This window comes from Cupressus sempervirens, chromosome 3, assembly GCF_028749045.1.
Source record: "Cupressus sempervirens isolate cs-2001-9-10 chromosome 3, ASM2874904v1, whole genome shotgun sequence".
NCBI classification, from domain to species: domain Eukaryota; kingdom Viridiplantae; phylum Streptophyta; class Pinopsida; order Cupressales; family Cupressaceae; genus Cupressus; species Cupressus sempervirens.
In genome coordinates this window covers 81,373,806-81,445,894 of record NC_143120.1, presented here as the reverse complement: position 1 = coordinate 81,445,894, position 72,089 = coordinate 81,373,806, and positions in this window count along the sequence as shown.

The window sequence follows — 72,089 nt, the reverse complement described above, 5'->3', positions numbered from 1 at the left end:
TCAAAAGTTGCACGACCAATTGTCATAGTGTTAAAGTGACACATGCCACATATCCCAAGTGGGCTCTTTTTCCTTGGAACTAATGGAGTTGTAAAATGAGGTAATAACTGGAAAATTTTTATTTGTACTTTACAAAAGTGGGTCAATTTCTTGACATACTATTGTCCACCATTGATTTGGAGATGATCAACAATTGTCTCCTTGTCACTATGGAAAATTTTACATTCATTTTTCATAGTGAGATAATGATAATGTGACACATGGACATGTGGGACCTTTTTTTAGCTATGGGTTGCAATTAAAAGGGTGTCAAAGTGAGTTGGCATAGGGAAAGGTTTTGATTGGTCAAAGTATTGACAAAGGTAAATGTATCATTAAGACCATCAGATTAAAAGTTGATGTGCAACTATCATTATGTCACTAACCAAATATGTAAGGTCATTTTCCATAGTGACATAACGATGGGTTGACACATGTCTCAATGGGCCTAGGTGCTGAGTAAGCAGTGGAAATTAAGTTAATCTTGTGGGGTCGCAAGCATTTTATGTAGAAAGGTTAGTTAAAATTTAAAGTTGGTGAAGCTGCAACTAGGGTAAAGACATGAGCCAACATAAGTTTGAATGCTGGTAGGGTGGCATAATGATAAAATATGGTTGGTCCATGTGTTGAAGCCTGAGAATTAACTCTAGTTGACCAATGACATGGCTTACTTGGTGTTTGCAGATAGAAAGAAAGAAGAAGCTCTTAAATGGAAAATATCCTCTTGATCATCCACAACTACTCTTCAATGTTCCCAATGCCTAATAAATGTGAAGGACATCCCCTTTTCCACTTGGTTATTGATTTAATTAGTCAAAATGATAATGGCCATTGTTTCTATCTTCTCAAAGTTCTATTTGATGAATAATATGACTTTACCACATCTAGATATGTACCATGATCAAATCTCTTCTAGATTTGTAGTGATTGTTCTCTACAACCTTAAATGCAATTGTTGTGCTTTACCATAGGGTTGAAGCCATCTAAGTTATACATGCACTATAAAAGTAGATTTTGTAGCCCTTCCTAGGATTAGTCATTTTTTCTCTAGTTCTATAAAAACAATATTCTATACTCTATTATTGGAATTTCCTTTTGTCTATGAGTGAATGTAATATTCTACTTTGCCTAATTCTCTCATCAATATTAGCACAAGATCTTCTTTCCTCTGTTCATTTTTAGTTTTCATTGTTCAATCTGCATAACAATATCTACTCTTGCCTTAAATGTTATTGAGTGAACTTCCATCCTTGTGATATTTCATTTGGTTTCTAACCTTTATGTAACTGTTAGATTAAGACTAAGGTTGAATCAATTTATTTTGAGGTTATATTGATAAATAATGCATTATTTGGCAGAGATATGACTGAACAAACTATTTTGGTGTATCACCTACTTTAGATTAGATTAGGTAGTTTTTCTTTCATGCATTCCTTCTCCCTTTCCCTCTAAAATAGTAGTTAGGTGCACCTTCATAGTAAGGAAGATGACCTTCTCTAGAGACTCAATCTCATAGTTAAAGTCCCACAACTTCGAGATTATTTTCATGTTTCACAAGGTTGACTTTAGGTAAAAGTTTAGGCAAGGGTGTAATTTTTGGTGACACCAATGAATTTTCCTCCTCTATTTTATCTCAAACACTTTATCTTAACAACTTATTCATACTAAACTCTATTCTTAAATATCTTAAACTTCTCAAAAGCTTCATATTTCTATTTAATAAGTGCTACCCATACCATTCTAGTGAAATCATCAACAAAAATCATAAAATACCTTTCACTATAGAATCCTTTTGTTCTGGAAGGACCACTTAGATTTATGTGAATGATCTTTGGCTTTTCTATGGTAGTGAACTTCTTGCTAGGAAATGATATTTTTTGGAATTCTATAGAATAACTAAGAGGGGGGATGAATTAGTTATCCAAGGTCCAAATGTACAAATAATACTTTTCATAGATTAGTGAACCCATATCCATAGAAACTTATTATGCATGTATCTATTAGATCATACAATGCTTAAACTTTGTAGGTTACTATCCTAGGTCAAAATAACTTTGTGTAAATGGAAACATGAAACATAACAGATTCAATAACACATTTGACATATGGATTTTATGTGGAAACCCAATTTGGGAAAAATCATCAGTAGCATGCCACCAATTCTCACTCTTTTGAAGTGATGCCTTGTGAAAGACTAACCTTGTTAAAGGTTACAATACACACTTTAAATGTTACTTGGTTAGAGGATTTCAATCACCCTGTTAGGAGTGACCCTTTTAGATCATTCACTTGGAATGTCACATGGTTAAAGGATTTACAAATGACTATTAGTTCAACCTTAATCCAAAGTATTTAACCTAGACTAATATAATGATTAGAAAGTAGTAGTAAGGCTTGATCTGATAACAAATTATAACTCACTTGTAGATTATATATCTTTATTTCAGTCCTCCATTCTTCTTGGATTTCACACACTTAAGCTCTGATAGCTTGTTCAATCTTAAAGCATTCATACTCTTAAGCCTTTGTTTCTTTTCTTGCAAATAACTATCTCTTATATTCGGTCATTGAATGAAACAATACTATAGACTCCATGTATTCCTTTCATTCTCACACATGAAAACCTTTTCTTCTAACTAGATCTCTCTATAAATAGAGATTCAAGATCTTTTGTCATTTGACATCAATCACACATTTTATTGTTAGGTAGGATTAGGTAGGATTCAATGAATCTGTCCACTTTTCTATTTGGTTCCTCTAGAAAAAATTTCATCAATCCTCTTTGAATTCACCTTAAAATGGTTTACCTTGAATTTTGTGCCACCAGGTCATCATAGTTGTCTTCCACATGCTTAATACAATTCAAAAAAAAAAATAGTTGGCTCAAATTTATGAAATCTATGTTTTAACACAAATATTAGCACTTGACATCAATCTATTGTCACTCCATTTCCATACTATTCTTCCACTTGCCTTCAACTAGTTAACTCATAAAATACTAAAGTCTACTAGTTCTCAACATCGACTAAACTTTTCTTGGCTTACATGAAGTTCACTCGACATAAACTAAAACTTTACTTTTCTTGGCTCCAACTAATTTTTTTCTTGGCTTGCACTATCTTTTCTTGGCACCTACTAGCCACTTGATCAAGCTTAGCAAACTCTATTCTTCTTACTTGTTCTTCTAGACTTAATCAATGTATCCATCCTTTACAACCTTAAGTAGATAATCAATACATTATGTCAACACTATCTTAACTGATTTTTGTACTCCTTTTTCATACCATAACTCAACTTTTTCTCTAGGTGTTCTTTCTACCACATTTGATCAAAACCTCCTCATCAATCAAGTAAATGATAGTACTCAGATTAACTAGGCAGTTGTCTTCCTAGTAAGTAGCAAGTTTGAAATGAGTGAAAAAAAAATGATTGAAACATTACAATATCATATCAAGAATACTTTCTTATATTTAGCCAAAATACATTCTTTACACATAACATTAGTAGGCTGTGTAATCTTAGAAAAATATCTAACTCAAAATGTGTTGCTAACCTTCACAATGTTATTAAAGTTTATGTGATATTACCTTCTATGCCACAACCAACTATTATCCACTTTAGCATACCAAACATGTCATTCAATAGGACACCACTGAAATACATTGCCTCTAGATGTTGTGCTAGTTCCAATCATCTCACTCTCTCTATCTTTCATAATGTAGGTCTTCTCAATGAATTGCAACTAATAACCCTTGTCCACCAACTATCCAACACTCAATATGTTATGCTTGAATCCATCAACAAAATAAACATCATCAGTGTTAGTTTTACCATCAAGAGTAATGGATCCAGTTCCTATTATATGATAGGCTCCATTGTTACCAATTATAAAAATACCTCTGTCATGATTCTTGAACTTAAAAAACTTATTCATATAACTAGTCATGTGATGTGAAAACCACTATTAACTATCCAATCAGATTTCTTTTCCACTTGGAAATCTTGAGCTCTTTCTTCTCTAATTTCTCTATCAAGATCATCTTCCTTGATAGCCACAAATCCTAATTAATCACCACTTTCACTTTGACCTTTCTCATTAGATTGCTCATCTTCAGTTACATACAAACAGTTTCTATCTTTTCTAGGTTTAAAATTTCTCTTATACATTTTATCTCTTTTAAGACATTTAGATGTATAATGACCAAATTTGTCACAAGTCCAACATATATAGATTTTATTACAATAATTTTTTCTTCTCATAAGAAGGTCTATGCCTTCCTTAATCTTATTTCTTTCATTAGATCTTATGCTACTAGGAAAATCTCCATTTGCACTTGTACTCGTTGTCAAACTAGGTTGAATGTTTAGGGCACTGAAAGCTATTTTGACTCTAGCTAGATCTCTAGACTAGCTCAGATCTACTTTTGTAGTTTCTAATCTTCCAAGCAATGTTTCCTTTATGAAATCCTTAGTGTAGGCCATTACTAGCCAAATCATCTAAGTTACTTGTTTGAATGGTGGTGTCAAGATTTCCAAGACCTTCCATATTACATCATCTTCTTCTTTGGATCCACCATAAGATCGAATTGCTATAACAATCTCTAATATTCTACCAACATAACTTCATATAGATTCATCTTTCATTATTTTAGCATCTTGAAATACACATATCCAATTCTACAATCATATTCTCTTTGCATGCATATCACCTTCAAAAGTAGATTCTAATTCTTTCCAAATTCCATAATATATTTCAAGTGACTTTACCTAATTGTATTTATTCTCTAGATGAGATGACAGTAGAGATTCTCTATCTCTCATGTTACACATAAATATATTTCTCTTCTTCATGACATCCTTCAAGCTTTGTTTCCTCAATGATTTTCCTCTTTCTCTTTGTCAAGATCCAATATCCAAGACCCATGCACAATAGATGAGCCTTCATCTTCTCCTTCCAACTATCATAGTTAGCCCCATCAAATTTAGGATTATCCTTTTTGAAAATATTTTTCATTGATCTCCTAAAGTTCTTAAGCTCATCCTTCAAGGACATGAAGCTCTGATACAAATTGTTAGAATATGTAGTCCAATGCTATAACTCAAGGGGGGGTTAAATTAGTTATCCAACTATTACCACAGTTATCAACCTTAAAAAAACTTAACCATATGATTAATATAAACTGAAACCACAACAAGATACTCATATACAATAACATGAGATATGTTAACTAGGGAAACTCTTGATCAGAGGGAAAACCTTGGTGGGTATGGTACCCACAAGATGATGTGCTAATATGAAAATCCCTTGTTAGAGGATGGGCCCTATTAGGAGTCTATGAATACATTCAATACATATGAATCCCTATAAGGAGACTTTGAATCCCTATTAGGAGATTCCAACCTTGTTAAGAGTTGTGCCAACCTTGTTAGTTGTAGAAGATGGATGGACCCACTGCCCAAATAGATTTAAGGGTAATACCAATGAACCCACTGCCCAAATGATCTCTATATTATGTCTTGTACAATAATAAAGATGAAATGTACTTTCTTCCTATTCTTTTGTTCTGTCAACTAGACTTTTGCTCCTTTTGATCTTGTAACCAAATCACAAAACTCACATCTAATAATCCCTTTTATCTCTTACTTGCATTCTCCAAATACTCTACTCATTTTTTCACTTCCTTGATCACTTTGCATTCTCCAAATGCATTCCATACCTTTACAAACAAGGAAATCATTTTTCCTTTATACCATATCTTGAAAATAATTCCTTGAGTTGGCCTTGAGGCTCTCCCAATTAATTAAAATAAGGTAATTAATTAATTACAATTACAATTGCACTGTTAGCTCATAGTCAAACTTCACATGTGTAATATTAGGTTTGCACACTCACTGACATCATTAGATGACTATACTTTGTCACTACCTGATTGCAAATCTTCTTACTACATCTCAAGTGTAAGATAGCAAAAAAACACCGGGAACTATTTTCCCAATATTTTGTCTCTAAAATGCTCTCTGTAAATTAGGTGCAAATTTTGTACATCTTCAACTTAGACTCTATAGACTCAAAGACATCATTAGGACACAACATAGAACATGTCCATAACTTTACATCACCATAAAATCAAACTATTGTCTATATCATCAAGATCTTTATATGCTACTTAGCCAATCTTTACAGAAACAATACTATGTTGACATCAATGACAAAAATAGTCATTTATGAAACATGTTAGTACTTTCCAATGGTCAAGATTCTTCCCCAAAGTAGTATCATTAATATTGGAATTAAAATAGGAAAGGTAAAATTTTTTGGGGTGGAGGGGGGGTGTGGGGGTGGGTGAATCAATAGTTTAAACTTTGACCCATAAAAACATTCACCACACATCAATCTCATACATTCACTAAGTAAATTGAAATACCATGCAAAGCATGTACATCTAAATCATGTAAACATATATATATTCACAAACATATGACACTAAATATGATTACCCAAAATCCCTCTAATGAGAAGGTAGAACTAGGGTGGGGATGACAGCCACAAATCTTCACTACTATTGTAATAAAGTGTATCCAATGAAAGTTACAATATTTTGATCATGAGACATGATATACCTTGTGAAAGGTCTACCCTATTAAAGACTTACAAAAATTGTTAGGTCTCACCTTGTTAAAGGATTTCAACACCCTGTTAGAAGTGTGCCTTGCTAAAGGGATTTAACTCACAATTAAGTAAGCACCTTGTTAGAGGATTTCAATAAACCCTAAACATTAGGACTACTTTGTTAAGAGATTTGACTTATTCACTTGCGAGAATGATTCAACAATGATCCTATGGTTAGCACTTGATTGCTTGATAACATATCACCTCTAAATTGATGTATTCTCAATCCTTCTTGATTAAATTTCTCTTTGTTGTATGCTCTTCTCTTCCTTTGTTCTCCTTTAATTGATTTTGCAATGCAATCTCAGATCATAAATCCTTAGCCACCATTAATACTTTTTTTTCACATTCAAACTTCTCTATTCGCTCCTTCATACTCCTTAGAAAATTTAGGGTTTTTTGTCCTTAAGAAGACATAGGTGACTTAGGGTTAGGTATGAATCAATGGCTACGATTCATCCATTTTGTTGCTTAAACCTTCCCTTTACTTGATTGGTTGCATGCAATTCATAGGGATGCCAACTTAAGATTCATCTTTATCTCTAAAATATCATAATTCAATATTTAAGTAAGCTCAAAAATGGTTTACATAGTTGTTTGTGCTATTACAAACAACTATGAAAAACTATCTTAGTCAGCATCTAAACTCTTTGATGCTTAGCATATACTAATTTCTATTCTATGGCTTGACATCTATATCACTCAGCATGTTCTACTTACTTGGCTCCTGAATCACTTGGCATACACTATCTGCTTGGCACTTGAGTGACTCGATACATGAGTGGCTTGACACTCACTATGGACTTGATATACTCTATTATATACATGTTGTACTTGACATGTATTACTTGTTTGGAAAAAACTAAGTAAATGACTTAAGTATGTGGACACTCATTAGTCAAAACTAATCTGAGATCAAAAATCTTCCCCTTTGACATGAGTGTCAAAAACACTTGGTCATGCATTAATATCCTTAATCTTATGAGCATAAGATATCTCTTATTCGACTTATGTACAAAACTTCAAAATTTTAAAATTTTGTGACAAAGTAGATACCTCAAAATTTGATAACTCTCTTTGAGTAAATGTGTCTCAATTGATACTCTTTGACTTTATGATAGTTGTGCTTGCTCCCCCTTAGCTTAGTCTATTTTTTTCTTTGTCCCTTTTCTTACTCTATCTCCTCTTTATCTCCCCAAAATTATATATCTCCCCCAAAATTTATATCTCCCCCTTTTTGACACCGATGTCAATGGGCTATACACTAATAGTGTGTTTGTCTAGAAAAAATTTATGGGCATCTAGTATAATCTTGAGAGTTGCATCCTAATGGTCACATGCTACATCCAAGGACTTGATTTGGATGGCCAACTCGACAGCAAGGTGGACTAGGTCATCTAATGTTGAAAGATTGGGATCTTTCATCATAACTATTTTAGTATAGCCTAACTCCTTGTGAAAAATCTCCATGTGTGGGGTCAATGTTGTTTGGATGCTAATTAGTTTAACCCTTATATTGGCTTCATCTATAGTTAATTCTGCTAATTGACTTTGGGTTTGTAGCAAAGTTTTGAAGTACTTCTCACTTTGGGTTGGTGTTGAATAGGCAGTTTTGCACCTAATACATTAATTTGACTTTCCAAACTCAAAATGTGACTTCTTGTCTCTTGTGTGAAGAGTGTTGGATTGCACAGTTTTGTGTCTAGTGAGAAAATATTCTCAAGTACCTTCTTCACACTTTCTAATCTAGTCTCCAATGCAACTTGTGTGAGTGATATATCACCTAATATCTTCTCATTTACTTTATTCTAAAATTTTGTTTTAGACCATTCTAATAATTTAGCATTTGTGTCAAAGTCTACATCACTAACCTTCTCCACTATAGTTGTTAGTTGTTCAATGAGTGGCTTTGTCTTATCTAGAGTTGGTAGGCTAAATTCATCTAAGAAGATACCTTTGACATCCATCAATGCTTGCTTCTACCTATGCTCCCTTTTGAGCATCTCCTAATGCTTCTTTCTTTCTAGGTCTTCTTGTAATATGCCCATCTACTCAATTGTCATTATGTCAAAGTCATACTTTGGTAAGACAATATCTTCATCAAGGCTCACATCTCCATATTGTATTACCTCTTCAACCTTTGATGAGCTTGGACTTAGCATTGAGATCTACAATGGTGTTGCATCTTTGCTTAGCTTTTGAAGAGTATGACTAGAAGGAGTGCCAGATACTAGTAAGGTTACCAGGGCTTGAATAGTTGCTTGCTCCTTTAGCTTTGGTGTCAAATCTATCTCTTTAGTCTTGTCTTGTTCTACTACAATGCCTTGACTTGCAGCTTAATCTTGTTTTGTAGGTGCAAGTAATATTATCTAACCTATTTGACTCTATTCTTTAGTAGTGGCATGAGTTTCCACTTTATCTGCTTCAACTGTACCAACCTTTTCAAATATAGCATTAGGTACTTTATCCAAAGGTTTTATAATAGTGACTTGAGGGGTGATAGTAGGTGGTTCTTGTGTATTCACCTCTTCCCTTGGAATTTCAATCACTAATTTCTTTAGTTCATCTACACTCACCAAAATAGGATTTCACATAATTTGGCCTACAATGTAGACTAATGAAGTATCTTTTTAGATCTTCCTCTATAAGGAGATTGGTGTTCTAAACTATGAGATTAGAAACATCATTTACTATAATTATTTCATTATTTATACTTTTTACATGTTGAGGGGTGACATTAGGCAATTGTGTATCTTGTACACTCTATTCTTCTGGTTGCTCTACCTCAACTATTGCTTTCTTATCTACATTCATTTCTGTTCCCCTATCAATAGTGTCTTTATTTTTATCATCTTCTTCATCATCTTTTACCTCAATGGGTTCTTGTTCACATTCCTTCACTATAGCAAGCCCATATGTTACTTACCACATTTGTGTGGACTTCTTCACAACATCTTCAATATTATTTTGCAGTATACTAAAGGCTCTATATGTAGGTACAAACCTAACTGCATATTTCTTCATAGCCTTAGTAATTTGTGCCTTACTGAGTTTAGGCATAACTTGTGCAAGTGATGATCCCATTATTTATCTTTCCAGGTTTAAACAATAATGTCATTTCTACTCCACTCTCTCATATAAACTTTTAGGGATAGAGTTAGCAATTTCTAGTGGGGCTTTCTTAAAATTTTCCATCATGGCATATATAGTCTCCTCCACTTGATCCTTCTCAACTTTACCAAGATTATCAAAATCAATATGAGAAAATCTTTATAAGTTTACATTATTCTTGAAATTTTCACAAAGATTTTCTAAATCTAATAATGGATTGTGACTCACCACTTTGAATTGGGTATTTTCATCTGATTTTATTCTCTCTTCATTAGATATAGCTTGTGCAATTTATTTTATCCTTGGTCTTTTCTACACTTCACTTCCATGCTCTATTGGTTTGGTCTTCTCTTTTTCCTTTAGTGTAGTGACACGTGCACTAGCCCTTGTAGTATTTGTAGTTGGTTTTGTAGTCTTCTTAGCCCTTGTCACTAGTTGTGCATTGGATTTTCTCTTCTTTAAATTAGTGGGATTAGGTGCTTCCTAAACTTATTCTTCCTCAACACCTTTATCAACTTCTATCTCATCCTCTAGTTGATCTTCTCCCATTCCTTGTGTAAGTGCAAGTGGTTCTTGTGTTTGGATGTCTTCTTCCTCTTCATCCTTTTATTCTTCATCTTCTTCCTGCTTGACACCTTTACCAAATTTAGTTTTCAACTTCTTCACCAATTTATCCTTCTTCTTGATAATAGATGCAATCTTCTATTTCATGGTAATCTTAGATTTTTCCATTTCATAGTCTCTAAATGCATTGGCATTTTTGTCTATCTCTTCTACAAGTAAAGTAGTAATAGCTACAAAGGCCTCATCTACATTGATTTCATATCCTAAGGGTCTCACCTATCTTACCCTTGGTATAGTTTCTTGAAAAAATGTGTAATCAACATCCACCAGTAAAAAAAAATCATCATAATGTTGTTCCACTAGAGATACTAGAATTCTAAATATTTTCTTCATAGACTTCTTAAAGTTCTCAAAGTAGCTAGTCATAACTGACTCAAGATTGTCACCTAATTGTTCAATGAATTCACCTATCTATATTGCCACTAACCTATTTTTTGTCCATGCAAATATGCCAAATCTAGGAAAAGTGTTTAGAACATAAAAGAATATATATATCAAGATAGAACCAAATTTGCATTGAGCAGTCTTAATTTTCCTTATTACTCCAATTGTTGTAGTTGTAGCTCTACAAGATCATATGTGTGATCTTTCTTGACAATCTTATATCCCACATACACTGCAATGTAGGGCACACTATTCAATCTACTAGATTGTTAAAACTTGTGTGAAATAACCATTACTACAAAGTCTATCAATGGATTTGTAATGGTGTCAATTGTCAATCCTCTCTTGTTCCACACAACCCCTGTATTCTTTTCAGTAACCTCTTTTGAATCACTCCTTAATATCTTAGGCCGATCTAGGGTTGGATACTCTACTACACTATGGATTATTCTCTTAGTAATTTTCATAGCTCCATTATCTAACTATAGTTAACTATCATTAATTCTTCTCAACACAATCCTAATCCATTATGTTTTGAACACATTTGGGAAATCTAGGCCTTGTGTTAACCCTTTCTTCTCTAAAATTTTATATTCTTCACTTAACATACCATTCTCAAAAAGTCTATCATATTCTTGCCTAATATCCATATCACCAATACTTCCAATCTGACATTTATAACATTTACTAACATCTTGAACTATTAAAACATTCAATGGTATCATGGATAACACACTGAAGGGGTCTTGTTTGTAGGAAATATTAGGTATGGCCTTGAATATCAATTTCTTAAACTCATTACTAACCAATTGAACATTCAAATCCTCCTTACCCTCTACATTGTTTGAACTAGATGCCATTATGTGAAACTAGGGTTTATGAAAGTATAAATAGCGTAACTTGACACTTGATAAATACCTTGTAGGATATGACAAAATGGTGTTGAATTGATTCTGAAATCTTCTGCAATCACTTTGGATGAATTTCCAAATCACCTCTTGCTCTCATTGCTCTTTCTTGATTTTGAAATGATGAGAAATGATTTGAAATTAATCAAATACCCTTATGAAAAATTGCAATTAATGTTTAGTTTTTACATAGTTGTAAGCTCAACATCAACCAATTTTAGGCTCACTTGGCATCCATTGACATTTTCAATCATTCAAAAATCATTATGAGCTTAGCGTCAACTAGCTAGTCTGTTAGCTCGACATCCTCTTGCATTTCACTTGGCACATACAAGAAACTTTTCAAGCTCAGCAACAACATGAAAAACTTAGAGATTTTTCTTTGATTCCCAATAACATCTTGCATTTCTGTTCATGGTTATGTAATTTTTTCAATACCAAATCCTTTTGGAACTAATGTATGATATAAATTTTGAATATCAGTCCCACATATCTCTTAATTACTTAGTTTGATGAGGTGTGATCACTTGACCCATTGGGTGAAGTGATCCCTTCTCCATTTGATGTGTTGCAATCATCTTTCTTCTTCCATGTCTTGTTCATTTCATTTACGACATTTTCAACATTTGTCTTACCTTTTCTTTGTCACACTAACAACTTGGTGCCTTAGACATTGTTGGACAATATCGAATGATGCAACTAGTCTTCAAACAACTAAACATGGGGTTTGACTCAACCACCTTTTGTAGTCACTTCTGAAGTGTGTTCTAATACAATTCTTAGAAACATGTCCATATTCTTGATAATAATAATAGCTATACCTTATATTATAATCCCATTTATAAGAGTTTCCATTATTTCTTACCTTTGTTTTCCTATTTGATGCCCACATGGGTTTGGATCTATACTTAAAAGTTCTATGTCCATACTTTAAATAGTTATAGCAATATCCTTCAAATATTTGTATGTGCATGGTCTTGGTTCTACATTCATGTGCTTGATGACCTTGTTTGTTGCACTTATGGCAGTGAACCATGCTCTTATGCTCGAAATTTTGATTTACAATCTTGCTTCTGCACACATTAGCTATATGTCCTTTCTTACCACAATTATGACAAGTAGGTTTGGAATTCTTACCTTTTTTTCTCCTTTCTTTAGCACTTTTGGATGGTTCTCCTTCTTCAATACTTGTGTATCCCAGCCTAGATGTATCATTATTGAATCTAGGGGATCTCAATAATTGCTCCAAGTATTTGTTGGCTTCACTTGGTTTATTGAAACTTTTAGCAAATTCCTTTTCCCTTTTTAGGTCATTTCTTAAGTTCTCATTCTACAACTTTAATGTTTTTATCTCAATGTCCTTGACATTCAACTCATAGTTTCCATTCATCATTTGTCTTAAGGTATCCAAATGCATGTTATAAATCTTGGTTAGTTTTGACAATTTCTCCTCTAATCTATTTCTAAAAACTCTTTTTTCTTCTTTAAACATGCCTTTGTCTCCCATAGCTTTCTTCTTCTATTCAGTTATCTCACATAGTAGTATGGCTTGTGATTCTTGCTCTAACTTGAATTTCTACTTTCCTCAGCTTAGGCTCTGTTCTTTTCCATTAGATCTACAACTATTGCATCAAATTCATTTGAGTCTCTATTTGCAAATAGCTTAGTAGTTTCCATCTCTCTATACCGTGTGTCATTCTCCTCAATAACAATTTCCTTCCTTCTCTTCAAAGTTTTCTTTAATTCTTCCTTCATTCAGTTGATGTAGAATGAGTTGTATTTAAATTCCTTGATTCTCAATAATCTTTCCCAACTTGTAAAATTCCATTTCCAAGATCTTTCCTCAAAGCTACAAAGCTTGTCTTTTAGAGAACAAAGCTTTGATACCAATTGTTGGAATTACAATAGGAAAGGTAAACTCTTGAGGTTGGGCGGTGGGGGGGAGGATTGGGGTGAATTAGTAGTTTAAACTTTGTCACATAAAAAAATTCACCACACATCCATCTCATACATTCACTAAGTAAACTAAAATACCATGTAAAATATGTATATCTAAATCATGTAAACATATAAGCATTCACACACATATGACACTAGATATGATTACCCAGAAACCCTCCAACAAGAAGGGGGTAGGGACGACACCCAAAAATCTTCACTACTACAGTAATAAAGTGTATCCAATGAAGGTTAAAATGTTTTGATCATGAGACATGATCTACCTTATGAAAGGTTTACCCTATTAAAGGCTTACAAAGACTATTAGGTCTCACCCTGTTAAAGGATTCCAACATCCTATTAGAAGTGTGCCTTGCTAAAGAACTATAACTCACAATTAAGTAAGAATCTTGTTAGAGGATTTCAAAATAGCCTATTAGGACTACTTTATTAGGAGATTTGACTAATTTACCTAGCTAGAATGATTCAATAATGATCCTATGGTTAGCATTGATTGCTTGATAATAGAGCACCTCTAAACTGATGTATTCTTCATCCTTCTTGATTAGATGTCTCTTTGTTGTATGCTCTTCTCTTCCTCTATTCTCCTTTAACTATTTCTACAATATAGTCTTAGATCATAACTCCTTAGCTACTATGAATGATCTATTTGTGCATACAAACTTCTCTCTTTGCTCCTTCATACTCCTTAGAAAACTTAAGATTTGTCCTCCTTAAAAACAAAAAGGTGACTTAGGGACTATGATTCATCCATTTTTCACTTAAACCTTCCCTTTACCTAATTAGCTACATGTAATTCATAGGGATTCCAACTTACTATTTGTTCTTATCTCCAGAATATCATGATTCAATCTTTAAGTCAGCTCAAAAATGGTTTACATAGTTGCTTGTTCCATTATAAACAACTATGACAAAACTATCTTACTCGACATCTAAATTCTCTAATGCTCAGCATATACTGATTTCTATTTTGTGACTTGGCATCTATATCACTTGGCATGTTCTTCTTACTAAACTCCTAAATCTCTCAACATACACTATCTACTTGACACTTAAGTGACTTGGCACATGAGTGACTCAGCACTCACTGTGGACTCAACATGCTCTATTATATACATGTTGTGCTCAGCATGTATTACTTATTTGGCATGAACTAAGTAAATGACCTAAGTGTGTGGATACTCATTAGTCAAAATTGATCTAAGATCAACAATTAATATTCATCGTCTAATGCTAATTTATAGAAGTCCTAAGACAACTAGGACCATATCTTATCATTGAATGGATTAAAAGGGGTCATAGGACCCCTAGCAATATATGCTATCATGGAATGGATCAAAAGGTATCATAGATTACCCTATGACCCTTTTTGATCCATTAGATGTTAACATACAAATTCATATCTAAGTCCAAGGACCCCTAAGAACATATGTTATCATTGAATGGGTCAAATAGGGTCATAGGGTACCCCATAATCCTTTTTGACCCATTAGAAAGAATATATCATTTTGGTAGGATTCTTATGACCCCTAAGGACCTATGTTGTCATGAAATAGGTTGAAAGGGGTCATACAATACCCAATGACCTATTTCAACCCATTAGGACAAAAGTAATATGTCCCGGGGGATACTAGGACCTTTAGGAACTTATTTTATCATTAAATGATTTAAAAGGGGTTATAGGATACATTATGACCACTTTTGACCCATTAGAACATATATAATATGTCCCTACGGGTTCTGAGAGCATATGATGTCATGGAATTGGTCAAAATGGGTCATAGGGTACCCTATGATGCATTTTGAACCTATAAATTAATTAGTATATCCTATATACTATATCATATAATATAATTAAATATATCAAAATACAATACAATATAAAATGATATAATAGAATATGATATAATATAGTATAATATAATAATAAAAATATAATACAATACAATACAATACAATACAATACAATACAATATATTATATTATATTATATTATATTATATGATTATAATATATCCTATAAACTTGTTGGTATCTCTAACTATTGTTGTCTAATAGTATTAAGCACTTGGTCATTTACTAGGTAGAGTTAGATGGTCATCACTACAACTGAGCTACTATATACAGGCCAAGTAATGTACATATGGATGTGTGTATTGAGCTTTATAGGAGTTGAGTAAGTGTGTGGTCATTGAGTATTTCCTATACAAGATAAGCTCAACACCCACAAAGTATTTCAAGAATATAATTATTGAGTTACATAGTACATGCCAAGCACAATATAAAATGAGCAACAATAATGCCAAGTATCAAATAATGGTAAGTTCCAAGAAATGCATAGTATACATAAAAATTAGAAATAATACATATTTTTATGTAAATCATTTACAAGCTGACATGGAAGGAATTTTTAATATTTGTAGAGGTTGTCATGAAGATTTTTATGCATTCATGATGTAGATCATAGATGTCTATGTTTTGTGATCAATGAGTCACATAAAGAGGCAAAATATGGAAGCATTTAGAAAACTCTTTACGAAACTCTTTTAATAGAGAATATTTCAACATAGATCACGTGAGTGAGAAACAAGTCTATTTTCTATTGACGTGAATAGTATGATAAACAAGGAGTGATATGTGAATGGTGAAATGAAGGATTAAGTTCGAATTAGAAGTCAATGCAAGTGTTCTATTATCTCTTAATAGATAAAGTGACCTAATCAAAGAAGTGAAGGGGAAGAAATATTTTATTAGATCAAAGGAGACGATCAAATTGCAAGGAGAAGACTAAAAATCAACTTACAAAGCACACCAACAGTCAGATACTGAATCAGTCTTAACAAACTTCAATTAGGGTAAATCTCTTAACAAAGTGGTCTTAATATATATTTGTAAATCTGCTCACGAATTCCTTACTTTATTGTAAGTGTTAGATCCTTTAACAAGGTGAGACCTAGAAGTCTTAAATGCTTTTAACAGAGTAAAACCCTCATAGGGTAGATCATATATTATGATCAAACATTCTAAACCTAATAGGTTAACTTTATTATTGTAGTAGTGAAGATTTATGGGTGTCTTCCCCACCCCTATTTTACCTTCACCTTGGAGGGTTTTTGGGTAAAAAATATTGTGTTATATGTTTACTTTCATGCATGTGATAGATTAGATTTACATATTACAACAAGTTTACTCTTACAAGTTTCACATGTACAAGATAACTGGTAAATGTGTGAATGAATTGTTGAAAAGAAAAAGTTCTTAAGATTTTGATTCACTTGTCCCATCTCAGTATCTTGTTATCCTATTTATACTTCCATCAATAAAAAATTGGTATCAGAGCATTTTTTTTGTGAGAGAAGCTTTATCACTTGGAGATTAGATCTTGGAGTTGAAGGCTTTTAGATTTGACAAGGTTATTGACAATCATGTGATCGACATCCAACTCATACTATAAAAACTTGAGGAAGCAAGATAAGATCAGATGAAATCCTTAAAAAGAAGAAAAGAATTGATAATCCATATAAACGATTTTCCTATGAAGAAGTTGAGCCTGAAGGACTATTTGAAGAAATCAATTCGAATGAAAAAGCATATGAAGATCTACTTGAAAAGAAAAAACTCCTGAATGAAGAAATAAGAGGATTGAAAAGAGAACATGAAATTCAATTAGTAAGATTATGTGGCTAAAAGCACAAAGTTGTGTCACTTTTTAGGCTAACTTATCAGAATGACTGAATTTGAGTATTTCTATATAGGATTCAATTTTTTTGAAACATGTAGTCTAGATAAATTCATTCTAGCTAAGTTATATATGGTCTCACACTTTTCCAATTAGAAATGTCTATTAAATACATGTTTTACATTTTTTTATATCAAGTTACTAAAAATATAAATTTATTTCAAAAAAGTGGTGTTTCAATAACTCTTACTATTTCTTATGGTATTTTTTCAATAACATATAAACACTATTTTATAGAGCTCAGAGTCAAGAATGTTCTCATATGGAGTTTATATTGTTTTAATTAGATATAGTATATTGCAATAAAAAAGTCTACAAGCACATATTTTAACACTTGAAAAGATGTCAATATTTAGAAAGAAAAAAATATTAAATCATATTAATCTTTAAAAAAAATTTAAATGACATTCTAGAGGAGAGAGCGCTCTTTTAGAATGCATAAGTTTTCTCTTGTATAGAATATATATATATTTTTAAAATATGGTGGGAGATCAAAACTATCGATTCCAGGTGAGTTGAAATTTGAATCATTATAAAAGAGAAAATAGAAAATATACATCTAAATACAATTTTAATTTTTGATTGTTCTAGCTATATATGCTATCTATATCTTAGTTTGAGATCAAAGCGAAATAAGTTGATTTCCATATAGTTTTGTGGTGGGAACTAGACCCCTATTTTTCAGTAGCTAAAACATTATCAATAAAAATTAGGAAAATATATCAATTCTTATTCCAAATAATTATTAAAAATTATAATCCCAAAAGTCATTCATTTTTAAACATTTGATTAGTTAACTTCATTTTCAAATTCAAAATAATAATATTGAAATTTAATGTCATTAGAGGTTAACAATTATCCTTTTATTAGTCTTTTCTTTTACAAAAGGGTAAGATAGGTTTGTACTTTTACCCATGTGAAGTAACCAAGCAAAAGAAGAAAGATGAAGAAGATAGGGTTATGGATGAGGATGAAAAAAGAGTAATGGCTACTAGACTTGAAGAAAGGATATTATATGTGCAAAAGCTCACAAGAAATTGACTGGACATGATGAATCAACTAATTCTTGTAAATGAGGATGTGGAGATAGAAAATATCAAATGACAAAAGGACAAACTAAATAATGAACTAAAAAGTGAGAAAGAATCTATGGAGAGGTTCAACCAACTAAAGGAAACAATGAAATACTTTGAATAAATTATGAATTCATCTAGTAGTATTGATGGCTTGGGACATTCATGCACTAAGAAAGGAGAATCATCCAGGAATGGAGAGCCAAGGAATGAAAATTCAAAGGAAAAACAGGCTTGCTTTCATTGTGGGAAACTTGGTCATATTGCAAAAAATTGTTGAAGCAAACATGGTATGAAAAATACTAAACCTAAATTTACTAGTCATTATTTTTACTACAAGAAACAAGGGAATCAAATACATGAGTGTATGTCAAGAATGATCATCTACTACACCTAGATTTCAATAATATGGCTACAACTATAAAAAGTATGTGCATAGAGAATATAAGTGCAGATATCAGAAAAAACCTAATTGGACAAATTAGAGGTATAATTATGTACCTAAAAACACATGTTCCAAATTTCACAAGTATGGACATATAGGCGAGAAGTACATTCATGAAATCAAATAAAAGGAAAATGTAACTTAGGTGAAGTAGACATTGAAAAATAAAGAAGGAGATGAATCAAAAATAGAAAAAGAAAGTAGAGGATGGAAATATTGGAGGTAATGGAGTTAAGATCACCTAGTTTAATGGAAAAGGTGATCATGCCATCTCAAACTAATAAAGAAAAGTATGTACAAAACTGTATATTTAATTAATATATCATACATCGGTTCCTTACATAAAGTGTTCCAAAGTATATATTTCCATATGTAAAGATGCATAAGAACAAATTTACAAAGGGATGTTGAACATTAGTAAAAAAAATTTTATGTCAACTGAGCATTGCAACATGTACTAAGCACTTTAGAAGAAAACTAGAATAGAGACTAAGTGATATGAAAGAAACCAAGCTATAAATTAAAGACCCAGTTCAAAGACACAAATGTCAACCTAGAGAGCTAGTTGTCATCTACCTGATTACACAACATTAATGGAGACCCTAAATTGGCCAAAAGAAGGTATATATCAAATTTTGAAGACATTATCTCACACCTTGTATACAAATTTCAATAGCATAGAGTGATTTGGAGATTTGAGTGACTACCAAAATATTTCAAGAGAAATTTAGAGATTTGAGTGAGTACTAAAATATTTCAAGAGTGATTTGGATGAGAAGCTTGAACATGTGAAGCTTTGAATTGCATTGAGAGTAGAAAGAAAAGACTTCAAACCCTAAAAAAGATATGGTAGCTTCATCTACCATTGGAATGAACCAAGAGGTTAGTAAGATCTAATTCATGAAGAGTGACACTTGTCCTCCACCAAAGTTTTGTGTTATTCTATAAATTGCAATGAAAGGAGATTCAGTGGGTGTGCTATCCTTAGTACCACCCAAAGTGATTATGATTCATGATGTAAGGATTTGTTATATGTGTAAGATCATAGACGTGGGAGATTATGTGATGCAAGGAGGGATGAGATAACTAGGGCCAAATAAACACCCAGCTATCCAAGCCATGTGTGAGAGTAAACACAATATAAAACAACACAAATAATAGCAATTAGAGAAGATAGAAGAGCCAAACTACCTTATACATTCATCAAAATATCAAATACATGCCCAGCTATAAGGCCTTTTAGGTTACAACCAACACTTAAATTCTAATTTCATCCACAATGATAAATTTATCATTCAAACTTTTCTTCTTCTCCTTCCTACTCTCCTTCAATACCCAAAAGCTCTACTCAAGACCTCTTTAAATACATGCATGACCACAAGTCGGTCTAATGAAAATAGAAAATAATTAAACCCTTACATTAAATTCCAAAACAAGCCACAACTAGGCTCTCAAAAAATAAATAAAAAATAAATTAAATGGCAAGGTGGCTCCAACTAGAATTTGCAAACAAAAAACTGGGTCAATAGAGGACAAAAAAAAATGTTGTAACTCAATGAACTCAGCAACAAAAGTAACTTGGTGACACCCAAAAACACTCAAAAACCAAAGGAACTTGGAAACAATTAGAAATAAAAGGAACTCAATAGCACTCGACAACAATTGTGAGCTCATCAAACAAGAGAACTTGACAATGCAAGACATTGCAACTCGAAAGTAACCAAGAAACTCAAAAAACATGTAGGATCATAATGCAAACCAAGATGTTATTCCATTAGAAAACTAGATTCAAAAGAAATGATTCTCCTAAATCATTGAGATATCACAACCTAAGCTACATCCAACTAAAATTGGGAAATCTAGGTAGCATCTTCTACTAAAATTGGGAAATCTTTTCCTCTTGTCCTCTTATCAACTTTCTAATCTAGTATATGTTCAATATCTTTAATTTAATTCTAAGGATAATTATCTAATACAACAACTTCATCATCTGAATCATAATTTTTATACAAATCACCAACATTGAATATATGAGATATATTCATTTCATTAGGTAACTAAACTTTGTAAGCAGTACCACTGTTAAACTTTCTTAAGATCTTACAAAGTCCAAACTTCTTCATCTTCAACTTATTGTATGTTCCAATAGGAAGTATTCATTTATTCAAATGAACCATCACCTCATCACCAACTTCAAAAACATGATGTCTTCTAGACTTATCAACATTCTCCTTATACTTAGAGTTACTTTGTTCCAATCTTAACTTTACTTCCGCATGCAAAGACTTCATAAAATTAGAAAATATTTCCCCTACATCACTTCTCTTCTCTTCACTAGAAATATCCCTTAAATTTGATATCCCTTTAGGTTGCATTCCAATAATAAGCACAAATTTTTTTTTTCATGTACTCAAATTTATAGAACTATTATATGAAAACTCATGCTAATACCAACTCCTAATTTCTTGGCTTATCTCTAACTAAATATCTTAGCAAATTACCTAAGCATATATTCACAACCTTTGTCTATCCATTTGTTTGTGGATGGAATGTAGAGCTAAAATTAACCTCAATATCCATATTCTTCCACAAAGTCTTCTAGAATTAACCAACAAACTTACTATCTCTATTAGAAATAATACTTCTTGGTAATCCATGAAATGTAACAATCTCTTTAAAGAAAATCCCAGAAACTTGCTCGAAATTTGATGTCTTCTTACAAGGTATTAAATGATCCAACTTAGAAAATCTATCCACAACAACAAATATAGAATCATACCCCTTCACTATCTTAGGCAATCCAAGAGAAAAATCCACATTGATGTCACTCCAAGGTTTCTTAGGAATAGAAATAGGTGTATACAATCCAGTATTTTGACTTACTCCTTTTGCAACTTGAAAAACTCCACAATTGTTTACAAGCTTCTAAACATTCTTATACATCTGTGGCCAATAATACTTATCCTTCAACAAAATCAATCTCTTATAAATTACAAAATATCCAACCAATCCACCACTATGCTTTTCCTTAATCAAATTCAACCTCATCAAACTCTTCGAAACACACAACTAGATGCCCTTAAAAAACATACCTTCTTGATTAAAATATTTATCAAACTTACTTGGTTGTTTTGTCAAACTAAGTACTCTACACTCTCTCCACATCTCAGAAAAATAAGGATCGGTATTAGACAACTCCTTCAACTCATCAAAACCAAGAACTTCAACCTTCATTTCAGTCAGCAAATAATGTCTTCTACTCAATGCATCAGCTTCTTAGTTAGTGACTCCACTCTTATTCTTAATCAGAAAAGTGAAACTCTAAAAGTACTCAACCCACTTCATATGTCTTTGATTCAACTTTGTTGACTTCCCAAGTACTATAAATATTTATGATCAGTATACAACACAAAATTCTTAGGAATCCAATAATGTCTCCACTTCTACATGGCTTGAACAATAGCATTAAAATCATGATCATACACAAAATACTTCCTTTTTGCATCATTCAAAATATCACTAAAGAAAGAAACAGGTTTAGGTTCTTGACTCAATACAACTCCTATTGCACTACCACTTGCATCACATTCAACTTGAAATACCTTACTAAAATTGTGTAAAGCTAATATAGGTAACTCAACAACATTTTATTTCAAAGTCTCAAAACTATTATCAACTCTATGTGTCAACTTGAATTGCTTCTTATCTCCTCTCATTCTCTCAGTCACAACATTACAACCAAAATCGAAATTCCTTATAAACTTCCTGTTGAAAATAGCTAAACCATGAAATTATCTTACCTCACCCACATTATTAGGTGTAGGAAATTCCAAAATTCCTTTTACCTTCTCAAGATCTATCTTCAAGCCATCAAATAAAATCAAAAATCCCAAATACAAAATATCCTTTTGCATAAAAGAATACTTTATCAGATTAATTGTCAACTTTTCTTCTTTCAATATCTGCAATACTTTTCTTACATGCTCAAGATGTTCTTTATTAGTCTTATTGAATATCACAATATCATCCAAATAAAAAATCACAAACTTACCCAAGAATCTTTTGAGAACCTCATTCATCAACCTCACCAAAGTACTAGGTGCATTAGTAAAACCAAAAGGCATTACCAACCATTCATAGAAATCATCTTTTTTCTTGAAAGCAGTCTTCCATTCATCGCCTTCTTTTATTTTGATTTGATGATAGTCACTCTTCAAATCAATCCTTGTAAAATATTTTTCTCCACTCAAATAATCCAATTTGTAATCCATCCTTAGCATAGGAAACCTATATTTCACTGTGATCTTGTTAATGTATCTAGAATCAATACACATTCTCCATTCTTAGTAGGTGCTAATAAAAAAAGTATAACACATGAACTCAAACTTTCTTTAGTCAAACTTTTCTACAACAACTCATGTACTTGTCTATTGAGTTCTTCATTTTTAGTAGGTGTCAATCTATATGGTGCTTTATTCAGAAAACTAGCTCCAATAATTAGATCCATGCAATGATTTGTAATTCTCATTAGAACTGAGCCATCAAGTATATCCTCTAGATAAATATCCTTATACTTATTCAAGAAATTTCTAATTTCCATTGGCACCCGATCAATACTACTAGTTTATGTTGTCACTTGGTTACCACTACCTTCTATGACTCAGTCAAAACTGACTAGAATTTGGTTAACACTCTTTCTTGATACTTAGTTGCTACTAGCACAACTTAGTATCCTAGGAATTATGGAAAAACATATTTGTTTGTTCTTCATTTCTTTTTCAAATTACTTTCCATTAAACATGCAAATTTTCAAAGTAGTACAATTAACCTCATCTAGACTTTCAATCAAAGGCAACAATATTTGATTTTTCACATTCACCCAAAGAGTATATTGGTTCAATCTTCCATAAAGTATAGCATATATATGATATTTCCAAGGTCTACCCAATAGAATATGACAATAGTCCATAGGCATAATATCACAAAAAACTTCATCAGAATAATGTCCAATCTTGAATTTCACAATGCATTGTTCACTTACCAATATCTTATACTCATCTTTGATCCATGAAACATGATAAGATTTAGGATGCTCCAACCTTTATAACTACAATATTGTAACCAATTCTTTTGGTGGAAAATTTGTTTATCTTCTACTATCAATGATCACCTTCAAACATTTTCTAGCCATCTTACATCTGGTCTTGAAAAGACTTCTTCTTAGGACACATTCCTCATCACTTCCTTTATTGCATAAGGTTCTTCTCATAATAATATTTTCTCAAGCCTCAAGTCCACTTTGTGAACCCTTAGTGCCTCCTTGAACCACAACATTTTTGTTACCTTTCCCACTTTTAGAAGATCTACATTCAAAGGATCTATGCCCTTCTTTACCACATCTGAAACAATTACCACAAAAACCACCTCTAGAATAAGAATTACCTCTTCCTTAGTAAGAATCTCCACCTTTCCACTTGGTCTTGCCTTTATCATCACTATTCCATTTAGATATTCCCTTAACTTGCATAGAATTTTTAGATCTACTACCTTTTCCCTAAGATCTACCTCTACCTCTTTGGAATCTACCACCTCTACCTTTTTGTCTTTGTTCATACTTTGTTGTCAAGATCTCCTTATCTTTCAAGGCATATTGACATGTTTCCTCCACACATTCCAATTTCACAAAAATTATCTCATCTTGAATCCTAGATCTCAATCCATTTATGTACCTTAAAATTTTCTCAACATCATCATCCACATTTCTAGATATGATATCTAACCTATAGGATTCCTAAGTATACTCATTTACAACCATGTATCTTTGTCTCAAATTTTGCATCTTTCTCAACAAACTAACTTGGTAGTCAACAAGAAGGAATTTTTTCTTTACCTTGTTCACTATTTTTGGGCAATTCTAGATTTTCTCCTTTCCTCTGCTTTGTCTATCAGTTTGCAAATGTTCCCATGCCACAATGAGGCATGTCCTTTCAACCAAGTAACTACAATCTTCACCTTCCTATTATAATAGGTGTTTTCACACTCAAAGAACTTCTCCACCTTAGATATCCAACCCAACACAATATTGGTATCCAATTTTCCATCATAAGGAACAAACAACTTCTACAAAATGTTTTGAATTTTCTCTAGATAATACTCTCAACAATCTTTCCTTGTCTTAAATTTCAAGTTTTAGGTTAGGGTTTGGTGCTACTACTTCATCATCACTCACATCATCAAGATGTGCTCTTCTCCTCTTGGTTGTATCAATAGCATCTAATTTGGCTACTATTTGTCTCAACATATCTAATATGACATTGTCAACATTTCCTCTACCTCAAACCATCTTTATAATCAAGTGCCTACAAGATCATAACCCCTTGCAAGTTATAGTTTAAATCCTTAAATTTGCAACTCTACAACCAAATTCACTTAGGATTCTATACAATCCAATCTCCACAAGGACAGACCTAGCTTTGATACCACCTCATGTAGGGAGGGATAAGACAACTAGGGTGAAAGGCACACCCAACTATCCAAGCCACCTATGAGAGTAAACACAGTGGGAAACAATACAAATAAATACAACCAAAGAAGATAGAAGAGACAAAATTCCTTATAGATTCATCAAAATATCAAATACATTCCTAGTTATAAGGCCTTCTAGGTTATAACCAACATTACAATTAAAATTTGATCCATAACGATAAACCTCACATTCAAACTTTTCTTCTACTCTTTGTACTCTCCTTCAATACCCTAAGAGTCCACTCAAGGCTCCTTTAAATACATGAATGACCACAAGTTGGCCTCATGTAAATAAAAAATAATTAAACCCTTACATTGAATTCCAAATTAAGCCACAAGCTGACTCTCAAAAAATACCTATCACAAAATTAAATGCAAAATGTTAGCTCCAACTTGAAACTGCACACAGACAACTTGGTCAACAGAGGAAGAAAAAAATGTTGTAACTCAGTGAACTTGGAAACCACTCCAAACTTAGAAACCAAAAGAACTTGGAGACACTCAATAACCAAATTAACTTGGAAACACTTTGAAACCAAAGGAACTCAGCTACACTCAACAATCAAAGGAACTTGCTAGCACTCAACAACAACTATGAGCTCAAAGAACAAGAGAACTCTATAATGAATGACATTGCAACTTGGTAGTAACTAAGAAACTTGACAAATATGTAAGATCACAATGCAACCTAGGATGTTGATGCATCATTATGAGATAAGAGAAGCATATGAAAATTTTCATAATGAAGGAATCTTGAAGGATGGATTTAAATTTTTAGAAAGGAAAGGGTTAACTCGTGCCCCCAAATTTCCAAGAAATTTCAAGATTGAATAGATTGAAAAGTTAGTAAGAAGAATCCATGATAAAAAATTTTGGTTAAAAAATGGACCCATAGAGATCACAAAGAAAATTATTCATAGACTTATAGTCTATCCAACCTTAAATGAGAAGAAAACTATGTGATGCCTGAGTTGAGAAGAAATTGAGGCAGATATAGGTGCCAAGTGGAATGGACAAGGCTTGTCTATTACAAACATTTTTGACCCACTAATCAAAATTTCAATGAGGATTATAACTCACAAATTCTACTAGTCAAGTAGACTAAATAGTGTGCCATGTATGGAAGTGGATCAAGAATGGAAGATTGTGATGAAAAACCATGAATATGATCTTGTCAACCTTCAAATACTACAATTAGCAAAGAATCTCTTATCTATTAGAAAAGAAAAGAACTCAATGTGTAAGTTTGGATTCTTCATTATATCTATTTTCTTTTATATCTAGAAATATTTTCTTGATGTTTTTGATGTTATTTGGGAACTAAAAAAACCAGTGACAAGATATACAAGTGAATATATTACTCAATTAGGAACAAATTTTGAGAATGTTATGGATACCTTTCTTGAGGATTTCAAGAAAATAATGTAGATGAGGATAAAAATACCTAAATAATTGGTTAGAAGGTATTACAATGACATATATTTTCTTTTAGATACAAATAATACAATTTTATAGGTAGTAAAGATGAGGAAGGCTTGGCTAAGATTTTGATTATGAAATTGATAGTGATTTATTAAGTGTAAACATTGTTGCAATATTGAAAGAACAAGTATACATTGAGGCTGAATCTTTTGGAAAGTATGAGGAATCTAAGGCAATAATAATTGTGGACATTAAGATTTCCTTTAAGGAGAAGAAAAGGAAAAGAATGATTGAAGACCTATAATGAAAACTAGGCACCCTAGGTAAGGGAGAGGAACCTTTGCAGTTAACATATGGTCTTGGAGAGGATGAAGAAAAAGGCAGTCATGATGAGACAAAGGAAGAAGAAAGGGACAAGGGTAAAGCCCTAGTTGTTGACACTTTACCTAGTAAGAAGGCTAAAAGAAAGAAAATGAAGCTAATAGTGACACCCCTCTCTCCTCCACCACCAACTAAGCCAAGAACTAGGGAAATTAGTATTATAGAGTGGGTTACAAAACAAAAAACTAGTACAACATACCAAGATGAATGTATCCAAACCAAAGAGAAGAATATTGGTCATAGGACTACCTAAAGGGAAAACAAACTCTAGTGATGAGGTATGTGCAAATATTATAATTTTTTTAGGATTATCAAGTTTTAAATTTGTAAAATATGATACATTGGATAATACAGGAAAAATAAAATTAAGGAGGCTATGGTAGAGATGATTGCAAATCATAAGCTAGCCCAAAATGAAATTGAGATGAAAATACCCAAGGACTTATTTCAAGTTAAGGATTGGAAATTTAGTCAGAGTTATGCCTAATCTATCCCAAGATCAACAGGAAACATTTTTGGCAAAGTACCAGAACAAATTTGTTTCTAAGTATAGAATGCCTTTTATTTTACAAAACAAAATGGAAATTGTAGCACAACAAGATGAAATGCTTTGGTAAGTCATTTTTTGGTTATCTACCAAGGGAGAAAATATAGAGAAAGGAACTAAAACTTTGGCCATCAAAGATGATCATAAGAGTGGAGAAAGTTTAGGTATGCCAAGTCCACAAGGAAGCATGTCACCAATATATGTAAACACCCCTGACACTCTAAAGGCTAAGAAATAAAGGCTCATAGGTAAAGAGGTAGAAATTGAGATAAAGGACATTTTTATATAGTCAAACTATTTTAGCACCTCAGAGTGAGGAAAATAAAGAAATATGTAGAACTTAACCTAGTGCAACCATTATTGTCTCAAGCATTGATCTACACCAAGACGAATAAGTGGTGAAACTCCATCACCCACCCACAAATTAGTGCCAAGAAACATCAATCCTTTGCCAAGTAAAGGAAAACCAATCAAAGAGATCTCACTAGATATTGAAGTTTGTAAGAATTTGGTATAGCTTTGATACCATGTAAGAATTTTCCTAAGACAATAATTAAATGCCAAGATCAAGAAGCTTAGTAGATAGAAAAAGAGACACAAATGATGATCAAATGAAAATGGATATTAGATGATTGGATATAGATATTTGGATGAATACATTATAAAAGTGTCTTGTATATAAAGACAACTGATATGACTAGGAGTTAGCAAAGAGATAAGAACATGTCCACCAAGAGTGGATTATCCTCCATTATGAATAAATGTACATAAAATAATGAGAGGATAAGAATTCTAAGGTGTATCTCATAAAGAGATGTAGTAGACAACATGTGCTCAATTGGAGTACAAACTACTATGTTGTCAACATGACAACTCATATGAATCTACAAACTCCTAGGTGTCTACATAACAACTAATATGGTAATGCATTAACTTAAGTAAACTTAAGTAAAGTGTAGTTAGTAAATAATTAATTACACCAACACCCCCTCTTAAGTGTAACTTAGGGGATGCACATAAGCTCACAAAATCTAAATGATAATGCAAGATGGGTCCTAGCTACTAGGTCATGTTAGGTACCCATGTAAAAACTACGAGTCCAAATGATATGCAATGCAATCTCTCATAAACTAGAGAAAGAGGGAAAACCACATAGGAAAAACCCTCCCCCAAAAAAAGAGATAAGAAAAATAAAGTAAGATGCATGCATGGATGAAGTAATCAATACCCCCCTATTATGACATACATCATGCATATACAATAGTGATTCCCTCCATAAGAAGGCAATATGTAGAAATGAAATCCTCCTATAGTGAATGATCTCCTACTAATGAGTGCTTGAAGACATAAGAGAATCCAATGCCTACAAACAACATTTCTCCCCTTAGGAAGAAGATACACCAAATATAAATGCAAGAAGGCTTCCCATTTTGGATAGAAATATGGAAGGGGAATCCATATGAAGTATTTTGTCTCTAAGGTCTGAAGATCTGTCACTATGTCCTTGAATATTGAAGATGTCACAAATCAATTAAGATCAAGTCCACTACAAGAAGGTGAAAGACAAGGAACTAATGGAAAATGATCCATATATGAATGTGGATCAAACTCCAAAGACCAAGATGCCTCCTCAAAAGAAGAAGTAAGAAGAGAAACAAAGAAGCCCCCCTCAATGTAGAATCTTCACCCATGAAATATGCTCCTAGATCAATGTAGAAGTTGCACCATGAAAACTAAATGATATTTATCCCTTGAGGAAGAAATGGTGGCATTGGTGTACAAAAGAATCCTCCCCAATCAATAGGAAGAATTGTCACAATGTAATTTGTCTCAAGAAACTACATAGGAATATACAACACATGAGTATGATCAACCATGCAATCTGACATCTCAAGTGAAGTTTGAGATTCTTGTAAAATAATGTCCAAGGACTCAAATGTCTTCTCTAAAGTGAAAGGGAACCCTACAAATGTTGTAAGAAAGTACCAAAATCATGTCAAACTTGAAAGAAAGATCAAGTGGATAATCATGAGGGTTAGAGTGTTCCCTCGCAATAACTAAAGAAGGATCATCCTCAATAAATAGAAGATTTTTATCATCAATAGTGTCTCCCATATCCTCAATATAGGACTCTATAAACAAACATGCAATGTAGGTCAAGAAGTCATCCCAAGGAACTAATTTTGGAAGACAATGAATATCTTGCTACACTGAATCATGTGAATCCATGATTGTGCAAATACAAGCATCGTCAAGAGCAAAAATAGATGCAATATCAATAGGAGAATTAGTAGCTACAATTGGAGATAAAATATCTTTTGGGAATGGAGGAACATGTGGATATCCATAAATATCCCAAACACAGATCCAAATATTATAAAAATTTGTTGACTTCATGTCATCAAGTAAATCCATAACCTCCATATCCATATGTAGAAAGCATGCATGATAAATGATTGTAACAGTGTCACCATTGTATGAAAGTCCTTTCACATATGGCAATGCATTATGCTCACTAAGATAAGTGAGAACTAATTCACACCATTACTTATAGTTTTGTGTTGTTATAGTAATTAAATCTTCCTCATCCATGATGTGCTAATCAATGTAATCCCTCTAAATAGATTTTTGGCACTTCATACAAAGTGCATGTACAATTTCCACTTGTCAAAATGAAACAAAGTGGACTTCTAATTTGATAGTTACAATAGAAAATATGAAGCTATATATGACTCAACAAGATAAGACACAACACCTCTTATGGATCTACTTAATTAAAAGTGCCAAAATAGGCCAAAAATGACCAAATGCTAAAAGTAGTATGTCCACTAAAAAATACTCCAAACTGATACCAAATCTAGAAAGTAGACAAAAAATTATGCACTTTAAAAAAAATAAAACCTGAATATGTGTCCATATGAGCTCAAACGAAGCCTCTAAACTTGTAAAATTTGAGATTGGCAATTTTTAGAAAAATTCAGGAATAGAAATCACAAACAACTTGCACCAATGTATAGATCACAAAATTCTACCCTAAAACAAAAAAAAAAATCTTGAAAAAAGGAATCCTTATGAGGGAGATATTGTTGTTTGAAAATCACCTCTATAATTATTTTTCCTAAATCATCGTCATCGCACTTCAAAAAATAGAATGACTCTAGTTTCACCTCAAATGTCTTATTTTGATGAAATAAAAGTCGATTTGGTTTTTTTTTTTGACCTTCTAAATGTGATACCAATATCTAATTTGCACCAACAAGATCCAATCTTAACCTACAAAAAAAAATCTCTCCAATGGCTATGCAATGAAACTCCTATGGCTCTTATACCATGTAAGAATTTTTCGAAGCCAATAATTCAATGCCAAGATCAAGAAGCTTAGTAGATAGCACAAGAGAGACAAATGCTGATCAAATGAAAATGGATATCAGATGATTGGATATCAGATAATTCACTATCAGATATTTAAATAAATACATTATAAGTACCTTGTATATAGAGGCAATTGATACGACTGGGAGTCAACAAAGAGATAAGCAAACCAACTAAGCACATGTCCACCAAGAGTGGATTATCCTCCATTGTGCATAAATGTATGTGCAACAATGAGAGGATAATAATGCAAAGGTGTATCTCATAAAGAGATGTAGACAACATGTGCTCAATTGGAGTACAAACTACTATGTTGTCAACATGAAAACTAATATGCTAATGCATTAACCTAAGTAAACTTAAGTAAAGCGTAATTAGTAAATACTTAATTACACCAACAAAGTTAATATGGATTAAATAATTGAGATATCATAATTAGATTTGGAAAACCTTACATTGGAGAAAGCTATTTTGTTACAAGAAATTTTGGCAAAAAGGAAAAGGCAAGAAGAACTTAGAAGAGAGCATAAACAAAAGAAGGTACTATAAGTTTTTCAAAATAAAATTGTTGATGCTTTTGATATTCAAAATTTTAATGATGAAGCCCCTATTACCCAATTTTTAATTATTGTTGAACATGTAGATACTGGTAATATTGAATCTAATGAAGAATTAGTCAATTGGTTAAAAAGAAGATTTGAGAATAAGGTTGTGGATAAAGTTTCCATAAAAATTTCTAAGAAGGTTCAATTTCAAGAGTGCATATAGATTATGATGGAACTTATAAGAGATTAAAATTTTTTTACAATATTTTGTCAAATGTGCCAAGATGTACAAATGATATCTAGGAACAAATGCACCAAATTCAAGTTGAGATGCAGAGATTCAACAATGTTATTTTACAGTCAGCAACATCTAGTATAGATTACTACCATAAGTTATTGAATGCTCAAGGCACATTGGCTAAGCATTAGACAACTGATAGTAACATGAGATCTAAATTGATCTCTATCTAGGCTATGTTGATACCTCATTTGGACGTGATGCAAATGGAGATGCAACCATCCCAAGATCTTATCAAAGAAGATTACAACATTTCAATGGTTGATATCTTAATTGACTTAGTTGCACAATTAAAATTGTAGAACCACATTTTGGAGGTAGCAAGAATCACATGGGATCATACACTTTCTATGATCATCCAAGTCTATCAGATATTCATTGATAAACATATTTTATTCCACCCATTAAACTCTAGTAACCATGACATAATTGTTTAAAAAAAGGGGAATTTTTCGAAGGAGGAATTTTGAAAAATAGAGTACATAAATACAATGTTCATTTATACATTTTTAATTCATTTTTCATGTTGGCATAAGTCATAGGACCTAGGGGTAGCTCATATTAGATTGTATTTGTAGCAATGCAATCATGACAAAGTGTTTTCTCCACTAATATCAAGCGGTAGATTGTTGGTATCTCTAACTATTGTTGCTTATTAATGTTAAACACTTAGTCATTAACTAGGCAGAGTTAGACAGTCATCACTACGACCAAGCTACTCTATACAGATTGAGTCATGTATTTAAATATGTGTGTACCAAGATTTATAGGAGCCAAGTAAGTGTGTGCTCATTGAGTATTTCCTATACAAGATGAGCTCAAAACCCACTTAGTATTTCAAGCATATAAGTATCAAGTTACATAGTACATGATGAGCACAATATAGACTGAGCAACACCAATGATGAGTATCAGAAAAAAGTAAGTGTTGAGCAATGCAGAATATACATAAAAGTTAGACATCATATAGATTTTGAGGTAAATTGTTTTTGGGCCAACATGGAAGGAACATTTAATATTTGTAGAGGTTGTTACAAAGATTTTTACATGTTTATGATGTAGATCGCATATCTCTATGTTTTGTGATCAATGAATTAGATGAAGAGGAAAAATATGGAAGCACCTAGAAAACTCTTTACGAAACTCTTTAAATAATGAATAATTTAAGCTAGACCATGTGAATGAGAAAGTAGTCTAGATTGTATGATATGAAAATAGTATGATAGACAAGTATTGATATGTGAATGGTGAAGTGAAGGATCAATATCAAATTAGAAGTTAGTGGAAGTGGTTTGTTATCTCTTAATAGAGTAAGTGACCTAAGCAGAGTAGTGAAGGGGAAGAAAAGTTTTATTAGATCAGAGGAGAGGATAATTTTGCAAGGAGAAGGCTCAAAATCATCTTATAGAGCATATTGAGAGTCAGGTACTAAATAAATTTTAACCAACTTGAATCAGGTAAATCTCTTAATGATCTTAGCATATCTTTGTAAATCTTCTAATAGAGTCCTTACTTGATTCTAAGTGTTAAATCCTCTAACAAGGTGGGACCTAGAAATATCAAACACTTTTAATAGGGTATACCCCTCATGGGGTAGATCATATATTATGATCAAACATTGTAACCCTAACAATTTAACTTTATTATTGCAGTAGTGAAGATTTGTTGGTGTCATTCCCACCCCATTTTTACCTTCAGCTTAGACAGCTTCTGTCTAAAAAATATTTTGTTATGTGTTTACTTTCATGTATGTGATATAATAGTTTTACATGTTACAATAAATTTACTCTTACAAGTTTTACATGCACAAGATAAGTAGTCAATGTGTGAATGAATTGTTGAAAAGAAAAAGTGCTTAAGATTTTGATTCAACTCCCCTCCCCCCCTTAGTATCTTTTTATCCTATTTATACTTTAATCAATAAAATACACCATTTTTAAATTAAAAAGATAATTAAAAATTTACATATTATTGTTCATTAGGACGTCATTTATAAAAATAAATAAGACACAACTTGTATATCACATGATCAAGGAGGAGATAATCTAGACATCTTTTTAACTTTTAACTCACACCCTCCATTTTCCATGTGATTATTTTCACTACCTTGATTGAAGTATATCATATATTTGATATTTTACTAGTGATCTTCTTAAAAAAATAGATTGTGAACCCCAAACCTGAGATGTAAAAAAATCCAAGAGCTTTTTTAGTGTATGTGAGAGCTTTGTACAAAAGATGAAATTTGGGGCTCAAAATTTTGAAGAGTGGTAAGATCAATTGATTAGGTGTCTTGGAATTATTGACACTATGAGGAGTAGTAGTTAGTGAAAGTCTAAATAGAAGTGAAAGGTGGCGAGTGGAGAAATTGAAGAATATAGGGAAAAAGATAGGGAAAACCATTGTAAAAGAGAAAAGGTATACTAAATATGAATGGGGTGGAGCTAATAATAGTAGATTCCATTGAAGATTATATTGAATTTGACAATATCCATCAAGTTAATATTATGAATGATAGTGTATTCATCAAAGAGGAAAATGTAGAGCTTGAAAGGGAAAATATAGCTATTGAGAATGACAATGGTATTGTTGCAAATGAACATTACATGTCTCCTCATTATAATTGAAATGAGGTCCCTTATAATGAAGAGGTAAATATGTATAATCCTAGATGTGGTAGAGAACTAAAGTGGTAAGTAGAGATTGATGAAACAATTTTGAGCACATCGAAGGGAAGAGCTCATATAGAAAAATTTGGTTGCATGCTTCATAATTATATGAATAATTTTTTGGCAATAAGACACTAGTGGAGCATGCCAACTTTTTGTACAATTTTTACAGATACAAAATTTAAGAACTAAGATATCCAAATTGAAAATTCATGTGAACAACAACATAGAGAGAGAAATGCCATTATTCTTGATGAAGAGTTGTTATGATATCATTGAAAAAGGGCCACTACCCTTACCAATTGATAACCAATAACATAATAATATGGAGACAAATAGAAGAAAAAATACTTTAAGAAGCATGAATTTATTAAACTTTAAAATCCTTACAACATTCTCTAAATGAGAGAACTCCAAATTCTTACAATTTGAGAGAGATTTCAAAAATAAAGGTTCCATAAGAAGACCTTACTATTACCCCCTTAGTGTTACTCAGAGGTCTAAGGATTCAAATATATGAATAATATTTGATAGCACTTGTTAGAGTGGGGTTGTTGTTACACCAAAAGACCAATTTTTCAATGCCTAATACAACCAGTCAACTTATAGTACATAGGAGGTAGTTAAGGCCTTGTCATAAATCTTAAGGGGAGCGCTAAAACAAATTCAAACACTTACAACCAAAGAGCTTGAACCCAGAGAGATTCACCAAGAAGAACTTCCCAACTAAGATATTACACACTAAGATCCTTCAACTCCAAAGCTTCCTTGGAAATTATCACATGCTTTTCTTATATATGCAATTACCAACCAAGATATTACAAACACAATAAATGTGGGATAAAAGATATATGAAAATACCCTACAACACATATTAAGTTCCCAAATGATGGTAACTAAGCACTACCATGTGATCCAATTAGAAAATTACATTGAATTTGTACATCACAATTAATATTTAATGCTTCATTTAAAAAACTTTCCAAAAAATTCTAAAATGCAGCCTACAAAACTTAATAAATAAAATGACAACCACTTTTCTTATTTTTCATTCAATGCCACCCATGCATCTCGAAAAGAGAAATCACATTTATTTTCTTTATCCCATTTTCATTTTTAAATTATTTTTTATTCTATTTTTGTAACTTTATGTCTCCTCCAATTTTTTAATTTTTTTAATATCATGCCCCCTTTATTTCTATGATTCAAACTGTTCATGCATTAGACACCCATGGAAGAATTTTTTTCTAAAAATGGATTCACAAAATGAAGTAACTGCTACTAACATTTTTTTCTTCTCTTCCAACACCTAGCTAGAACAAGTATCTATTGCTAACAATACTCTTCTACGATTAACTTCATCCAAGTGTAACTCTCTTTTTCATCCAATCTTGTATAATCTAATGCATCTATAATAAACCCACTAATATCATGCAAATCTTCCTTTGTATAAAAAATTTCACTTAAATGATCCTCATGTAAACTATCATCATTATATTTCAAATCCATCTCAAATTAAACATCCCACAATTCATCAAAAATTACCTAATCCATGCCATCTTATTTGTTTGTTTGTCTCATGTCTTCAACAAGTCATGTAACTGCTTCACTTGTTTGACCTCCAACTAAGGCATTGCTCTCTTCCTCTACTATTGTAGTATTCAAATCATCTCCATCTACTTCAAGTCCACAACTCTCATCATCTTCATGTTCTTCCTCTTTAGGTTGCCAAATATTTTCCTTTCATTCTCTTTCTCTTCTTTTGTACAGTATGCATAATAATCCATTGTATCTTCTTTATTTTTCACATTTGAATGATTATTACCAACTCTTTTATAATCCAACGGTCTTCTCTTTTGAATTGTTCCTTCTAACTCATTCATTTACTTCTATAAATTTGGAAATATTTCTTCTTGCATTGACTTTATAAAATTTTCAAGTCTAGTGATCCTTAGATTTAATCCAATCACAAAAGTCATCTTCTTCTTTCTCTTCTCCATAATCAATTCTTCAAAAGAAAATTTTATACAACACAAGAACCTCATGCAAACTATCTCATAATTTGTGATCTTTTCACATGCTCAACTCAATTCATGATCCTTGTGGAAACTACCTCCTAGTCAATGATTTATCTACACAATCAAGAAATTATTCTTGAAAATTTTACCTAATCTAAGGTCCTGGTGCAAACTACCTCACGATCAATGATTTTTCAACACAATCAAGATCTCTTACTTTGGTACCACAAATGAATTCATGCACTAATACTATTGAGGCCACCACCCTTACCAATGCATAACCAAAAACATAACAATACGAAGACAAAGAGAAGACTAAATTCCTTAGAAAGAATGATTTTATTAAACTTCAAAATCCTTACAACATTATCCAAATGAGAGAACTCCAAAACCTTACAATATGAGAGAGTTTCCATAAGAAGAGCTTACAACCAAAGAGTTTTAACCTAGAGAGCTTCACAATGAAGAACTTTCCAACTATGATCTTATATGCTAAGATCCTTCACCTCCAAAGCTTTCTTACAAATTCTCATATTCTTTTCTTAAATAGGCACATACCACCCAAGTTATTACAAACACAACCAATGCATGATAAAATATATATGCAACTACCTTACAACAAATATGAAATTCCCATTCAATAAAAACTAACTGCCTCCATGTCATCCAATTAGAAAATTACATTGTCTTTTTGGATCACAACAAGTATTAAATGCATGATTTAAGGAACTTTCCACAAACTTCTAAAATTTCACTTACAATCTCGATAAATGAAATGACAATAATTTTTCTTATTTTTATTCTTATGCCACATATGCAACTTGAAAAGAGAAATAACTTTTCTTTTTCTTTTTTCCCTTTTTCATTTTAAAATTATTTTTTCCTTCTTTTTTTTCACTTTATCTCTCATCCATTTTTTTTAATTGTTTATCTCTATGCCATGTTGCCTATTAGTATCAAACATTTAATAATTTTCTAGGAAAAGTTTGTAAGTCATCACTATATTGAGCCACCTAATGAAGGTCGAGTGTTCATGGACTTGTTTGCATTTCATCACAAGTCAAGCAAGTCTAAAGTTACCTAGCACCCCAATATAGACTGAGTCCAAGTGTATGTTGAGTTAAGCTAAGGAAGCCAAGAAAAGAAGTGATAGTATATGTTGAATGAGTCAATTATTGTTGAGGATACACAAGTCCAGGAACAACATGAGTATAAGTTATGACTAAGTGTCAGGGTATTCAACTGTCAAGTAAACTAGTTTTTACATAGGAGTTTTAGATGGCACAAACACTTATGTAAATAATTTTGGTTGACTTCTATGTGATATTTTTGGATTGTAGAGACAAGAAAGGATGAAATTACACATTTTTTCAAAGGATTTCAATCCTTAGGAATGAAAAGTAACCAATTAGAAAATTAAAAGGACTAAGAGGCAAAAGGGAGAACTCTTGATCATTGATCTTAATCTAGAATCTTCTCTAGTTGTCTATTTAAGAAGGGATCAAGCCCTAAGTCATAAGGATGATTGTGTAGGTACAAGAAGGTAAAGGATAGAGAAAGGAAGGATAATTTTGATGATTAGAATCATGGATCAGAAAAATAAACCTAGTAGTGAAGGGTGTAATGGAATATATCAGATTAAAAGATCAACTCAATCAAGGAAAGGGAAGATACACAATCTAGCAATAGAGTGATAATTGAAGGATTGGATAGTCAACCATTCTAAAAAGTAGATTAAGGTAAATCTCTTTAGAGAGATGTTTTTAATAGACCTAGTTAAATATCATAACAAAGTTCTTACTTAGTTGTAAGTTTAGATCCTTTTTAATCAAGGTAGAATTAATAAGTCTTGTAAGCTCCTAATAGGGCAAATCCTTCATAGGGCACATCACCAAAATTGATCAAACATTGTAGCCTTAATAGGCACACTTTATTGCTAGAGTAGTTAACATTTATGGGTGTCAGCCCCACCCCAATTTTACCTTCACCTTGGAAGGTTTCTGGGTAACCAAATCTTTGTGTTATGTATTTACATTTATTTTTATGCTTATGGATATGATCCATAGTTATATCTATTTCAGTTTTATGGTTTAAAGTTGAATGATAAATGATTTAGATACAAGATGAAATAGTCATCAATATATTTAATATATTATTTGTTTCAAGGAGCTTAAATTTTTGAAGATCTTGATTCACCCCCTATCTCAATATCTTTCTTCCCAATAAGACTTCCAACAATTGGTATCAAATGCCTATTCTCTTAGAAAAAGTCTAACAACTTGTGATTTAATATCTTGGAGATGGAGGCTTACAAATTAGAAAAAATAATTTAAAATATGATGTTTGACATCTAGATCATACTACACCATTTTGAAGTAGCTAGAGAGGAGTTGAAGAAATGTTCAGAGAAAATAAAAGTGATGACTATTCAACAAAATGACACACTCTATCAAGAAGTGGACACCAAAGGAAAGTTTGATGATAAAAATTCCAGTGAAATTGATATAGAAATAGGAGACCTTTGGGAGAAGAAAAACATTCCCAATGAAGAAATTAGAGGATTGAAGAGAGAACATGAAATAAAACTAGTGAGATTATGAGAAGTTTGTGAACAAAAAAAAGAAAATTGACAAAGAAAAATTCATGGCAGAAGAAGAAAAGATACTGATGATTGTCATACTTGATAAAAGAAACATATGATATGAAAAAGATCACAAACAACTAGCTAGACAGGATGAATCAACTACTACTTGTGACTTGAGAACTAAACATAAGGATATAGATGTTTAAAATTAGAGAAAACAAATGGATCAACTAAAGAATGAGCTAAGGTTTGGAAAAGAACTAATGGAGAGGATGAACAAACCTAATCAAGCTATAAGATAATATGAAGAATAAGTGAGATCTATTGGAATTATGATATATTTGTCATTAGCACAAACACTTATTCTATCCTGAATGCTTATCTTGCTCATCACTTAGTCTCAAGTATATACCAAGCATTCAGTGGTTACCTTATAAGTTCAATAGGAAAATAGTTCTCATCCAGCATTTTAGAAGATACTGAGTGAAAAAGGTAAAGGAAGTTCAACAGAGTTTACTAAGTGAAAAAGGTAATCAAAGATCAATACAGTTTACTGAGTGATAAAGGTAATCAAAGATCAACAGAGTTTATCGAGTGAAAAAGGTAATCAAAGATCAGCAGAGTTTACCAAATGAAAAAGGTAATCAAAGATTGATAGAGTTTACTGAGTGAAAAGGTAATCAAAGATCAATAGAGTTTACTGAGTGAAAAAGGTAAACAAAAGATTCAGTGTTTATCGAGCTAAGCAAGGTAAACGAAAAAGATAGTTTCTACTGAGTAACACTACATCTACCAAGTCACCAATGGATACCAATTTCCAAGCAATGTTTTGTGACTACTATGAATCGAGTCTATATTAGTGCAAACACTGGTGGAATTATGATATATTTTTCATTAGTGCAAACACTTATTCTATCCTGAATGCTTATCTTGCTCATCACTTAGTCTCAAGTATATACTGAGCATTCAGTGGTTACCTTATAAGTTCAATAGCAAAATAGTTCTCATCGAGCATTTCAAAAGATACTGAGTGAAAAAGGTAAAGGAAGTTCAGCAGAGTTTACCAAGTGAAAAAGGTAATCAAAGATCAGCAGAGTTTACCTAGTGAAAAAGGTAATCAAAGATCAGCAGAGTTTATCGATGAAAAAGGTAATAAAAGATCAGTAGAGTTTACTGAATGAAAAAGGTAATCAAAGATCAGCAGAGTTTACTGAGGGAAAAAGGTAAACAAAGGATTCAGTGTTTACCGAGCTAAGCAAGGTAAATGAAGAAGATAGTTTCTACCAAGTAACACTACATCTACTAAGTCATCAATGGCTACCAAGTTCCAAGCAATGTTTTGTGACTACTATGAACCGAGTCTCTACTTTTGCTGAGTGCATGATGATGCCGAGTAATGTAGTGGATGCCGAGTATCAGAAGTTCACCGAGTCAGTTCAGTGAACTCGAGTTTACTTATGGGCTGACTCAGTAATGTTTTGTTCACTTGTGTTTTGGCCGACCTTGTAACTATAAAATATTGAAATGATATATATGTAATGTATGATATCATTTTTAAAATATGAAATGGAATATGAACATATTGGCATGAAATAAGAAAGTATTGTCTGCATAAAAAGAAGGTATTGCTATCAGCAGTAGAGCAAAAGGAATACAGCAAGGTCAGGATAAGGAGCAAAAAAGTTACATCTATCACATCAGGTGATCAATGCAAAAGGATCTTATCAACAAACAAGTTGTAAGTAGATCCACTGTTTCATCCTAATAGGCGAATCAATTTTTAAATCCTATAACAAGGTAGACTTAACAGTCTTTTGTAAATCTCCTAACAGAGTGCATACTTCACTGTATGTTTGTAAATCCTCTAACAAGGTGGATCTAGCAGTCCTACTTGCTCCTAACAGGGAAAATCACCAAAAGTGATCATTGTAAACTTTAACTGGCCAACTTCATAATATAGTAAATGAAGTTTTGTGGGCATCATCCCCACCCTAGTTTTACTTTCTAATTGGAAGGTTTCTGGGTCACCAAATCATTGTGTTCATGTGTTATGAATGATTGATCTTTTATTTATGCAATAAATTAGATGAATGAATGATAAATGATTAAAATGCACAAAATTTTATATGTTACTGATTCACCCCTCCCCTCTCAGTAACACATTTCATCCTAAATATTTCTAATAGAGATCCCCATGAACACCTAGTGATACCTCTGGACTAGGGTATACCAAGCATTCTTCATCCATTGAAGAAGGAGAATCACCCAAGAGTGGATATAAAAGAAATATAAAAGGAAATCATACATGCTATCATTGTGGAAAATTGGGATACATAGAAAACATTTGGAGAGGAAAGATTGGTAAGAAAAGTTCTAAATCAAAATTCAATGGACATAGTTGTTAGCTGCAAGAAATAAGAACACCAAGCACATGAATGTTAGAAAAAGGAAAGTAATACACCTTCTTAACCAATATTTGAAAGAAATTTCTACATATCTCAAAAGTATGGACAAAAGGTACAAGAATGTAGATCTGAGGCAAAAACTAACTAGATTTCCAAGAAGTTAGGGCATACACCTAAGCAAGGTAATTCTCATAACTAGGAATATAATATATGGTATAGTTGTCATTATTGTGGAGAATATGGTCACATTATATAAAATTATATTAGGACACAATTCATATAAAATTATAAAAAATGGTTAAATGGAAGCTTAATATTCTTTATCTTTTACAAGGTTGGAAATGTTAGCCAGAACTACAAGACCTAGGCACCAACACCAAGAAATGAACACATACAAGGAAAAGGGAAAGTTGATGTAGAGAAAACAAGGAATGAGTTTAATTAAACCTAGAGAAAGAAGGTAGAAGTAGGAAATAGTGGATCAAGTATAGCCAAGGTCACCCAATCCAATGGACTAGGTGATCACACTGCTTCTAACTAAGAGGACCCTCTTGTTGAATTTCCTGTATGTGTGATGGAAAACAAGCTCTATCAGTTGAGTTGACTTAAAAATGTTCCATCTATAGCACTAGACCTAGGTTATAAGATTGTGAAGAAAGCCCATAGTTATGATCTTTTCAAGCTACAATTGACACCACTGGAAGCTACTGTTTAAATGATAAGGAAGGCCGAGAAAACATCATGTAAGTTTGGGTCACTATGAGTTTGTATACTTTTCTATGTAAAAAATGCATTTCCAACTTTTGCAACTATAGTATGGGATAAGACTAGGCTTGTGACTGAGAAAAAAATGTTATTACTAAATAATTGGGTGAAAATTCTAAAACCATTATGGATGGTTATTTTGAATAAATTAATAGGAAGATGAAGAATAGATTGAGGATTGCACAATTAGTTGTTGACCACTATTATGAAGATATTTGTTTCACGATGGATACTAATTTCACATATGTGAAAGTTTCACTCCCTAGAGATGCATGGCTAAGACCAATGCAATATGAGGTGAATTTAGATGAAATCACTATAGTTGTTACTACCTTGTTATCTACAAAAATTGACAAGTATGATGAGCCTTTTGGAAATTATGAGCTAGCCAAGATTAAAATAATGATGGATACTAAAGTGCCCAAGATGGGTAGAAAGAGGAGAAAGATGATTTTTGATCTTGATTGAAAATTTGGTGAAGAACCTCTATAGATAAAAATAGGCAAGGGAGAAGATGGTGAATCATAAGAAGAAGAGGAAGAGTCTAAAGGAAAAGAACTAGTGGTTTTTGAGCCCAAAGCAACAAAACAAAATAAAATTGTGATAGTGAATTTGAAGGTAAAGAGGGAATTGAAGATAAATGTGAAGAAGAGTGTTATCCTTTTGGTCCCTAAACCTAAAAGAAGGATAGTCACAAGGAAAGCATCCAAAGAAGCACTACCTACAACTTCTAAATCAAATAAAATAATAGAAAATACATCCAAGCCATGTAAGGGCAAGGAAACACCAAAAATGAAGAAAATTGCAACAGGGGCTGAGAAAAGTCCAAAGAAGAATGCGAGAAGTAAGTTAGTCATCATGCATGATGATGAAGAGGATGAGAGAGAGAGAACTGAGCCTGATGATTTGACTAAACTTCAAATTGTTCCTAGGAAACCTTCCATGGACAATCACCAAGTGTGTGAGACTATTAGAAATTTAGCAAGGCTAATAGGATTCAAACATATTCATTATGATTCATTAGATAAGGATAATCAAAAGAAAATTGAAAAATCTATAATAGATATGATGACAAAATTTAAATATAAACCTATTGAATTAGCAAAAGGCATTCTTGAAGAATTTTACAATAAATTAGATCCAAAATGGAAGTGGGAATCTTCTATAGAGAGATAAATAAGAGAGCCTGCAGTAGCCCAAACAATGCCAAGATTAGGGAAGACCCATACGTCTATTTCCCTAAGCGACTTTGAAAAGAAATTTGTACCAAAGACTAGGGCTTATACAATTTTCAAGAATAAAGTAGAGGATCTTGTACACAAAAGTGTTTTCATATGGAAGAAGAAATTTGGGTTGTTAATTCCAACAATTATAGAAGCAAGATAAGAATAAAGTGAATATGCAATAGAACTAGATAATCAAGAAGATAATGATGAACTAGGCAATTTGGAAGAGATAATCAAAAGAAAGGAAGTTGAGAGTTAATAACAAGATGTTGTCACCATAGAAATATCCTTGAAAAGAAACAATAGAATCTCAATGTTTTGACTAAGGAAGAACTAAAAATGTAGCATTTGAAACCTCATAAATTTGTCTTCATTACACTAATCAAGTATTAATTCAAATATAGGATTACCCACAGATTGATAGTGCACCAACTATGAAAACTCCAACTAATAACTTTCAATTTATATTATTCACAGTTGATAATAAGAGTCAACAATATGTAAGTGTTGAGGAGTAGGGAAAATCTTTAATAGTGATTAAATATCCTCCTCACATGGCTAATCTTCTCATTGAAAATGATGAAGGAAATAAAGAAGTTCACATAGATCAATTTGAGACTATTGCCTTAGGACCTCATATTGCAAGAACAAAGGAGGATGAACAACCAAAGCCTGTAGAGACTAAGAAGCCAAAGGATAAAGAGGTTATCCAAGCCCTCGTACATTTTCCAAGTTTTGTTCTTGTGTCTATTGAAGAATCAATTATTACACCTATCCAACAGGTTATACCTACTTAGTATGAGAGAACTTCTATAGCACAATAAATACCAAGATCGAGTGCAGGAGGGACACAATTGTAGATAACATTTTCAAGTGTTAGCACCCCAAGGTCACATTTAATAGGGAAGATAATTGATTCACTTGAGACTATAGTGAATTTGGGTGAGGTCATTATACTTCCAAAGTATTACCTAGACATAATAACACTTGAATAAATGCAAGTTTTTTGAGCATTGTTGAGCAGGAAGACAAAGCAAGAGCAACTACAAAGATAATTCAAGAAAAAATTGGTATTGCAGGATATAAAGGACATTTTTGTAGATGTATTTGAGATTCAAAATGTAAATGAGCAGACACATAATTTGGAACAATTAGTTTATATTATTGATAAGGTTAATAATGAGGATATTGAGAACAATGAGAAAATAATAAAATGGTCTAAGAAAAACCTTGAGCACAAAGTTTTAAATAAAGTCTCAACAAAAATTACAATAAATTAGTATGAAATTTAAAACCCTATAAATATTTTAGAAGGAATTTGGCAAAATATTTATTCTTTGTCTATAAAATTTCATGATGTTGAGTTCTTCATCACAGAGAACCAATAGTCAATTGATAAGATGCAATCATATGTGAAAGCATGTGCACATTATTTGAGAAAGGAAACAAGGTCAAGCTCTCATCAATTAAATAAATTCACCTTTTTCTCAAGGAAGGTTAGCCAAGTTGAAACAAATTTCTTGTAAGAGGATGAACTTTGTTAGGAGCCAATTAAATACATTCAATACAGATCAGTCCTTGTTAGGAGACTTTGAATACCTATGAGGAGATTCCAACCTTGTTAAGAGTTGTGTCAACCCTACAGGGAGTAAATAGAAGGAAAATGGACCCACTATCCAAATAGATTCAATTGCAAGACCACCAAAATCACTGCTCAATTGGTCTCTATATTATTCTTTTCAAAATAATAAAAATTTAACTCAAACTTTTGTATCTCAAACTCTTTTCCTATCATCTTACCATTCCAATATTGTAGAAAATATCTTCTTAAATCTCAATACCATACCTTCAACTTTGCATCACACTGATCCTCTTGATCACTTAAGTTTGCATTTACCAACTTCACATATCTAATCCAAGCTTTCTTGAAACTCATACACTTTAATACTAAATCACAAGGAAAATATCTTTCCTTTATACCATGTCCTTAGAATAATTCATTGATTTAACCTCGAGGCTTTCCTAAGTATAATTATAATAGGACCTCAATAAGATAATATAATTCATAACATCTTTTCATGATTACAAAATATTGTTGGCCCATGCTCTTCAAAAAAATTCACATGTGAGACCTTGGACCTTTTGTACTCACTAATTTCATCATTGGGTTGTCTACTATCATTGTCTAACTTTTCTAATCAAGACTGTATCCCTATTAGGAGATATAATCCAAACATAAGAAACCACTTCTCGGCTACTCTATCTCCAAACCATCTTCTATAAATCAAAAATAACTTTCACATGTCTTTGACTTTCTACATGTGCACTTGTCCACATCATCAAGACATATTGCAGAACATATCCCGAATCATGCTTGACTCATTGTCAATCCATAGTTTGTACAACCTTATTCTTTATCTACTACTCTGTTAGTCTTTATATAGACAATACTACTTTGACATCAATGACAAATAGAGTCATGAGTGCAACATGTCAATCTCCCAAATGTTCCAACAATACATAGGATACTCCACCAAAGGAATACCATCAACATTCATGATAAGAAATTTATGGGCTCCACATTATCTTACTTCATTATTTCTTATGCCCTCTATCATAAATGATGACATGGAAATTTTAGTTGAGTATGACCATCTATTTGATCTTCTTAAGTAAGGATATGTATTTTCATTGGCTACATCATGGAGAAATCATGATAAATCAAACTATTCATTAGCATATTATGTAAGAGGTAAACAAAATTTTGCACAACTTACTATAGATGATGATGGATTTGCATATCCTACTAGTTTAATTGTTGTTTCTGGAACATGGCCATGAACATACATGCTTAGAAAGAATTAAATTCTCACATTCAAAGACTATGAGAAGCACAAAACCATTCTCATATATTCACATCTTATTATAGAAGAAAATTTAAGGTTGTTGAAGCATCAAGGAAGACCAAAAATTAAAGAACTTTTAACTATTGGTAAAGTTTATCATGAAGCCCTATTGGACACCCTCACATAAAGAGATGACCCTTTAGGAATAGTTTACTAGGCAACACTAACTCATAATAAGGTTTTATATGTTCATTATATGCATATACTTGTACTTAATATTAAACACCTATAATATTGAAATTTAGTATGATATTGAGTTATAGGTGTCTTCAATAGTACTAGTGCATCAAGATAGAAAATTTTGAAGGAGCAAAATGAAAAAAAAATGATGATAGTTTATACTCTATGATTTTTTGTAGTTGTGCATATAGTATGATTGTATCAATAATATACACAAGGACATTGGTATGCACAATGATGTACATTGTATACCTTTTATTCCATAGACATATTACTTTGTATAGTTAAGATATAATCATATTTTTGTCATTAGCCTATAATTATGATGAAATGCTTGAAATATTGTAAATATGAACTTGTTGATTTATTATATTTTTCATAGGTTTCTCTAATTTTTGTTTTCATATAATATATTTTAATGGTAAATTATTATGGTCATCTATGTAACCATTTATCCCATTAGTCTGTATTGGTCAAAGGTTGATGAAAGTGTTCAAATTAGTCAAAGTCATCAAAAAACATAGAGGGAGCATAAAAATAATATTTTTAGTTCATCTAATTAATATTGGCTATTTTTAGAATGTTAAAAGTGGAATTTATGTAGTAGTATCAAAAATTGCAATTGTTATAAAAAGAAAATGTCAAATAAACCTAAAGGATCACTGCAGTATTATTTCATCAGTGTTGTGAGCTCTAGATGGGTGGGTGAACCCTATTCACACCAATTATTTGTCCATGTAGACCCTAGAATATCTACAACTACCCCAAACCAAAGTTTCCAAGATGCCCTAAGCATGCTTGGGAAATAATCTTTTGAGGGTCGTAACTTAGATCTTATGACAAATTTTAATGAGTTATTATATTCTACAAGACTATGATATCAATTTCTACAATAAATTCTCTTAATTTTAGGGGAATTGATTTTGTTATAAATTGGCATTGAGATCTAGGTTGATGCCAAATCTTGGAGTGTTCCTTATAGAATTAGTGCACCACTGAAAACTCTGAACCATTTATTGTGGTAATTTTTCATCAACACTGTTAGCTCTAGATGGATCGGTGAACACTAGTAACATCACTATTTCAACAAAAGAGATCCTAGAACATTCATGAGCACCCTAAACCAATGTATCTCAAAGGTACCTCAAGTATGTTTGGGTGGCAATCCTTCAAGGATCATAACTTAGAGCTCATGAATGCCATCAAAAAATTATGACACGCTACAGGTCTATGACATAGATATCTACACTAACCTCTCTTAGTTCAAGGAGATTCAAGTTTATTTCAAATTAAAACACCAATCTTGGTTGATGCCAAATCTTGCAATGTTCCTTAGTGAATTGTTGCACCATTGGGTGAAAGTAAAAAGGTGTGTCACCTTTCAAGCTAACTTATCAGAACAACTAAATTTGAGTATTTCTATCTAAAAGTCAATTTTTTCCAAACATATGATCTATATAAATTCATTCTAGCTAAGTTACATATGGTCTCACACTTTTCCAATTGGAAATGTCTATTAAATGGATGTTTTATACTAGTTTGTATCCAATTACTAAAGAATACAATTAGTTATGAAAAATGGCATTTGAATAACTCTTACTATTTTTTATGATATTTTTTTAATAACATATAAACACCATTTTATAGATCTCATAGTCAAGAATATTCTCATATAGAGTTTATAGTGTTTTAATTAGATATAATCTATTATAATTTAAAAATTCTACAAACACATAGTTTAAGACTTGAAAAGATGTCAATTTTGAGAAAGCAAAAAATACTAAATCATATTAAAAAATTAAAAGAATTATATAGAGTTCTAGAAGAGAGAGTCCTCTTTTAGAATGTATAATTTTTCTCTTAGTTAGAATAGATTTGTTTTGAAAAATGTGGTGGGAGATGAAAACTATTGATTTCAGGTTAGTTGAAATTTGAATCATTATAAAAAAGAAAATATGGGTCTAAAGGTGGATTTAATTTTTTATTTTTCTAGCTATATTTGTTATCTATAGCATAGTCTAAAATCAAAGGGAAAATTTTTTATTTCCATCTAGTTTTGTGGTGGGAACTAGACCCCTAATTTTCAACATTTTTCAGTAGCCAAAAAACTATCAATAAAAATTAGAAAAGTATATCAATTCTTATTTCAAATAATAATTAAAAATTATAATCCTAGAAACTTCATCCATTTCTACAAATTTCATTAGTTTACTTCATTTTCAAATTCAAAAGAATAATACCAATTTTATGTCATTGAAGGTGAACAATTACACTTTTGTTAGACTTTTCCTTTACAAAAGGGTGACACAGGTTTGCGCTTTTACCCCACTATGCATATTTCAAACCATTTGTTGTGGAATTAATTCTTCAATGTCATTATATCAAAATAGGTGAGTGAAACCTATTGGAAACACTTTTTCATCTATGGAGAGCATAGAGAATTCTTGATCACCCCTAACTAAAGTGTCTCCAAGTTGCCCTCAACACATTTGGGAAAAAATATTCTAAGGGTCATAACTTAGAGCTCTTGAGGGATATTGAGGAATTATTAGGTTTTAGGAGATTGCAATATCAATGTCTATAATAACCTCTCTTAGTTTTGGGAGATTCAATTTCATTAGAAATTTCCATAGAGATCTCAGTTGATGCCAAATCTTGCAGATTTGTTAGTAAATTGGTGCATCATTGCACAAATTTTGAACCATTCATTATGAAATTGATTTGTTAGTATTATTAGCTCCTAATGGGTGAGTGAACTCTAGTGAGATCACTATTTTTCCTATGGAGATCCTATAATATTTGCAACCAACCTCAATCAAAGTTTCTCTAGGGTGCCATAAGAACACTTGGGCATATATCTTTTGAGAGTCATCACTCAAAGCTCGTTGGGGCTATCAATGAATAATGAGATTCTAAGAGATCATGATATCTATGTCTATAATAACCTCTCATAGTCATGTGAGATTCAATTTCATTTGAAGTTGGTACAATGATCTTGGTTGATGCCAAATCTTGCAATGTTCCTCATTGAATTAGTGCATCACTGCACAAATTTTGAGTTGCTCATCATTGAATCATTTCATCATCTATTTCAGCTCTGGATGGGTGGTTGAACCCTAGTGACATCATTATTTCATCCATGGATATCCTAGAATATTCATGACTACCCTAAGCCAAAGTGTTGTAGAAAATATATTAATACAAGTATGAATATATGTTTCAATCATCATTTTGTCATTGATGCCAAACCTGCTACTTGTTTGTAAGACAATTTCTTAGATTATTTGAGTACTATCATTTGTTTGATTGATAAAGAGGATTTGACCAAATGAGGTAACAATAACACCTAATGTTGATCTTAGATTAGTTTTGACAATTGAGTGTCAACACACTTAAGATATTTACTAAGTTCATGTTGAGCTAATAACACATGCCAAGTATAATGTGTGTAGATGTTGAGTTGCAATGAGTGTCGAGTCACTCATGTGTCAAGTGAACAATTAATGCTAATCAAGTTCAAGTGTTGAGAAAGTCAGAATTATAGTAAGTGTTGAGCATCAATATTATCAAGTGTCAAGTAACACAGAATGGACCTAGTTGTTTGTGATGGCATAAACAACTATGTAGACCATTTTTATGCTAACTTATGGATAGATCAAAAATTTTTGAAGATAAGACCAAATCTATTTGATTTTCCTATGCAATCAAAATGCAACCAATCAAAAAATTGGAAATGATTAAGGAGGAAAATGAATGAATCTCAATCATAGATTCATACCTAACCCTAAGCCAACAAATTCTTTTTAAGGAAGATGAAGCCCCATAATTTAGTGTATGTGTGTGTATGTGAGGAAGAAGATGAAGCCCCATAATTAAAAGAAGTGGAAGGGGTTAATTGATCAGAAAATATTCAAGGTGACTTAGAAGTGTGAAAGAATTGTATAATCAGTTTGCAGAAATAGAGGAGAAGCTATACAACATTGTTATAACATATGAAGACAATCAAGATGGATAGAATTGTGATCTAAAATAAATAAGGAAAAGTTGTAAGTTATCAGATCAAACATTCTACTATTACTTTCTAACAATTGTATCAACAGAGTGAAATCCTTTGGACTAAGCTTGATTTAATAGTCATTGTAAAATCTTTTAATAGGGTGACATTCCAAGTGAGTGTTTTAAGGTCCTTTAACTAGGCACACTTCTAATAGGGTGTTTCAAAATCCTTTAATAGGGTAGGATCTAACAATCATTTGTAAGCTTTTAACATGGTAGGCCTTTCATAGGGTAGATCATAAAAATGGTCAAACTATGTAACCTTAACAGTTGACACTATATTGTTGTAGTAGTGAAGAATTGTGTGTGTCATCTCCACCCCAGTTTTACCTTCTCATTGGTGGATTTCTAGGTAATCATATCTAATGAATGGTAAAAATTGATTTTAGTATTAAAGTTTGAACTTCTAATTCACCCCCCCACCCCTCAGAAGTATATATTTCCCATTTGTATATCTAAAAATTGGTATCAAAGATGAGTTCTCATTAGGAGAAGCCTTATAACTTGGAGAAATGATCTTGAAATAGAAGTATACATGTTGGGAAAGACCATTGAAAACCAAGAGATTGAGATACATCTCATACTACAACAATTGAATGAAGCCAGAGATGCTTTTAGGAGTTTATTGAAGAGAAGAAAAGAGATTACTATGGTAGACAATGACACACAATATAAAGAGATTGACACCACAAAATTATTTAAAGATGGTAACTCTAATGAATTTGATGAAACAATTGTAGATCTCATGAAAAAGAATAGAACACAAGTTGAAGAAATCAGAAATCTCAAGTTGGAACAAGAATCACAAGCTATACTACTATGTGAGGTGACTAGACAAAAGAAGAAAGCTATAGAGGACAAGGCCATGATTGAAGAAGATAAAATAATTTTGGCAAACATATTGGAGGAAAAGACAACAAAGCTATCTAGGATCTAAAACATGTAGTTGGACACCCTAAGCCAAATGATGAATGCTCATCATGAGTTGAATGTTAAGCACATTGAGATAACTACATTAAAGCCATCAAGTACTTTGAATCCATCAAGTACTTTGAGAAACTACTAAAATCCCCTAGATCTAGTAAGGTACATCAGGATTGGGCTACATAAGTACTGAATAAGGAGAATCATTCAAAGCTACTAAGGAAAGAAACAATAAAGGTAAGAAATTTAAATCTAATTGTCATCATTGTGGTAAGAAAGGACATACAACCAATGTTTGTAGGAGTAAGAATGCTAGTCAAAGTGCTAAGCCAAAGAACATTATTCATTGTCACAAATATAAAAAATAAGGTCATCAAGCACATGAATGCAGAACCAGAACCATGTATTCACCAAAATTTGAAGGACATTGCTACAATTGTTAGAAGTTTGGACATAGAGCCTTTGAATGTAGATCCAGGTCCACATGGTCATCAAGGAAGCCAACAAAGATAAAAAGTTATTAAAACTCCTATAACTGGGATTAGAATACAAGATCTAGTTGTTATTATTGTCAAGAGTATGGATGCATCCTTGAGAATTGCATAAGAACACACTTCATTGGTAACTACAATAGATGGTTGAGTTAAACTACATGCTTTAGCTATTTAAAGACTACTCATATCAGCAAGCATTTCCCAACAAGGTCAAAGGCACCCAATTCAGAGTTCAATAAAGGAAAATGCAAGGTAGATGTTGAACACACCAGAGAAGAGATGAACAAAACATGGAAGAAGAAAGATTGATGCAATACGTCAAATGAAGGGATCACTTCACCTGATAGGTCAATTAGTAACATCTCATCAAATTAAGCAAAAGGAGGTATGCGGGACTGATATTTAAAATATTTTATCATACATTTCCAAAAGAAGTTAGTACTAAAAAAGATATATTAGCATCAAGAAAGATGCAAGATAATAGGGAAATTCTAAGGTCAAATCTTTAAGTTTTCATATCACAACTGAGTGAGAAAATTTCTCTTCATTTGCCAAGTAAAGTACGAGTATCTGCCAAGCTGTCAAATAAATTTAGTTGGAGCTAAGTTAGTAGTAACTACCAAGTGATGGTAAAATAAATGGATGCTGAGTAAAACAAAAATTGTATTTAAGACGAGTTTATAGTTGTATATGTACCATGCAATAAATGCTATATTTTGAAAAGATATAATGTCAAATTTCACATATTTCTTCATCATTATGAATTCAGAGCAAGAGCAAGTAGAATGAAGAAGTGATCCATAAGCAAGATCGAAGCATTTGTACATGTCATAGTGAAGATCAAGCATCAGTTCATCGATTTCAAAGGTATTCTTCGTCTACTAAGCTATGCAGTTTCATATTTTTTAAAACCCTAGCTTGCATAATAGCCTCAAGTTTAAAGAATGTAAAGGAGAAAGAAATATTCGATATTCAATTAGTCAACAACGAGGTCAAACAACCAAATTTCAAGGCTATACTAGAAGTTTCTAATAAAAATGACCTAAAAGGCACATTATCTATCATTTTTCCTAAGGTTGTAATGGTGCAAGATGTGAGGAAGTGTTATTATTACAAGGTAGGAAGCATTGGAGACATGGAAATTAGACAAGCATAGCATTGGAGACATGGAAATCAGACAAGCATAGAAAAAATTATGTAAAAACAGGGTGTTGAAGGAGGAATTTAAAATTGTAGAGAAGAAGGGCTTAACCTATGCCCTAGATTTCCCCATAGTTTTCAAAAATAAATGGATAAAAATAGGTTTGAGTAGAATACAAGATTGATTTCTATGGTTAGAAGGAGGACCCACCAAAATTTCAAAGAGAATTGTATATAGGGTTACTAGATACCCAACCCTAGATTGGCCTAAGACATTGAGAAGCAATTCTAAATAAGTAATTGAGAGAAACACAGGGGCTAAGTGGAACAAGCGTGGAATGACTATTGAGACTATCATAGATCCACTTCTTAATTTTTCCATTAGAGTCATATCACGTAAATTGTATTAGTCGAGTAGACTAAATAGTCTTCCTTGTATAGTAGTTGATGTAGGCTATAATATTGTCAAGAAAGATCATACGTATGATCTTGCAACACTCTAGTTACAATAGATAATGGAGAACCTAGGAGCAATAAGAAAGTCAAAGAGTGCTCAATGTAAGTTTGGATCAATATTGGTATGTATATTTTTCTATGTGAAAAATGAGTTACCATCTTTTGGAAAATTAGGATGAAAGACTAACAGGTTAGTTGCTGTGCAAATCAATGAGTATATTGAGCAAATGGAAGATAATTTTGAGTCAGTTGTGACTACCTATTTTAAAGACTTTAAGAACTCCATGAAATAGAGGTTAAGAATTCTTGTTTCCCTAGTGGAGCAATATTATAATGATATTTTTTTCCTTGTAGACATTGACTACACTTTCATCTAGGCTACTGTACCTAGATTTAGATGGTTAATGCCTCTAGGACATGAAATTAATATTGATGAAGCCTCAATTGCTATCACTACACTACTTGCTAAAGAAGTTGATAAGATTGCCAATTTTTTTGATAATTATGGTGTTGTAAATCCAAAATTTGATATGGAATTGAAGACAGCCTCAACTTTTAAAAAGAAAGATAAAATGGTGAGAAAACTAAAAGCTAAGTTTGATGAAGGTGCAGGAGATAAAGATGAAGAAGATGATAAAGAAGATGAAGAGGAAGAAGAGGTACAAGGTCAAGAACCTCTTTCTTTGACCCAAAGCATGGGTGAAGATCAGGAAGAAGAAAGTGCCAAGGGAGAAGAAGCCAATGAGGCACCAACAAAGCCACAATCAAATAAAAGAAAAACCAAGACACAGCCTGTTGCACAACCAAAGGCAAAAGATACTACAAAACCAAGTGAAACAAATCCTACAACTCCAACAACAAGAGCTACTATAAGGGAAACTACTCAAAAGGCCAAGGAGAAAGAAAAAGAGAAAACTAAGGCTACTAAACAGACTCGTCTTGTGCATAATAAATCAAGAAGAAAATACATACCACAACTAGAGACAAATGATGACAAGATAGAGTCTAAGGACACAATTTAGTTTATAATGGTAAGTCATGCTCCCAAATATGATCTTGAAAATATTTGTGGTAATGTTAGGGATAATTCATATTTGACAGGATTGAAAAAAATTGAATTTGGAAAACTTGGTAGAGAAGACCATAACATGATAGCAAAGTCAGTATATGCCATGATGGAAAAATTCAAGAACACTCCTCTTAAATTTAACAATACAATGCCACAGGAATTGTACACAATTATTGAGAATAAATGGCATCATTGCCTAAATATTGAAAAAGAAATAAGAGAATCAACATTAGCACAATTGATTCTGGAGTTAACAAAGGGGAAAATTACCAAAGCAAATGAAAAGTATGGAAATCAATTTGCACCCAAATATAGAGCTTTTAGCATTTTGCAAAACAAGATTAAGGATGTTGTCAAGAAATCCACCCAAGTATGGAAGTTAATTTATGGATTGATAACTATGAAAGAAGGAGAAAAAGATCCCTTGGGGGGAAGAAACAATGAGGAAGAAGGTGAGGACAAGGAAGAATAAATAGAAAAAGAAAAAGAAGACACCACTGTGGAGGAGACACAATAGAAGAAAGATGAGATGGCAACAACTGATGAGCAACAAATAGAACAAAGTGTGGAAGACTCACAATTGCCAACAATGAGCCCTCCACATGACACAAAGACACCTGTAGAGACCATAATAGTGAAAGATGTTCCTAATAGCTCACCTTAGGACATTAATCGATTAACTATAGAGGATCTAAAAAAAATACTTAACCAATCCACATTACAAGCAAGATTATGTGAAAATCCTATATTGGTTAATGTGGATGAACTTCAAAAAGTAGTAGTTGATATAACGAGAGAAAATGTGAACCCAAAATACCCACCTTCTACCACCCCTACAGCTACCAATGCTCAACCAATAATACAACTAGAAGATAAATCTACAAAGTTTGACACCACTGCAAAAGTTGATGTAGCTGATACAACTCATACTACAAAATTAAATGAGCCTACAAAAGGACAAGCATGATAGATAGATGTTTTTGTACCTAATGCAAAAATGACACAACCAAGGAGAAGGAGCAAGAAGCCATACAAACATTGGTAAACTTACCAACATCTAGCACTCCTACTATAGTCCTTTAGAGACCGAGCATTGATGCAATAATATTACAAATTTCAGCACTAGGTTCCAACTCAACAAAGGTTGCTAAGGTATTTCACTATGGTGATGCAATTTTAGATCAAGAAATAGTGATACCCAAATATGAATATGCAACCTTAACATTAGAACGAATCAATATAATGCAAGAAGCATTGGAGAGAAAGAAGAATCTAGAAATACTCAGGAAAGAGTACAAATAAAGGCAAGCACTTTAGGAGATCAAAGACATCTTTTTAGATGATTTTAGCTTACAAACTCCTGATGAATATAAACCCATATTAGAACAACTATCAAAAATTATTTAATAGGTGACTAATGAAGATGAGGATACTAACGTTAAACTAATGGAATGGTCTGAAAAGAAATTTTAAGGGAAAATCAATGAGAAAATATATGGTGAAATAGCAATATCACAAGTTGAATTGGCTACCAAAATTGAGAAAGTGAAGAAAGTACTTGAGAAAATATTCTCATTGTACACAAAATTGTGTGATCCCACACTCTTCACACAAGAGACAAGCCATAGAATACTGAACTTGAAAAGAAACTTGAAGATTTTAGGTATGAAACTAACCCAAAATCTAGCTCAAAGTGAGAAGCATTTTAATTTAGTGCTTCATACACAAAATAAACTAACTATGTTAATAGAAGAAGAGGCTAACATAAGAGCCAAGTTGATTAATATACAAGCCTTCCTTACCCCTCATATGGAAATACTCCAAAAGAAATTAGCATATGCAGAAATAGTATTAAAGAAACATCCCAATCTTTCAACATTGGATAGATTAGTTCACCTTATAGCAGAGACAACCATCCAAATAAAATCCTTAGATGTTGCATTAGACAATTGGGATGCTACTTTGAAGATTATAATGGAAATCCACAAGAACTTTTTGGACAAATACACGATCAATGTATAGACCCTTTGACATAAGTGTCAATAAAAGGGGGAGATAATAAAGAATAAATAGGGAGATAACCCAAAAAGTGGGAAAGAAAACATCAAAAGAGAAAAAACAAAGTATATCAAATAGAAATAGAGCGTCAGTACTTTTGAAGACAAAGAGTATCAACATGAAGCAAATCTACTCAAAAAAGAAAAATTTTGAGGTATATGAGTCTATTACAGAGTTTTGAAAACTTTGAAGTTTTGTATATATATGTTGAACTATGCATATATTATACTTGAGGAAATTAGATTTGTTATGTATAGTTAATTTTTTTGACACTCATGTCAAAGGGGGAGATTCTTGATCTCAGATTGGTTTTGATAATTGAGTGTAAACATACTTAAGATATTTACTAAGTTCATGTTGAGCTAGTAGCACATGTTGAGTATAATATGTATAAATGTCGAGTTGTAATGAGTGCTGAGTCACTCATGTGCTGAATTAAAGGTTAATGCAAGCAAGTTCAAGGGTCGAGCAACATAGAATTATAGTAAGTGTTAAGCATCAGTATTATCAAGTGTCAAGTAACACAAAATGGACCTAGTTATTTGTGATGGCACAAACAATTATGTAAACCATTTTTATGCCAACTTATGGATAGATCTTGAAGCTTTGAAGATAAGATCAAATCTATTTTTTTTCCTATGCAATCAACATGCAACCAATCAAAAAATTGGAAAGGATTAAGTGGTAAAATGAATGAATCTCAGTTGTAGATTCATACCTAACTCTAAGCCACCAAAGTCTTTTTAAGGAAGACGAAGCCCCATAATTTAGTGTATGTGTGTGTATGTGAGGAAGTGATGCAATAAAATAATTGAAGGAAGTGGCAGGGGTGAATTGATGGGAAAGCATTCAAGGTGACTTAGAAGTGTGAAAGATTTACAGAATAGAGGAGAAGCTATACAACATTGTTCTAATAGATCAAGAGGATCAATATGGACAAAACTATGATCTAAAATCAGAAATGAAAAGTTGTAAGTTATTAGATCAAACATTCTTCTATTACTTTCTAACAACTATATCAGTGGAGCGAAATCCTTTGAACTAAGGTTGATTTAACAATCATTGTAAAATCCTTTAACAGGGTGACATTCCAAGTGAATGTTTTAAAGTCCTTTAACCAAGAACACTTCTAACAGGGTGCTTCAAAATACTTTAATAGGGTAGGATCTAATAATTCTTTGTAAGCCTTTAATAGGGCAGGCCTTTCATAGGAGAGATCATGAAAATGGTCAAACTGTGTAACCTTAATAGGTGACACTTTATTACTATAGTAGTGAAGAATTGTGGGTATCATCCCCATCCTAGTTTTGACTTCTTATTGGAGGGTTTTTGGGTAACCATATAAGGTGTCAAGAGTGTGTATGATTATATGTTTGATGTTTTTTCTTTACATTTCATTCCAATTTTTGCATGCATCTAATGAATGGTAAAAATTGGTTGAAGTATTAAAGTTTGAACTTCTGATTCACCCCCCCCTCTTAGAAGTATATATTTCCCATTTGTATTTCCAACACCTAAAGAAAAGATCAATTTATGATATGGAAAAGGAGTACAAGGATTAGTTAAGATAGTGATATTATAGTGCATTGATAATCTACTTTAGGTTGCAAAGGATGGATACAATGATTAAGTTCAAAAGAACAAGTTAAATGATGTATGTCTTCCAAGCTTAACAATCTACATAGTAGGTGCTAAGCAAAGTTAGTGTAAGTAGAGCAAAAAACTAGTTGGAGCTAAGAGAGGTCAATTTCAGTGTAAGTCATGTGATATAATGTAAGATGAGTAAAATTTAGTTGATGCTGAGCACCAATAAACTTTAGTTTGTACCGAGTGTTTTAATAGTGGATGCCGAGCAATGTAGTATGTGTTGAGCATTAGAAGAAAGTTAATGTTAGGTGTTAGTATTATGAGAAAGATCATGAATTAGATGAATCTACGCTGACAAGTTTGATTTCATGAACAATGTGAACCATGTGGAAGATTAACTTGATGAGTTGGTGGCACAAAATTCAAGATGAACTATTTGGAGGTGAATTCAAAGAAGATTAAAGAAGTTTCTAGAAGGGAATGAAATTAAATGATGGGTAGATTCATTAAATCCTTCCTAATCTAACATAACCCAAAAAAAATAAAGGAGGATGAATAACAAAAGATTTTAATTTTCTATTTATAGAGATGGCTAGTTAAAATCAAAGGTTTTCATGTGCAAGAACCTAAGGAAGAAAAGGATTCTATGGTATTGCTTCATTTAATGACCTATGAGAAAAGGCTGCATTGGCAAGCAAAGCAAGAAGACTTAAGGGTATGGCTTCTTGAAGGGTGAACATGCTATTATAATTGAAGTTTGTGAAAGCTAAGTATAAAGGAGGACTAAAACAAAGATCTATAATCTACAAATGGAGTTGTAAGTTGTTATCAGATCAAAGCCTTACTATTACTTTCTAATTATTGTATCACTCTAGGGTAAGTCCTTTCAATTAAGGTCTACCTAGAAATAGTTTGTAAATCCTTTAACCAGGTGACATTCTAAGTGAATGATCTAATGTCCTCTAACAAGGCTCACTCCTAAAAAGTTGAATTTAATAGTGTGCATTGTAACCTTTAAGAGGATTAGCCTTTTAAAGGGAACTACTTCAGAAGAATGAGAATGAATAGCATGTTACTGGTAGTTTCTCCCAAATTGGATTTCCACATTAAATCATTATGTCAAATGTGTTATTGAATCTATTATGTTTCATGGTTACATTTCTACAAAGTTGATTTGACAGTAACCTATAAGTTTAAGTGATTGTATAATCTAATGAATGCATACATGATGAAAATGTTTTATGGATATGTGTTCACTAAATTGTGAAAAAAATTAATTTTACATCTAGACCTTGGATAACTGATTCACCCCCCCTCAATTATTGTAAATAATTCTAATAATTGGTATTAGAGCCATCTACTTAAGAGGACTAGGTTGAAGGTACTAGAAGCAAAAAGATCAAGATGTCAAAAAGCGAGGTACCCAAACTTAATAGAGAAAAATTTCTTGCATGAAAATGTCTAATGAACCTATACCTAAGATATCTTGGAGATCATGCACAATCTACCATCACCAAAGAGCATGTTGATCCTATTGGAGCCCTAACTATTGAAGATTTGAAAAAGAAGAAAGAACACAATTAGGAAATGTTGTAGATTTCCTCTACCCAAGATTATGTTGAGTTTGATGATATCAATGGTTATGATAGTGAAAAGAAAATTTGGGATTGTCTAGACACTATCTATGGAGGTGTCACAAATGTTCTAATAGCCAAATTTGAAAGTCTTAGAGGTAAGTTCAATGATATGAGAATGCAAGTGTAGACACCTAAATCTAATTACATCAATAGGTAATTGTATTTAGTCATCTCCTAGGACATTACTGATTAAATATCTATTATTTAATTAGTTAATTATCACCCCCTAGTTAATTAATTAAATTAATTAACAATAGTACAATTGATAAAATCAAATGATAACCCAAAATAAACATATCAATTAAAACCCTATTCCTCTATTAAATTAAATAAATTCTCAAATCTATTTAATTTAATTCCATATTCCCACTTTATTAAATAAATCATTTAATATAATATCCAAACCCTTGAAAACATCCCTAAAACCTACCTTTATCCCTAATCTGACCCATTCACCCATACTAACCTCACTTAGCCACCTAACTAACCCATCCCATCAAAGCTAAGCCCCCTTTCTAAGCTAATCCTAACCCCCCCACCTAAACATGTGCACAACTTTAAGCAAGGGTTAGGACTTGCTAACCCAAGCCAAAGTCAAAATATTTCCATTATCCTCTTCCATCCCCATCCAAGAGTATTAATGGCTCTTACAAGCCATTAATGACTGTTACATCCCCCTTTATGACTCTTACATCCCTCTTACACACTCAACCTCCCTCATTACTCTCTTGATCAATCCTTATCCTATCCTCTCACACCCATCCTCCTTGTGACAAGTGTCACTCTCCTATTGGCCCCAAAGAAGCACAATCCATGTGCTCCCCTTTGAATGCATCCTAGCCTTCCCTCACCACTCTTCCATCCTTGCATCTTGACCATCCATCTCTTTATCCTTTGGCCTATAAATGAAACCCTTTCCCTTCACAAAGATCATTCACTTTTCATGCAAAGTTATAATGTTATTTTGAGACCCTAAAAACTACCAAAATACCATCATAATGTTGAAATCCCTCCATACCCCCATTATTGAAACCCTCATCCATACACACACTTGGTGAAAATCCCCCACCTATTGGAAGCTTGAGCACAATGTGAGCATACATCCCCTCTTATCACGGACATAGCTTCATCATCATGGGAAGCACTTGAGGAGTTTACTATTCTTGGTCTACTTTCCTCCAAGGTGTCTCCTTTGGTCCTATCATAAGTGTTAACTATTTAGTTGTGTTAATGCTTTCTTTATTAGTTAGTATTGAACTTGCACTACTAGATTAGGTGATACATTTTGGCACGCCTAGTGGGAGCCCGTATTTGGGTCACTATAATCATGTTTTTGTGCTTTTTATGCTAGGCTAACCAAACTAATGTTTTGTGCTTATGTGTGGGCACAGGTAGTTTGCTGATATTTTTGTAGGTACATAGGTCTCTCATTAGAAATCATGCTTCCAACCATATAATTAGTTTTTACTTTAGAACACTTTCAAACAGACTTTGTTTGTGATCCCACCACCCTAAGAATGTGAACTCATGACCATGGGATTGTAGCCATAAACCAATGGGAACGTGAACCTACAAAAGTGAGATCTCTATTTTCCTCAAACCCATATCACCACGTGTCACAAAAATAGCACCTCGCATCCCCAGTGACACTTTTCCCATGGGAACGTCAGTCTTTATTTGTACGATCACCATAAAACACCTATGGGAATGAGTCACCTAGTTAGTCAACTATCTAAAAACACTTTTCCCATTTCCAGTCAAACCCCCTAATCCACCTTTCTACAAGAATTTTGCTAGAAAAATTGGCGGGATCACCTTTTTGTAGGATTTCTTTGTGTCCTTGTATCCCACGGCCCCTTTTTCCTCCACTTTTCACCAATTTTTGTACTTCAATCCTGTGACTTTCAACCACATTACCACACTTGTGGGATTGCCCACTAGACCTGTAGGTTTGCAAATTTGATAAACTTGCAATAAACTATGGTATTTCTTTGTTGCAAGTACTTTTTGGAGTAGAACACTAACAATTTTCTTGCAAGTTTTGTCATTGTAACTATGTTTAGTTACTTAAAATGAACAAACTTTCACTTTTTCATGGAATGAATGTTTAAACCTTAGAACATTTTTCATTGGAATATTTGGATAAATCTAATTAAAAAATCCACTCTTGAATGTCAAGTATTAAAACCCAACCAATGTGATAAACACTTCATTTTAAAGGTGCAAAACAATATTGTGTGCAAACACTTTGATCTTAGTGATTGAAAAGAACTTCATTCAATCTTGAATGCTCTAAAGTGAAAATGTTCTTATTCCCTCCTCTTTAAAAGCTTTCATGTTTGATTTCCCTTTTGTTGACTTGATTTATTTTGTTGGTGACATTGTCAAGTTGGAAAGAACCTTTGAATGCTAATCGCATGTGTCTTCAAGTCATAAAATAGTGCATCTAAAAGCATCCAAATAGAAATGAACCAAGTGCCTTGTGTGTTTTGAGATTGTGCCCTCCAGCACATCTTTGACTTCTCCATTTCCTACATCTTAAGACCTTAAAATATGTGAAACATGTACAAAAATTTGTTAGCAAGATCATCCACAATAACCTAGGAGTTCTTCTAATGAGTTCATCCACCTCTGGGAAGTGCTTCCCTTTTGGTGAGAAGCCCAAAATGGTAAAAAGTCTTGCTAGTATATAAATGAGGGGAAAGGTAAAATTTTTCGCTCTATCATCCAAGTTTGGGCAGTGTGTTTTTGGGGGTAGCTTGAGGTGGGAAAACTTTCCCATGATTTTACCAAGTCTAAAATAGATTCTTAAATGGATCACATATGTAACAACCATTTGGTGAGATGCCACAGACCCATTTACAACCCTTTTAGTCAAAGTTTCTTGATTTTATCCATGGTAAGTTCATTCACGGTGCAAGGGAAACAACATCTTGTTGGAAATATTCAAGACTATGCTAGGTTACTGAGAGGGGAGGGGTGAATCAATAACCTCAAAAACTTTACCAAATACTGATCTTAATTACAATAATCTAATAACCATTAAATCATTAAATTAGATCTAACTGCATGCATGAGAAACTAAGAACATAAACATTCATTGCACACGAACACAATAATTTGGTGACCTAGAAACTTGCCAAATAGAAAGTAAAATTGGAGTGGGAATGATACGCACAAAACTTCAATACTATAGCATAAAGTTGGCTTGTTAAGGCTTACAATGATCACTTCTGATGATTTTCCCTATTAGGAGCAATTAGGACTGCTAGGTTCACCTTGTTACAGGATTTACAAACATACAAACAAAAGACTGTTAAGTCTACCTTGTTAGAGGATTTGGACTGGTTCACCTATTAGAATGAAATAGTAGATCTTTGACTTACAACTAATTTTTTGATAGAGATTCTTTGAAGTACTAATCACCTTTGTGTGATAGATATGACTCTACTACTCCTTTGTTGATATGGCCTTACAATAAAATTTTTTACTAATTCACATTCGCCTGCTTCTTACATTTTCTTCACTTTCACTTACTTTTATACATATATTCATTTATCCATTGGTACATGCTACATTTTGGATATGATACAATACATTACACACACACACACACACACACACACACACACACACACACACACACACACACACACACACAGAAATCCAATTTACAAAACTACAAAGTTGTCCAATATACAAGTTAACACCAATATTACAAAGTCGGCACAAATGAAGACACTTGGGTTCTGAGGACTGACTTGGTGAAGTTCTGATACATGAAATCCATTGTCATTACTTAGAATCATCATGCATTTGGTAGAAGTAGAAGATTGGATCATACTAATCATCTTAGAGTAGTCTTGAACTCAGTCTACACTGGTGACTTAGTAGATGTTGTGTAACTTGGTAGAAACTGAATTACTCATTTACCATGACTGCACTTGGTAAAAACTGATCATCTCATAGCTTAGTTAACACAAACTTCACTTAACATGAACTGTTGGCTTAGTATGAACTACAAAGCTTGGTAACCACTAAACTACTCGGGTTGAACTGTTGGGCTTCACATTGCTCAATTTCACTTGGTAACCACTGGGATGCTTGGTAGGAACTGTAAAGCTCGATGGCTACTGAATTACATGGAAAACACTATACACTATTCAATGAGCTTAGTGGCCATACAAAAATTTGAATAAGTGTTTTCACTAATAACAAAATTGACTTAATGTCAACACATCCCTCAAGATTACTCACCATTGTGCTCCCCTGGTAGAGGAATAAGGCCCCTTGGATTTCATCTCCAAGGGTCATTGTTCCCATAGAAGGGGAACTTCTATTTGCCATGCCTTGATGATTCTTTGATGTGTATCATTTGTCAATCAACTCTTGTATCGACTCACCTCTTCGATTAGAGGGACATATTACACTAGAATTAGGAGACACCAAGTTGTGGGCCGTTGAATAGCATATTGCAACCAAAAAAATTGACCTTAGGGATAAAGCATGTGTTTGAATTATCTTACTTGTGGTCAAGACCTATGAAAAACATTTGTGAAAACATACACTATTCTGTGATGATTATCAAATCCTTTTCCTAAAGAGATCATTTGTTGTCTTTCTCAAAGTTTCTTTCTCCTTTGAGAAATTATTTTCTCATAAATCTCTCACATTAGAAAAATCCCATCTTTGTTATTTCGAAAAGCAGTTGTTACCAAGTCCATTCACAATAACTTTTGTCTCTTTGGTTTGCCTTTACATTTTCCAAAGTTATACTTGTTATCTCCAAAACACACTACTAAGAAAAATCTAGTGGCAATTTAACCTTTGTTCCTTAGTCTACATTTGTCTCTTTCAAACTATCCTTGTTACTTATCCTACTTGACCGAAAATAACACATTTTTCCTCAAAATAGGTACTTGTTACTCTTGACCAAAGGATTTTTAGCAAGTTCATTCAAAACAAATCCCAAAGTCTAGTTTGCCCCACTTCACTACTTTACCATTGTTTTTAGAAAGTTATCTATTTCTCAATTGATTTATGTTCCCAACCCAAGGTCAAAAGGTATACTTAGCATAGTCACTACCTACAAAACCCCACAATTAAAATCAAATCTCTTAGAGTTATCTCATGTCAGGCCAACCCAAGACTAAGTTCAAAAATGCCAAGCTTCCACAAAAACTAGTTTATAAGGAAATAGAAGCAGAACAGAAGAAATATATCCCCAACTTGAGGATTGCCAAACTAGACCAAATTGAGAAAGATAGTCCTGAAATCGCATTACAAACTGAGTGGGTTTACAAAATCTAGAACCTAACTCTCTGACAAGGTGTCAACCAGAGCCTTATCAAAAATTCTACTTTTACTCACTCTGATTAGGTACTTCCTTTTTCCAGACACACTTGTGCACTTATCTCCTCATAGGTTTAGTCTTTCATGTAAAAACCACTACCCTATGCAAAACATCTAAAATAGGATCACCTCCTACCATTTTTTACATCAACCTTAAGTTTGCAAGGAACTCTCCACATATATCATTAATCTATTAACATCCTCTACTATTTACTAATCCAATTAGAAGCATTTAGCATCACTTCATTAAGCTTTGTTTCCTTAAAGTAGGTCTTCCTCAATCTCACCATCATAATTATCCTTGAAACTAAATTTTTTTCTAAGATAGGTTGTCACTTGTGTCTCACATCACCTTGAGCCAATGGTTGGGTTACACACTTGTTCCTTCTTTATCTTTCCAAAATAGACATTAAGCTACCTTAGGGTTTGATATCAACATCACATTTTTTAGGATCACAATTAAGGGAAATACAACCTCCTTTATTTAGCACCATATCATTTAGGTTCCTAAGGTATCATTAAGCACACTTGTCCCTACTTTTCTTTGCATCTTAGGAAATCTGTTTACCCTAGTCAAACTTAGGCAAACCACTTCATCATATACATTTAGCATCATCCTTCTCGCATTCTATCCTTAGGGAAATTATCCTTTAATGCCACCCATCATACTATTCAGTAAGAACACATGGAAAAAGAATGATATGGATCCTTTTTATAGTAGTAGCACACCTCGGGCTCAGCCCTACCCTATAGTTTCCATAACACCACCAAAATCCACCATCACAAATCCCTAAAGACACATATTCTTCCATAGATATTGATGCCTTCATGAACCAACCTGGCCATGCAACCATTGCTAATTCCATCATAGATAAAAATAAGGAAACCATCATGGAAAATTTCTTAAGGGACAATGTTGGTGCCTTTGAGTTTGGATGTCCACCACCTCCCAACATTATGGATCTTGAACATCCTCTCTTTGGGTAGTAACCACCATTTATAGGGTCCTCTAGCCCTTATGATCCTTTCTCCTCACCCAACATTGGATACCAACCACCATAGGTAGAACTTGTAGACCTGAATATACCCTCAACCCAGGTGACTACTCCCATTCCACAAAACACCCATCTCATCCTCACTCAATCCTTAATACATACCACATCTAAGCCAACCCCAAGTGTATCATCTACATCTACTTTCACCATCCATCTCCCTACTTCACAAAATCCCCCTTTTACATCCAACAATACTACATTTTCCCTTCCATCTCACAACACATCTAGTCCATTTACTACTAGAATGCCTCCACTAGGGTCAAATACCTCATCTTGCATTCCACCCAACATCACTATCAATCCCTTTGTTACTAGCCAAAGTACTTTGGCCTCATTTCCCTTAGGACCTCAGGGTGTTGCTATGGCACAAGGGCCTACCAATAGCCTCCCCTTTAGTGTTGCATCCATGTCCATGCCTCTGACACTTTCATCCCTCACTTTGAAAAGCTATTACCTACCACCCCTTACCAACTATTTTTCTATGCCACTCTTAGGAAATAGTGCAAACATCCTGCCACTACAATATCTTGCTATGAATAGTTTTCTTCATATTAATTACCTTACCCCTTTTAATACCTAGTTGTTCTCTCACATAGGAGCACAACCAACATATATTGGGCAAAGTATACATTCCCAAAGCATGGTTCAGGCATTGCCAATGCTACCATCTTTCTAGCCATAATCATCATGCCAGTAGTATCCCTAGGCATCTACACAAAATTTTCTAGTAGGGCAATAACCTCATACTTACCCTTCCCACAAACAATCTACCTAGCAGATGCATTAGTATGCACAAATTACATTCCAACAACCTATGGCATCCATCACACTAGTTCTGCAACCTATTTTTCTACAAACACCATATGGCAATCAAGGTTTCCCATATCAACCTTCATCATCTATTATGTTTCCCACACTATGGGCACTTGGACCAGGTTCATTTGTCACCTTGCCTATAAAATCTAAATGGGAAGAAATGAAAAATTTCCTCGAGGCCCTCAAAGATGGGATGGACTCCAAAACTTTTAATTTTGAAAATGACTATCCATATCCATTTGACAAAACCATCACAATGACACCCTTTACTGAACACTTTGGGATACCCAAGTTTGACAAGTTTAGAGGAAAAAGTGATCTAGTCATGCATGTTAAGGAATTCTATATGCATTGCCAAGAAGTGGCCTATAATGATGTATTCCTCATGTGACTTTTTTGAAAAATCTTAGAAAGACTAGCCCTCAAATGGTTCTATCGTATACCCTAGGGCACCATTAAAACCTTCGCTAATCTTTCTAAAGCCTTTGTGGCTCAATATGCTCATCTTGTCAAGACTGAGTTATCTGTAGTAGACTTAGTTCATACTAAACAAAAAGGAGGAGAAATCCTTGTAGAATACTTACAACATTGGCAAACCCTCACAACTAGGATCTCATGTACCATCCTAGAATGTCACCTAGTCAAAATGTTCATAAATAATGCACATCCTAGTCTTACCCTTCACATGGTTATGAACTATTTAGAAACATAAAAAGACATTAAAGAAAAAGGTATGGGACTTGAAGAAGGACTCATCAAGGATGGCGTCATCAAACTTTACAAAGAAAACACCCAAGACTGAGGCCCAAGAAATGAGAAGACATAGTATTGGAATAAAAACAAAAACACAATGACAAATGTCATCTCCATCACTTGAAATGTTCATATCATTGGGGTAGCTTCCAACATACCTATAACATTTTTTTAAGAAAAACCTTATTAGCAACAACCACCTGTATATCAGCAACCCCCATGAAAAACAATCAACACAATGTCCAAATACCTAGCCATCACAATCAAACTAATGCTATCACCCTTTTGATTAGACCCATACCACGTATTCAGAGACAACCTCATGTGTATACCCCATTGGAGAGCCCCTTGATGTAATATTTGAAAAACTAGCCAAGCATAATCTTGTTTGATATCCATAGACACAACCCTTCGAACCCAATTAGTCTAGAGCATCTTGGTATAAGGATAATGAGTTCTACAAATTCTATCATGTCAAAGGGCATACCACCCTCAAATGCATGCAACTCAAGGATTATGTCCAAGACCTTATTGACTAGAAATAAATTATAGTGGGGGTAAAAGATTCACCCAATGCAGGGTTAATGATATATCAAAATGTTTTTCGTCCTCATAACACAAACATAGGAAAAGCACCGAAAAACACTCCTACCAACAAAACAAACAATGCTCAAAATAAACAAGGTGATAACCAAGATAAGTTTCAAAAATATACCTCAGCATACTTGGACTATGGGAGCCTTATTGACTACATATCACAAGTTGAGCTATCTATTAATGTTATAAACACCAAAGGCCTAGATACCCAAAGTGCAATTGCTACTCAGTGAGCTCAACTCAATATAGCTAGTTCATCTATATCTATGTCACTAAGGCCACCTCCATCAATAGAACCTTCATCAGGATCACCCTCATTAGGACCATAATATAATATCTTGGAAAACCTTAGAAACATGCTAGCTCAGATTTCCATTCTAGATCTCTTACAAACAAGCCCACTTTATCAAGATATCCCTGATAGTACTCTCCATGAGTCATATGTTCCCACTAACATAAATGCCACCGAGTTTCACAATTTGGTTGGCCATCTTTCTATATCATGTGCTTTTTTCTTCAAAACCTCCAACATCCTAGTAATTGAACCTGATCATATCCTTCTACTTCTCATAGCTTTCATGGTTTCTAACTTTGTAGTCAAATGGGTCATGATAGATAATGGATCAACTTTAAATCTATGTACTTTAAAATTCATCAAACAAGTAATATACACTAAGGTAGATATTATTAAAGAGGTAATCACCATAAAACCATATGATAACTTGGAGTGCACCACTAAGGGAACCATCTTGCTCCCTCTCCAAGTTGGACCCACCACTCAAGAAATATTTTGTCACATAGTTTATCTTAACCTTCCATACAACATCCTCCTTGGCCAACCATGGATTCATGCCATGAAGGCCATTCCATCCACATAGCATCTATGCATAAAATTTCCACATAATGGCATTGAGGTAACCATCCATGCAGATCCTGAACCCTTTGCTTATTGCAATACAATCGAAGCTTTATACACCAACTATTGTCCTAGAATTGAAATTGGCCACACCACGGCCAGTTCCTCTAGCACTTGGCACAATCTAAATACCATTTTAGCCTCCACTCTTTCCAAAGTAAAGATCAACTACCAAGGTTGTGGTGAGTACAATCTCATAGATAATTTTGTTGTCAGCACTCTATCACTTTATCCACATACTCAAGGGCACCTGACACATCAAGAGCCAAGGCTAGATAACACCTCTCAACTCAAATAGCTAGGCCCTACCACATTTATTACCAAAGGTATCCTTGATGGAGAGGGAACTGCACTAAACATTAGCCCATGGTTATACAAGGAGCCACCTCCTAAAAGTGAAGAATTTCTTGATCACTTTAAACAAAAAAAATCCCTAGTCACATCGCCTTGCCACTGAGTAATGGGATTATCAAGAAGGTAGTTTGGGTCATCTAGAATTAGGCATTAGGTAGCCTATTGAAGCATAACAAGAAAAGACAAAGAAAGTCTTAGACTACAAACTCCCTACAACTAGGGGCACTACGATAGAAGGCAACACTTTGACAAACATCTAAAACAATCTTGTTGAGGTCGAAGACATTCCTGAGGAAGTAGAAAAGAAATCCTAAAATGATATTTTCCTTGTCAAATTATCTTAGGAGCCTCTTTTCTCTATCAATTATCCCTAAATCTTATAGACCTACCACTCGCTCACCCTGAACTCATTGATTGGGACCAACCAAGTGTTGTCCATTTTGATGAATTCTCTACCAATCACATGCTGCTAAAATTCAAAGAGGTAGAAACACTACATAAATGACCACCACCACCATCAGCATATGTCTACAAACTAGATTCAACAAGTTTCTTTGGGGAGGAGGAAATCTCCAGTCACAAAATTGAGTTGAAAAAGGAAGTGTAAAAGAAAAAAAAAAGAAATAGAAAACCATCCTCTAGTGAAAACTCCTTTGGGGCACCATTGGATGATCCAAAAAATAAAATGAAAATAAAAGACATATTTGATAGTGAAAATATCTCAGAGGCACCTAAGGATGGAGATTTCATCCTTCCCCTATAGGCTCATAGGTCTACCATATCTTCACTCTTGACAAAGGAGACTAGGATGGTCAGTATCAGTTTTACTGAGATACCACATATCACATTTATCGCAACATCTCTACTACCCAAGTAGGTGGATCTTCTCATTGAATTCTTTTGTGAAATGTTGGTTGCTTTGCATGGTCCTATCAAGACATGTCGAGGTTGGAAACCAAGTTAGTAGTACACCATTTGGCCATGGATCCAAGGGCCAAACCTGTCAAGAAAAAGCTCTGTAAGATGCGCCCTAAAGTTGCTTTGTTGGTTAAAGTAGAGTTAGAAAAATTGCTAAAGGAAAATATCATTTATCTAATTGACTATTTAGAATGGATCTCCAACATGGTACCTATCACAAAACCTTCTGGTGATATCAAAATTTGTATAGACTTTAGAGATCTCAAAAAAGATTTTCTAAAGGATGATTTCTTGTTACCAAACATAGACATGGTTTTTAATCTTACTGCAAGCCATGAGCTCTTATCACTGATGCACAATTTCTCTAGATACAATCAGATTCAGATAGTAGAGGAATATTAGCATAAGGTAGTATTTACCACCCCTTGGGGGACATTTTGTTATAATATGATGCCATTTGGGTTAAATAACACTGGGGAAACATATCAGTGTGCCATGACGATCATCTTTCATGACCTAATCCATAAGACTCTTGAGGATTACATAGATGATATTTTAGTCAAATCTCTTAATGCCTTTGATCACTTATCTCATCTTGAGGAAGTGTTAGATTGATTGGCTAAATATTGTCTCATGGCCAATCCTAAGAAATGTGTCTTTGGATTCATTGTATCATGGCGTGGTATTGAGATTGATCCAAACAAGGTCATGGCCATCATGGATATGGTCCCCCCTAAGATACTCAAACAACTTTGTTCTCTTCAAGGAAAGCTAGAATTTGTCATGTGATTTATCTCATAGCTCAGTGACAAGTGTCAACCATTCACACATTTACTCAAAAAGGATCAAAATTTCAAGTGGGATCCCATTTGCCAATGCAATTTTGAGATTATCAAGAAATACTTGGCTAACCCACCTATTTTGGTTCCATTGGTTGTAGGGCATCCACTCATATTATACATTACAACTATTCCCAAAACACTAGGTGCACTTCTAGCACAACTTGATGATACAGGAAAGGAGAGGGCTATTTACTACATTAGTCATACCTTAGTTGGATATGAGCTCAATTATACCCCAATGGAAAAGGCTTGCTTAGCCATGGTATTTTTC